This window comes from Cyclopterus lumpus, chromosome 7, assembly GCF_009769545.1.
Source record: "Cyclopterus lumpus isolate fCycLum1 chromosome 7, fCycLum1.pri, whole genome shotgun sequence".
In the NCBI taxonomy this organism is placed as follows: Eukaryota; Metazoa; Chordata; class Actinopteri; order Perciformes; family Cyclopteridae; genus Cyclopterus; species Cyclopterus lumpus.
Genome location: NC_046972.1, coordinates 14,068,737 through 14,138,044, shown reverse-complemented (window position 1 = coordinate 14,138,044; position 69,308 = coordinate 14,068,737). Strand labels below are relative to the sequence as shown.

Genomic DNA, 69,308 nt, shown 5'->3' with positions numbered 1-69,308 from the left:
TTTTGCAGTAACAGTAGTTGCCATCAACTCGAGTAATCTTCACTTCACCTGTTTTACTTCATCACCGCATGCACCACCAATGCTTTCTTTAGCATGATATTAAAGTATACCGAAACATACAAAAGCACCGGTTACATCCGAGTTTAATACCGAGTTTCGGTAGCCAGCTACTTCAAGGTAAAGCAAAAACTCAAACGGCACTTGCCAGAGCCAGTGTCCATTCTGGGCTGCTGTAGAAACATGGCGGACTCCCTATGTAGATATAAATGGCTTTTTCTAAGCGAAATAAAACATAACCATTCTTAGTTTCAGTTTTCATTATACACTAATGAAAACATAGTTTTATATTCAATTTCTTTCAATTAATCCCCCTAAATGTTACTGTTCATTTAAATAAGCAATGCAACCGATCGGTATTCGATCCAGCTGTCTGTATCGGGAATGAAAAAGTTGGATCGGAGCATCCATAGATGTATGTGGCAGAAAGAGGAAACGCGGAGATAAATCCACATGTTGAAGAATCTTTATACAAGCGTAGTGTTTTCTAACTGATCTTCTAATGTGCCTGCTGTTTTCGTTTCGAGGTGTAAAAAACCCACATAAAACAAATGGAACGTGTGAGTTGACTTCTGATGAAAAGTTGTTTGGCCTTATGTGGTAGGCTGCAGGAAGGCTCATGTGTCCTGTTTTGGGAATTAGAGCAGACTGCCTGGTCTGAGTCAGACCCATTTGTTGATTTTGGGAAATTCTGTGTTCTAGTAACTCCAGAGCTGATGTGACTCAGCCCGGTGTGACCTAAGTCCCTACAGCATTGCTCCACTTCCCAGAAAGAAGGATGGTGATGTTGAGGATGTTGGTGCATTGTGTGATTAAAAGATAAAAGCTGTGGAAGCAGTCTGTAAGGCTTCGTTTGGTTATCTTTAGCCTCGCTCTAATTCTGACATCTGCAGCAGGTTGAATAGTGAGTTGTTCAACAGTTCCATTTAAAGACCAGCGGATCATCTGGTGTGGGTTGGAGGGAGCTGGGGGAGGCGGAGAAAGAGAGTACTGATCGTGCACTCTGTGGTGACCACATTTGTAAAGCCTGTTAACTACACGAATAGCCTCACCATCTCTCACTAAAAGTGCATTTGCATTAAACTTTTATACTATTCTGGCTTTATTTTCAAATGAGATGGCATCTTTATCTTTTGTTTTCTTCATACAAAGATTGATTTCACTACAAAATAAACAACATAAAACTGTACAGTTCAAATCATTACACTGTTACCCCGAGGCTGACAAACATGACAGATTCATGGTCTTACCAGGTGTGTTCTGATTGTACTTAAGAAGATTAATGTTGTAAGATACAAACTAAAATACTGGCTGCATGGCTGGCCGTGTTGCAGAAGTCCTGAGATCAAGTGCTGTGTCAGAGCACTTAATCATGTCGTCATTGCCTCTTAGGGTTAGATTGAGCGGGCAGAGTGGTGTAATGTAAAACACGAAGGCCTCTTTTGTGGACATACCACAGACAAAAACTGCATTGCACAATGTAGTAGCAACATTTGATTTACTGATTTAGACTCTTTTAGGCCATCGTAAATATGTAAGCCATATAATGTAACAAAGAGATAAATGGGTGATTTGTCAAATTTGAGTTTTATGTTTGAAGTGCTCCACTCTTATTGAATTCTATTACCTTCTCAATTGTAGGTCGAAATGAGCTGATAGCTCGCTATATCAAGCTACGAACAGGGAAGACGCGCACACGCAAACAGGTATGCACAGCTGCTATTTAGGACCACAATGTTTTCCTGTGTTTTTAGGATTTGCTACGTGCACCTTGCATTTCTCCGAAAGTGCTTATTTTAATTTTGTTGTAAATTGCCCATTCACCTTTGTAAAATTGATGATTAATGGACTATGGTTGTTTAAAATGGCAAAATCACCCTGTGAATGTGTTTTGTAACCCTGCTTTCATAGGTGTCTAGTCACATTCAGGTTCTGGCACGTAAGAGGGTACGAGAATACCAGACCAGCATCAAGGTGGGTGCCCAATGAATCAACTCTCCCTTCCCTCTGTAGTCACATCCCCTCTTCTTTTTCCTTTCCTTTTTCCTCCCATCCTCTGTCCTTCGTCCTGTCTTTCGTCAGGTCTCTAGTCACCTGCAAGTCTTGGCCAAGAGAAAGTCTCGTGAGATTCAGTCTAAGCTCAAGGTACACACGCTCACTGACTTCATCATCCTAGCTGCTTCGCTCTGCATGTGACCCAAATCCAACCTAACGTAAACATTAAATCATCATAGAAGTCTTTGTCAGAGCTTATGGCAGATTTCTGTACATACATTTTAATGAGAAAGCATAACATATGCATTTAGTGTAGTGGCGATATCGGGATTCTCATATAGGTACCCAAGGCAGCACCACTGGAACAACTTGATGAAATATAAATCCAGTTCACAAAAGGTTAGGTGCATGATTTGTAATACCATCATGGGGGCACTGGGATAGTGTTAGTTGATGGCTGTGGGAACATGGCAGGCTCAGGCTTTACAACGTTATTATATTTTAAAACATTGCTTTCTGTCAGTGTTTGATGTCATCTGGTGTTGCTCAATGCAAAAGAGAGATTTTGTTGAAGGCATCCGTGTATCATATATTTGTTTCTTATAATGCATGGCATTAATGTTGAGCAGTTTACTTAGTTTAAGAGGCTTGTAGCTATGGACAGATAATTATATTGGAGTCAATAGCGGGCTTGGTTGACCTAAGCATGTGCATGGCAGTAGTAATATACATAAATGCTTACATACACACAGACATATAGGGAGTTTTAAATGTGCCCCTCATCTGTGTGCACATATTACGAATTTCAAGATTTCTCTTTTAAATCATTTCTGATCTCCACATTCTCACTCTAAGACATTTTCCTCAGTCTTTTTATCTTTTCCGTTTAAGCGGTTTTCTTGTGGTTTTACCATTCACTGTAATAAACGTTCTTTGTGACATCATTTTGCTCCAAATGCATTTAACTTGCCGCACTCTAATACACATTTGGAGAACTTGTTAAGATTTCCACACCAGTATTTTTCCCGGTATAAATGTCAGCACAGATTCATAGGATGTAGCGTGTTCTGTCAATGTAAGATACCCTTTTCTGTGAGTGTGTTTGAAAAGGTAGGTCAGAGATGGAGTCATTTCAAATATTTATATGTACTGAGGAAGGTGTTTCCCTCATCACCTAATGGTGAATCTGTGACCTGCTGTTATTTTGAATGTACTAAAGTTAATTAATAATGTGTCTTCTTTGCCATAGGCCATGAACTTGGTAAGTTTTGATTATACAACTACAATCTTCTGCTTCAGGCTTTGTGCTTTGTGGTTGGCATCACATAACTGCTAGTCCACAATGCAGTTCTACTGCCAAACTCAAAAAACTTGCTCAATACTTTTGTGTTTAGTGGCTTTAGTTAAATACTGGTGACGGTCCAGTTAGCTCTCCTAGCCTGCTAGCTTGGTGCGCGTCCTGCTTTGGCATCCCCCTGTATCTGCTTTGCACCCTGTCCTGTCTTCCCTCATAGTTACTGCATCATGCTGAAGTACTCTATAATATGTTGGCTGGCTTGCTGTCTAAACTGGCCTTGAAGGTTGGCTGAGTGTGAAACCTATATCCTACTGTTTTTTCTTTTTTTAAGATGGCAAGTTTGATTGTGTATTACTTTTTTCTTTCTCATTCAGGACCAGGTATCCAAAGACAAAGCATTGCAGACAGTAGCCAATCTCTCATCAGCTCAGATTGTGTCTGCTAGTGTAATGAAACCCCAGACTCCGTTTCCACCACCAGTCAGAGTGAGACACACACGCACACACACACACACACACACACACACACACACACACACACACACACACACAAATAGAAATACATACATACAGACACACATCTGTTCTTTTCTACCTTCTGGGTAAAACTCTTGAGTAATACTGTCTGTCCCGTTTCCCTTCTTTCCCTTTGATCAGTTTTGGCCCGGCCCTATGCCAGGACAGCCTGGACATTCTCAGGAGTAAGTGGCAGATTAGTTGGTTTGGTTTGTTAAACTTGGAATACGTCTTGTGCTTTTGCTCATACAGTTGCTCATTTTTGTTGTTCCTACTCTCCCTTTTTGCAGCATCAAGCCCTTTGCACAGCCACCATACACTACACTACCAGCCGCTGTCCCTGCACCTATCAGTAAGTGTGAACACAAACCCACTGCTTTGAGTAAATAACAATGATTATTGGTATGTTAATTGTTCTTTTCTTGTTTAAATGTTTGGCAGGCTATGAGCCCCTGCCTCCCCCACGACCAGCAGCTATAGCAGCTCCTGTATGGCAAGACAGAACCATCGCCTCAGCAAAACTACGGCTCTTGGAGTACTCTGCTTTTATGGAGATCCAGAGAGACAGGGAGACGGTACAGACATTTATATAATTCAACGATCTATATATATATATATATATATATATATATATATATATATGCCAAAACTATGTCTCCTCTCTACACTCACTTCTCTTTTCTTCCCTACAGTATAAACACCTTTTCGTACTCATTGGCCCATCAAACCCTGGCTACAGTGACCCCGTATTGGAGTCCATAGATGTGAGGCAGATTTATGACAAGTTCTCCGAGAAGAAAGGAGGCCTGAAGGAGCTATATGAAAAAGGGCCACACAACGCATTCTTCCTCGTCAAGTTCTGGGTCAGTACAGAAAACCAGTTTTCTGCCCGATAAAGTCGAGAACTTTGCAAAGCATGCTGCAGGACAGAAACTCATTGATTTATAAATAATCACAAGACGTCAAGAGATCATTTGGGGAATTTGAGAACATACATTTTAGTTTTTACATTTGATTTGTATTAGTCATTGCATTAGATAGTTGGTTTAACTTGGTGTTATACTTTACGCAACTCGGTGTACGACCTCCGGTTATGACCTGCTGCAGCACACAGGGAAAGCAAAGCCGAGCTGGTAGTTGCTTTGTTAAGCAGTATTTGACTAGAGTTTTTTTTTTGTTTTACATTCAGTGTTACTCACCAAAACACAAATAGTGAATATATTTCCTTCCTGACCCAGATATGTGCTGGACTAGACACACATATAAGTGTATTTGTTTTTGGTATTGGTTACTTCTGGTTTTCCCTCTCTTTTGACACTTACTCTCTGTCCATCTTTCTGTGCTTGTTCCAGGCGGACCTGAGCAGCGACATCGAGGAGGGCGCTGGTGTGTTCTACGGTGTGAGCAGCCAGTACAGTGGTACAGAAAACATCACCATCAGTGTCTCAACGAAGGTCTGCTCCTTTGGCAAACAGGTGGTCGAGAAGGTTGAGGTAAGAAAGGGAACATCTTTTCTTTTTTTTTAAAGTTACAAATAGAATCTCATATCCACCATATTAATCCGGTTAAATTGTGATGTGTATGTGTGGATTCCTCTCATTCAGACAGAATATGCACACATGGAAGGGGGAAAGTATGTGTTCCGCATCAATCGTTCACCCATGTGTGAATATATGATCAACTTCATCCACAAGCTCAAACACCTGCCAGAGAAATACATGATGAACAGTGTACTGGAAAACTTCACCATCCTACAGGTGTGTGTTTGTGTGTGCATCTCTATTACATTCCACATCTGTAACTCTGGCCTGGTGTTTGTTTGTATGTTTTATCATTAAATCCTGACCTCCACAACGTGTTCCTTTTTTCCCTCTGTCTCTTGCTAGGTGGTGTCCAACAGAGAAACTCAGGAGACTCTGCTGTGCATCGCCTTTGTGTTCGAAGTGTCCACCAGTGAACATGGTGCACAGTACCATGTTTATCGACTAGTTAATGACTAGCAGCACGTTGCGTGCATGCAGAGACTCTCCACAGACTTTTTGATATATACAGCATAAACACTATTTCCAGCTCAAACACAGAGAATCAACACTCCTCTACTCTAAATACACACTAGTTTTAACAGACCAACAGTCACACTGTCGTCACACTGTGTATGCATTTCCATCGCTGCAATCTATGCACACATTTCTTAACATCCCATGACTTAAACACTAAATTTGAAATTCATTTTTTATAGGTTTTGACCACAATGTGGCGTAATTATCAGTACGTGTCGTCGTAATGTTATTCAATGCAATTATTCAGTCGAATGCCTGAATAATTACATAATCACCTGGTAAATCTGATGTTGCACAACTCTCAATGTCATTATGGGTGTACGATTTTTCTTTTTTAATAAGAAATTGAATTCATTGACAAAAAGAAACCAGCGAAAGAACCAAACCACACTTAATCAAGTTTAAAATGCTATATTTTTCCATCATATACATTATATAAAATGACAATCTAGCTGTGGTGCACTGAAAATGGATGTTCTCTTCTCCAGGGAGTTTTCCAAGCATATGAATTTACATCATGGGTGTGACTGATGTGAGACAAGTTTGAATATAGGTTGGCAATCAAATCATTTAACCAGTGTTAATCTAACTCTTCCACCATGCCTATTTCTAGCTCTATAAGGTAGGAATTGATTGAGCCTATAATGGCGTATCCTTTATCACTGCTCAGTGTGGAGAATCATTATACTCCAGTTGGTTTAATCAAAACTGTTAGGATCATATGACAGAACTAGTGTGAAAGAGTGCCTTTTCCGAGAATGCAATTCACTACACGTGAAGACATAAAAGTCGTATTTATATTTGAAACACATTGTCAAAGTGTAAAGAGGGCCCTCCTTTTAGGTGTATTTGCAGTTCAAAGGTTTCCAGTGGTACAGTGTGTGGAGGGGAAGATCGCTTGTTAAAATGTTAAAGAGGTGTTTTAATTTTGACTCACTTGTTTTTGGAGAGAAAAAATAGTTCCCAGCCAGTTTCGGATTCAGTTCAGCATTTTGAATGAAATAATTATCTTTTACTGTTCATTTACACAATACTGTTTTAGTCTAACTGCGTTGGTTTCGCTGCAGTATTTCTACCTCTGCGTGAGTTGGGATAAGAATGTGCTTTGGTTCATAAAGCCTTAACCTGAGGAGCACTGATGTATAGGACGTGTACACTACACTTGTAATGGTACTGTTTATAAGCCAAAACAAGGTAAATAGACTTGTTTTTGTAAAGATGAACTATCTTTCTTTGTATTTTACCAGCACAGCTAGAAGTTTTACTCTAAACATCAGAAATGGTGGGTGTTTTGGTTGTATCTTTTTTGGTGTCTGCAAAATGATGTATGGTACAGACCACACTAAGGTTACCCACAGTGCACTGGGGTAGATTTTTGTCTGATAACACTAACAAATTATCCAGCTTACACTTGCTTACTTTCTGTTTTGGTCGATGTATTGTTTTTTGTTTCTGGTAAACATTGCTACCAGCATTTTTTTATATAGTAAATGTTAATTGACTGTATTACGCCCTCTCCTGGAAGGGTTATCTTTTAACTATTATCATGAAAGTAAAAGCCAACTGGTTTAAAAAAAAAAAAAAAACATATTCACTGTGTGGTCAGCCAAAATGTGTATCTGTTTATTTTTCCCATCAATGTACTCGTATTGGCTGTCCCCCATCCCTTTTTTGGTCCAGTCTGCTCAGTGAATTAAATCTGTGCCTTCATGCTATACCAATAAAACCACATGGTGTTTGCAGAATCACGTCTTCATAGTAAAACTTGCTTAAGTGAAGAAATCATCCTTAACATCATTTAAAATTATATTTAAATGATAAACTGGTATTATCCTAGTTATGTATAATTCTATATTTGTTAAACACTCAAGTATCAAACTGTCAATAAAAGTTGGCATTGAATGTTTGGTCATATTCCTAGTATTGGAGGAAGAAAATAAGACATTTTGAAAAGCATCCTACTTTTATTCAGGTAAAGCTTTTGTAACAGGTTTATTTTTAGTACAATAAGTAACAGCTGATGCAATTGGTGTAATTGTAAAAAGGTTTTTTTGTGTTTTTGTTTCTGTATTAAGACTGGTAGAGTATTGTTAAGGCACCGCTGTCCAGCCCTAGACCTAATGGACATTTTCCACAGAAGACATTTTGATTTTTTCCAGTAGAAAAAGGCACAGGTGAAAAAAGGATGATTGCTGACATCCATTTAGCCGGATTTCTGTGTTCCATTTTTATTTACCACAAGTCAAAATGTCTGCTGTGAAAATACGTATGCCTATATCTAAGGCATTCGCCCACTTTCAGTCTTCAGATTTGAGACCGTTTTTTAAAATTGGTTTAGCCATTTAGACAGTTAAGTCACCTATGTCGTCTCAGATTAATTACTCTTACTGACATACTTAAAGGTATCACGCCACATAGGTTGATATTCCTATTTGGCCTGCTAGATGGCGCTGTCACTTCAATTGAAAAGTCCACAGTACACGTTGTTCAGTCTGGAGCCATATCTGTAGCGCTTTCATATGGAGGCTTTACCATCTATCCATAATCAGTTTGCTTCCTAAAAAGAAATTGTGCTGATTTGAAAAATCAAAGGAAGTTCAAACTGTGGGCCTCTACATACAATTTAATATGCAGGCACATACTCCCTATGTATGCCCCCTGAAGGATAACCTATATACTGTACTGTCAATCAATTTGTATGATCAAACTTTTTTTCAGGGTCTTTCAAAAGTGTTTGTAATGAATTGCACAATGTATATCTGTTGGCAAGCCTCCAAGGCATATACATGACCGTGTCACTGATAAAGAGTACTTTTTTTCTTTTACAGTCTTAATCTATATCTAAACGATAAAGCTGTCGTGACAATGTTGACTGTGCTTGGGATTCGAAGGGTTTTCAACACAGAGCACAACATTAATGAAATGATGGCAACGCTTTAGAATAACATTTGGCTTTATACAGATGTTCTGTAACTGTTAAGATGTCAATGTGAACCAACGGGCTTTAGCTGGTCACTTCCAGTATTCCTCACACGTTAATATTCCTTCTTTTGGCAGACATTAGTCAGTCATATCTGTCTGCAGTAAGGTTGAAACGGTGACATACAGACACACAATGTCCTCAGCCTGGGTGTGGTACCTACATAAGCCTCCCAACATGGCAGCAGTAAAGAATAGCTCACATTTCACTGGTTGCTCATGGCTGTAAATGAGTAAATGATTCAGCCCTGGTAGAGAACTGATGGATGTCTAGTTTCATCGGTACTCAATTTAAAATGTCATACAAACTACATGGGATTTGGCTTTGTTCTTCTTTCAAACTGCTGCTTTATCCTGAACCTCTAATCTCGGCTGTTCAGAGGTATTTACATTATTAGTGTATCAAACAAGTGCTTGACTCATGGTCTTTCCTCTTCTCTCAGATGAAGACTAGGGATATAGATATAGAGTATATATATGCAGCCACGTTGGCTTGCATTGTCATAAACGCATACGTCGCAGGTACATTGCACACATGATTTTTATTACCTTGGCAGCAGTGAGGTGAAGGTGTGGTGGGAAAATGTCAACTGCAGAAACTGAGCCAAACCAATCTGGTTACACAGAGAGCATGTGACTTGTGTTATCTCTTCTCCCCTCTCTCTCTCTCTCTCTCTTCATCTCATCCATCCCTTCGTAAATGACCATTAACTGAATACTGATCAGGAAACCGTTTTTAAAAAATTTTTTTTAGACCTATCAAAAGTAAAATCACTCATGCAGAATAACGTGTTAAAGGGGAAATTTACTTGGTAACACAAAATGCGTCCCTATTAAAGAGCTATACTTTATCTATAATACCATTACAGTATAAACAATGTGTTATATTTTACAATCTTATCATTAGTTATGTATGCCACGTTTTGATCAGAAGAGTGATCAATGTACATGAGTAAAGTGTTCAGAATGTAAATGTTATGCATGAATGTAGTGGAAGTGGGCCATAAAGTAACTTAAAACACACTCAAGTAACATGGTGGAGGCAGTCTCCACATCCTTTACATACCCTACAAGTGGCAATACTGCAATATATAAATACTCCATTTCAAGTAAAAGTCCTGAATTGTATTATTCTATGTTGTGTTGTTTATGTAACATCTTCATGTAAGGGGTTAACAATGTCTGTCAATGAGGTGGAATAAAAAGTACAATAAAAATAGAAAGTAGCATAAAATACTATAGTACTTTCCGATATGATAATTATTGAACATACTATTTCTTTCAGCTTTTGCTATGTAATTCTACAGCACATTGTGCATTGTCATATGTCTATGTTGCATATATCTTTATTGTGTAGTCTGTCGGCATAGAGTTTCCTAAACTGAAATGTTCCATTGAATATCGCCTATACCCTCAAACCTAAAAGTCTGTATTGTAATCACTTATTTTGCACCAGTTGTGCAGACACTGCACTCTAATGCATGTGCGTGTTCCTCAGCCCCTCCCGTCGTTCCGCACCGATCGTGAACTCTCTCAGTTCCCAGTCGGTCCCACCTCGACAGGGCGCGGATCCGAGGGTGGAGTTCACCGCCGCTGCTCCGGGAACATTTGGCGCACTACATACTTGGCGCTGTCTGCTGCACTCCTCGCACCGCCGAGCCGCACTGCACTCCTCCTCCGGGTCTGCACTTTGTTTGGAAACTTGTTTTCATCCGAATCTTTCTCGGGAAGTGCCCCGTGTTGGGAAGATGACGGCTTTGGATCCGCTGCGTTCCGCGATGACCATCAGGGGTCCGGACGACACGTCGCTCGCGGTGCCCTCCGACAGCAAGCTGAGCACGGGACCGCAGCGCGTGCTGGAACAAGTGCACACCATCAAGAGGAGCAAGAGCAAACCTGGGAAGAACGGCTCTCTGTCGCCCTCAGAAATAAGTATGTAACATGGCTGCATACAGCATCATATTGTTCGGAAATATAGCAAATAATAGGCAACCTCTTTATTTGGACAATGTTGTTTGGACACTCCCAGGCTTCCTGATAGGCCATTTGAGCTACTGATCTTGTTTTCCTAATATAAGGTGTTCTTGTGTTTCCTGGGGAATTATGCTTCATACATTTTCCACAGAAGTTGCATCCTTGTTTCTTTGGCTAAGCTAAAATTGGGGATCAACACACCTGCGGTTTCTAGTTAACGTGTGTGAGTGCGTGAGTGCACTCACACAGACGGCTGTGTGAGTGCGCACGCGCAGAGAGAGAGAGAGAGCGCAATTGTAGAAATATATTCTTTATCTTCGGGTGGGGTGCTCCTTAAAGGTGATATAGAACATCAGATGTGTGTTGTCAGCGCCACTAGAGGCCCTATTATTGGCCATATCACCGGCCATCACCGGTTAGAAAAGGGATCCCTTGCTGTTATTTTACAAGAAATTGATTTTTGCTTTTGGGATTTCTGTGATACTTTCCCAGATCATGCCACAGCGGGTTCTCTACGTCAGTTAGGAAAGTGCAGCGCACGGGCATACGCACAGCCTTCACGCACGTTTATCAAACAACATTTAAGTCTTTCAAAACAACTCTGGTATTTGGCTTTTACTGCAACAGGCGTTACAACGACCCACCAACAAATTGAGAAATTAAATATTTGTATCTTGTGAAACGGGTGCAGGTTCTCCGGTTGTTACATGGAAACTCATGGACAATCAGTAGATTGTGTAATCTATAAAGTAGGGCAAACTATGTTCATGCTATTTTATTCTTTTACTTTAAGTGATTGTGAAGTGTGTTGCGCATGATAAGGACATCTCAAGAGCTTCTAAATTACCTGTTTATTGCTTTTATTGGTTTGTCCTTCTGTCTTTTGTTCACCAGTCTTTATTTAAGAGAAACTCAATGGTCTAAAAATTAAGTAACGTTAAAAGTAAGCTGATGATCTGACAAGCAATACTTTGCCCGGGGCAAATGTCTACCACATGGCAGTAGTCAAATACTGAGGCTGCTCTTAATTTTGATATTGGGCCCAGAGTTTTAATATATGTTAAGCAGTGTTATTGAATGAATGTTTCTGGCTTGTCCAAAAGAGACTGTTTACTATCATTGTTGGAGTATCCAACACCACTTCAGTTCTTTCATGTTTTAAGGGGCAGGTTAACCAAATTGCAAAAGAAATGCATGCATATACACACACACACACACACACACACACACACACACACACACACACACACACACACACACACACACATATTATTGCTAATCCTGAGTGCTATCCAGACATGCAGCCAGTTTTGGGTTCATGTGCCCCGACATAATGGAGGGGGCCAAAGAATGAAAGGTAGTGGAAAGACAAAAGAGATTGGTCATCCATCCTTAAAACTCTCATATACACATCATGAACATTTTTATTCCATTGTGTTGAACTTAGAAATGGAAGGAATATATATTCTTTCCATTTCTGAGTTCAACACAATGGAATAACATTTTCATAATTTGGCTAGAGGCAGCAGATATCATTACACTTCAAATCATAAAATTGAAACAATCTGCATGCTAGATAGTTATAGGATAGATAAAGAGAAACAATTGTTTTTTGATTGATTCAGTGAGCTGACCGTTTAAGGCCTTTTTAATTCAGGGATGTGATGCATTAGTCACTTTAGGAAAACGTTTCCCTTTCTGTATAGATTTAAGGTATGCTAACGCCGATGAGTGTGCCATTGTTTTGACAACCACAATCCTACAACAGTGAACTCACAGACTTACATTTTGGCACAATATAGCTGCAAGTCTCACCGTCACATGAATCACCCAATGAGACGCAGGTGCAACACATGTTGGCGGTGTGTAACGGATGTCCTCAAGGTGCATGTGACCTGTGACTGGCATTATGTCTGTCTCACTGTTTAGTTAAAGGATTGCCATATTGGTTTTTACACCTGCAATATGTCTGTGTAACGGTCTTCTCGGAGTAAAAGTATGTGCCATGCATTACTTGATTATGAACTTACAACAAAGACCAAATGATTAACCATTTCAGCTTTGGATATTTTAGACAGAAACGTAATACAAAATAATTTATATTTTAAACTCAATCTATCAGTACATTAATTAATCTGATTATTCATAATTTACTGAAAACATAATCATGCACTATTATATAATGGTACTACTTTCGGTGGATTTATGAAAACGTTGCCAAAACAAAGCCCTTAAATATAAAATAAACCTAATGACAGAGAACAATTAAATGTTTGGAATATATTATTGCTTAATACATTATTTGATCAAAGTTAGATTTATATTAATTAGAATGACATACTCGTATACAACATTGGAAGGCTATCTTTGTCCACCATCAACCTGTGGGGGACACGTTTATTTAAAGCAAATTATATAATGCTAGTAATAAATAGCAAGTAAAACACACATTGTAAAACTGAAGCCCACAAAAAGATTCACATTTTCAGAGATAACTTTTGTGCTCATTGGAGGTGTTGTCACTATGACAACATTAATCTGTTTAGGTGTGTTTTAGATTTCTTAGTTATTTGTCATACTGGCTTGAGTAACATTTTGTGGTTAATAGTCAGCTGATCTTGCGCTGTAATTCTTCTCTGTATGACTATGTTGTTTATTTCTTGTCCTTCTCCTCTTTTAACAGGCCTGCCTCAAAAATTTGAGTTTGGAGCCTTCAGGTTTTCTCCATCCAAAGCAAATGGCACCTCCAGCCGCATCAACTCCAGTCTGTCAACCACTTACAACAAAGCGGTAATTGTTTCTCTTATGAATAAGCCGCGGTTGATATTTTACAGATAGTCAGAGCACAAGTGGTTTTCCTTTCACAGACGCAACATTAAAGGTGCAGTGTGCAGCATAATATTCATAACTCTGTTTTCATTAGTGTATGAAACTAACCTCATATCTACATAAGGAGGTCCTTCATGCTGTACCGCCTTGTTTCTATAGTAACCCAGAACGGATGAGCCAAATGCTGGCTCTCGAGATGGCCTTTCATGTTTTTGTGTCACCTGAAGGCCACCATAGTTCTCCAACACGTGTGAGAAACTGTGGTAAGGTGAGCCACAAAGTATTCACATTATATTCAAGATGGCCTCTGAGCTAGGCGATTATGAAATTGGTGGGTCCTTTTGCTGCAGTCTAGGAAAGGAAGGAGTAGAGATAGGGGTATCAAATCCTACACACTGTCTCTTTAGCACCAGATCAGTGGTTTTAATCACAACTACTGTATGGTACATAGCTGTTGATCAGTTTTTAGATTGTTTTAATGTTTTCTTCTGTCTCACAATTTGTTTCAATTCAGTTATACCCGCAATCATTTTTTGTCAATAATAGTTACTTAGTGTTGTAATGCAAATTAGGCTTCTTAAATTAAATAACAAACTACATTACCTTTCAAAGATAGCATAATTTGAAAACAATAAAATGACGAATGCCTTTATTTGCAAACAATTTGAGGAAAGAATCAGGTGTTGATGTTAGCTTATCATGAAAACTGGAATCAGGGAAACAGTTGAATATTTGTTTTGTTATGCCCAAACACAAAATCTGCCTCCCAGCACCTCTAAAGCTCAATAATAAACATGTTGTAACAAGGCCAAATAAGCATACTTACTAAAATATCAAAGTATTCCCTTCAGAAAATATAAAACAATGGATCATGCTTTGAAAAGTCATTGGCTGAAAAGGATGTGTCCTTTTCTTTTGGGAAATTTTGTTGAAAATTCCTCCTTGCTCACTGGTTATGTTTTGAAACTTGAAACTCTGTGAACTTTGGAAATAATAAGCAATAATGGAGTCACGGAGGGTAAACATAGGCCTATTAATCTGTGAAAACGAAAATGGGAGGCACCTCTCAGTCACAGGTGATTTATGACATTATTTTATTAAACATTATACCGTACTTAAGCTGGTTGAACTCCTGGTTTTTTACTCGTTCGGCAATCATTTGTTAGTGAGTGTGGGAGTGTCTTTGGGACCCTGCTGTACTGTGTATGATGAACAATTAACTTCACACACACCCAGCTGGTGGGATTCTATTCAGAAGTGGACAAGTGGACTTTTGTCACTCTCAATTTCAGTTTTATCACTAAGATTTGCAAGACTGGGCTCATCCAAATTCCACACAGACAGAGAGAGAGAGAAAGTTAAAGTGTCTGTCAACTGCAAAGTAAAAAATAAGTTACCTAGTAAAAGCCTTACTGAGCTGGAAGCTGTCTTGACTTGTATACAGCACCTTGGATTTCAACTGTCATACAGTACAGCATGTATGAGAGTAGGACATGATTATGTTATACCTGCAATCATTTTTAGCCATATAAAGTTACTGTTGTGTGGTAAAGCAGATTAGGCTTCTTTGATAAAACTAAGATCTGCGTTAACACTCGAAAATAAAATAACCTTCAACAATTAATGAACAATTTAAAGAAATAATTTGTTGTTGTTGTTAGTTTACCTAGCTCATCTACAGATCAATAATGAACATATTATAACTAGTTTTTTAAATCTATACAAAAACTAAAATACAAAATTGTACAAATGATAGGTTTTAGTTTTACGGTTATTATTTAGGTTGCTGGTTCAAGTCCCCACATGGACCAAGAACGGATTGTGTCGTGATCTAGCTTTATCTATACTAAAAAAGTTCCATTGTTGTTGCCTAAATTATGTTGTTCTTCCTTAATTATGGCTACCATGTACTGTTAGTGTGCCTCCTTCCTGTTGCGTCACCATCACTTCAATAATCAAATATAATAGTCTAAATTATGAATTCTACATTAGTGATTGTAGTTTTTTCCAGTCCCAGGTATATCCTGCTCTTATTTACATTACCTTGCTAAATAATACAACAATGACAACAAATATAGTAATGTTTTGGTATTTCCTCTTGCATTTGTGTTCCTAAATGAGACGCTCTGAGCCAATGATGGAAGCATTCAGCACCTTGAGAGTGAACACACTGTCAGCTCTTATCAAACGGGTTGTTGACAGATTCCTCCTGCCTCATGCTTTGGCCGCTAAGTAGAACGGATGGCTGGTAACTGAGCAACCGGTCCGGTTTGAAACAGGAAAGAGTCGCACAGAGCCTACTGTGTGTGTGCAACCCTGTGTTTGTGGGATGGCAATGTTCGTTCACTGTATTTTTCAAATAAACCAATAAGAGAACAAGGTTTAGTTGTGAGAATGACTCATCATTAAAGCATTAGTTCGGCATTTTCTGTCGTTTGGCTCAGGCCACACCAAGTTTCTCTCTCGCTCTCTCTTTTGCTGTAAAGCTTGAACAGTGTGCCTTGTACACACAGACAAAGTCAAAATAAAATGATACATAGGCACGACGTAATTACGTGAGATTAAGGTGCTAAGTGGCGTCAAGATTGTGAAGAAAGGTTGAACGGGTGCTGTGTCTGACACAAAGATCCACTGTGAGAATCTGCTCGACTGTGCCAGCCGTCTTCTAACACTACAGCTTGAGTTGGTATCCAATGACGGATATCATGTGGCTTTGGTTTGTGTGATGCACAAACAGAGGTAGAAACAAGGTATGCAGGGTTTGAATCAGGTCAAATTCCTCTGTCTTGGTTTACAGATAACTTCTTTGAAACTTGTTCTAGTGGAAAGTGTTTTTTCCCTGTGACCTGGATTCTTGTTACTGAAAATCATTATGTTGATACAGTGATTTAGTAGTCCAGTTTGTCATTGCCAGCAAAGACTGTGTCGTCATACTTCCTATGATGTGTCTTTTTGCAAAATGATTGTGATATTAGATTTTCTCCATATCATATGGAATGCTTTATGTAAAAATCTCCTCAGCATTCATTTCTTCTTTTTAGGTAAATACTCAGAGGAGTCGCACCCTGTCTGCTAAAACCATGGCAGGAAGACAGTTCACCGCCTCAGGCACCTGGGACCAGCAAACCAACGGCTCCAACTGGCTCCAGAGTGCCAATGGGTTGAAATCCGCTCGCAGTGACCCTGCTTTGGCTCCTTCATTTTCTGCTGCACCCGTTATGGTGAGCATTTATCTTTATGTTAAATTCTATTGTCACTGAAATGACATTTCATGATGTTTTTAGGGGACCCAATTCCTCAAACAAATAACATAAAAGTTAAATAAGCATTGCAAAACAATCTTTCTTTTAGAGAGCGAAAGGGCAGGTGGTCCAGAGCCAGAGCAACATCCAGAGTCGAGCAAATAGACACAGCACCTACTCTATGGCCAACAGCACTCAGTTGACCAACAGCCAGACACGCATCGTCCAGCCGCCCTCTGCCCAGATTCACACTGAGGGCAGGATGGGCACCATCAAAGCATCCAAGATAGAGCAGCCGTCTGCGTGAGTTCACCTACTTCCCTGGCTTTCATTGACATTTACAGACATTAAGAAGAGGTTGATATGGACATGGGATAAGAGTGGGTTACATGTTATAGACAGGTTTAGTCAATTTCTCCAGTATTTTGCATGTTTTATATGTCTTAAGATGGCACCCAATTCCAACAATTGATCATTCAATTGCACCACAGTTATCTAGAGCCTTCCACAACTAAATAAATTCTAACACTCATACCAATTTTTCTTGTTTAAAAGAGTCATAGTTGACTAAGACCAACATAACCATGATATATATATCTATATATCTCTATATATATATAGATATATAAGATATATAGATATAGATAGATAGATAGATAGATAGATAGATAGATAGATAGATAGATAGATGGATAGACTTACTTTATTAATCTTTACTTTACTATCTATTATTAATTATTTTTTTATGCACAATATATACAAAAAATAAAACAAAATAAAAAGTTTGATAACTGACTAAGAGGTTATCTTTTGCTGCAGGGTTCGGTTCGTCTGCAGCCTTTTATTATTCTACTTGCAGCCAAGAGTATCTAAAAAATATAAATCCTGAGCCATGAGTTTGTCTGGGATTTTGTGATATAATGTGACAAACATCTCATTATCTTTTAAATCCATCGACAACTAACACCTAGTATCTGATTTCCAACTTTCTCTTCTATTTCTCTGCCTGTTTCTGCATGATCAACAGTGTTGAGAACATGTCAGAAATGACACTAAAGCAGGCGGTAGAGTTCCTGACTCACCATGAAGAGAATTACCAGCAGTGTGGAGCCAACTTCATCCACCACACCACCTTCAAAGAGGAGGGCACCAAACAGGAGGTCCGAGAACTCAAATAACATGTTCAGACACGCACCCTCCAAACACACTCATCACATCACATTTGTGTGACGGCTATCTTATAATTATGATACAGTTGGTGTAAAGGCTCGATGAAGGCCTTTTGTGTAACCTGCCTTTCCCTGAGGGAAAGGCAGAAGAAAGCGTTTATTACGCACATATTAACGTATCGTGTTGGGAATACATTGACACATTTTCAACAAAGATTCCCCCCACATTTCTGCATTACAGGTTTTCCAACTAGGAGGTATCCCCGCTCTTGTGGCCCTGCTGCGGAGCCCAAACCCCGGCGTGAACCAGGCCACTGCTGGAGCTCTAAGGAACCTGGTGTTCAAAGACCAGGACAACAAGCTGGAGGTCCAGCACTGTGGCGGCATAGCTAAGTCCCTGCAGCTACTAAAGGAGACCGATTCTACTGAGACCCAGAAACAAATCACTGGTAGGATATTTTTATTCGGACAGGCCCTCAAAATATTGGGTAGAAGAGTGGCCTAGTTTACTAAAATAGCATGCCCTATCCCTAAATATAACATTGACTCAGCAACCATTTGTCAATTTCATATTATACATTTCTTTTACAATCACTATCCGCTTCACTTTTGCGTGAGGTTCTTTGACCGTCCATTTCTTCATAAAACATGATGTTTTTAAGAACACATTCAACCTCAAAGAGCAACAACATGGCGCATGGATGAAATACTTCAATCGGAATGCATTTTAATGCATGCACTTTTACTGCTCTTGCCACATGAAGGCCTGCTGTGGAACCTGTCCTCCTCTGATGCGTTGAAGAAGGAACTCATAGCCACAGCTTTGCCTGCCCTGACTGAGAATGTGGTGGTGCCATTTACCTGCTGGTCTGACAACTGTGCCAAGAACAACATACATCCTGATGTCTTCTACAGCGCCACAGGGTGCCTGAGGTGAGATCATTTAAGTGATCCGTGGTTTGGATGATAGATTTTGTTTTGGCTAATAGAATAAAAATTCTAAAGTGATGATAATTTTGCACAGACATGGATGTAAACCGCAACTGACGTTGGTGGAGTCATACAAGTGAAGCTGTAACTCTCTTTTTCTTTTCTTTTTTGTGACACATTACCTTTTCAAGTTTTTTACTTGATTTGCTTGTGATACACAGCTGAACATTCGACGGAATTGAAGCAGACGAAGTGGTGTCCTTATTGACAAGTTGGCAGTTATGTAATGTAAATGTGTACAATAGTTATTGTAACTTACTTATTATTGGCACTGCTTTAGAATGGGATGGTGCAAGTTACATGTTGGCCCTCACGGTTCCGTGTCTACTATTATATTCCAGACATGTTGTGTCTGGAATATAATAAGTGCTTCCTTTTGGATATAAATGAATGATTGATAATGAATGATTGTGTGTAGGAACCTGAGCTGCTCCCAAGAGAAGGAGCGGAGGGCAATGAGAGAGTGCCATGGCCTCATTGACTCCCTCATGAGTTACATCCAGTCCTGTGTGGCGGAGGAAAACCCCGATGACAAGGTAAGGTACATTTTCCCATCCACCAATAGTATTTGTTTAAATTAAAATGCTCTGCAAAAAGACTACATCACCGTTGCCAATTTTGTTGAAAGTTTTAAAGTAAGACTTTTCAGTCTACTGAAATTATTGTCTCTTTAAACTCATCCACTCTGATCTACATCACCACTAACATTACTATTAATATAATGTATACTGTCTCTGAAACTATTCATAATGGAATCGGTGGAAATGCAATCAGCATCTTTTTTGATAATATTTGTTTGTGTTTCTTCTTTTTTCCAAAATGATTGGCTCCACCTTCACCATTTTCTGTTTTATATCTTTGAAGACTGACTTCAAAGATAGCAATTTAAAGACCTAATTTTTCAGATATTTTATAGAACAATTAATCAATCAATCATGGAGACAATTATCAAGGGCCAAATAGAGCAATTGTAATTCATCTTCACTACAATGGTAACAGAGACTTGAGGTTCAATATTGAGAGTTGAAACTTTGTAATTTTAACGATTTCTTCACTGGCCACTGGATTATTTTTCTTTGTATTATACTACTTGTTTATAAGGCCACACATTATTTGTCTACCTCTCAGCTTTGTTTTTCCCCACATGGACCCTCTCACACTGAATTGTGAATGTGTGAGCAGGCGAGAACTGCTATTAATTATGATTATGTTGATGCTATACATGTTTCAATGTTCACTCTATCTATTAAGCTTTTCAATTTAATTGTGTTTCATTTACTTTTTGAGTATTAATCAAGCCTCAATAACTAAGCCCAAATGAATTAACTGAAACTTTTAGAAGAATTCTAGAAAAAATAACAAATTAAATAGAAACAAATAACAAAACAATGAACCAGTAATAAGTTCTTCACTTTCATTTAATGGCATTGAATGAGAAGTACATAGTGTTTCATTTAATTTTGCAATTGGGAAACTTACAAAATAATTTCACACTGGCTAATAATGTACATACATAAATATGGCAAGTAAATTAGAACATAGATCTGTTTGCTCTGAAGTGTAGTATTATTATAGTTAACCTCTCCTTTCCTCTCCTCTAGTCTGTTGAGAACTGTGCATGCATCCTCCATAACTTGAGCTACCAACTGGAGGAAGAGTCCCCTGAATGCTTCGCAAAGTACCAACCTCAGACAGAGAACCAACCTGGGGGTAGAAAAAGCCCCACAATCGGATGCTTCAGCCCCAAGAGCAGCAAGGCTAAACAAGAGGTGGCCACCAACCACCACACCCCCCACCTCATGTCTTTTGACTCATGATGTTCCTTGAATCGAGGCAGCCTTTCCCTTTCTCAAATCTCTCTGTTCCTTTCTCCCCAGTTTTCATTTGACGCGGTCCGGGGAAAGCCGGAGGACGCCGCCCCATCAGGTGTGAAGTGGTTGTGCCATCCCAAAGCTATGCAGACCTACCTGTCTCTGATGGCCTCGTCCAAGAAAGGTGCCACCATGGAAGCCTGCTGTGGTGCCCTGCAGAACCTCACTGCCAACAAGGGAATTGTGAGTACAAAGAAGATCATTATTAGGCAAAATTACCTCAGATGGACTAAAGAAAAGGGAGAAGCAACAGAGACGGAGATGTGGTGGGAGTAATGACACAACGGCACAACTCATAATAAGAACTGACTTGTTTTGTGAGAAAGGGTGGAGTTCTATCTCCAGGGATTCAAAAATAACTTGAGAAATAAAGAAGTAAGTTTAGTTTAGTTTATTAACTGGATCCCCATTAGCTGACGCCTTAGCGGCCGCTAATCTTCTTGGGATCCACAGAAAGGACAAAATGTAATACATGCAAAACATGACGTGAAACAAACAGTTAAAAAATAGTACAAACAGAATAATAAAAAATAAATAAAGTGCAGTCAAGGACTAGGAAGTATATTGTGCAGCAATTTATAGAAAGAAAGATCAGGTGACTACAAAAGTGATTTAAAGTATAGTTAATGTCAAGTGGTTAGTTGCCTGAGGTACGCCTTTAATTGTTTTTTAATGACACGTTATTACCTGTATGAGATATATGATAGGGTAGTAAATTCCAAGCAGTAATTGCACGAAAAATAACTGTACCCTTAACTGTATTTAGAACCCTGGATGGGGAAAGGAGATGTCAAACACAAATGTCAAACACTTACAAAAGTCAACTGGATCTAGTATCATGATGCACATATTGACTCCTACAGGGAAGTGGGATATGGCTAATGTGGTTTCTTCCTTCTGTATTGTTTGCTTCCATTTCAGGGGTCCAGTGCCATGAGTGAGATTATGGTTCAAAAGCTGGGGACTCTGCTGCACATACTCCCTCTTTTAAAGTCTCCTAACCAGAGCCTGCAGAAGACGGCCATGTCCCTGCTGGGTAACATGTCTCGGACGAGCAGTTTGCAGACCACCATGGGTAAGGAAAAGCATCAGGTATTTATGTTTTGCATTCAGCAGAAACGAAACATTACATTACATTACATGTCATTTAGCTGACGCTTTTATCTAAAGTGACTTACAATAAGTGCATTCAACCATGACTACAAACTCAGAACAACAAGAATCAAGAAAGTACTATTTCTTCAATAAAGTTAAACTACAAAGAGCTATCAGTAAGAGCCATTTAAGTCCTACTAAAGTGCTACTACGGCGCTACCTATTCAAGGTATAGTCGAAAAAAATATGTGTTTTTAGTTTGCGACGGAAGATGTAGAGACTTTCTGCTGTCCTGATGTCAATTGAGGAGCTAGGAGAGCAAACACGTGACTTTGTTGAGTGTTTAGCTCGCAGTGACGGAGCTAAAAGCCGATTGGCAGAAACCGAGCGAAGTGAAGGAGCTAGGGGTGTACGGCTTTACCATGTCCTGGATGTAGACTGGACCCGATCTGTTCGCAGCACGGTACGCAAGTACCAATGTTTTGAAGCGGATGCGGGAGGCCACCGGTAACCAGTGAAGGTCGCGGAGGATGGGGAGTAGTGTGGGTAAATCTCGGGAGGTTAAAGACCAGTCAAGCTGCTGCATTCTGGATGAGCTGTAAAGGTCGAATGGCATTAGCAGGTAGACCAGGAGGGAGTTACAGTAGTCTAGACGTGAGATGATCAAAGCCTGGACCAGAACCTGTGCCGCCTTCTGAGTGAGAAGAGGTCGTATTCTCCTGATGTTGTACAGCATGTACCTACAGGAGCGTGTTGTTGCGGTGATGTTGGCAGTCAGGGAGAGTTGACTGTAATGTGTCACACCGAGGTTCCTGGCAGTCGGGGTTGGGGCCAACACTGAGTTGTTGGAGGTAATAGTCAGGTTGTGGATGGGAGAGCCTTTTCCTGGAAGGAAAAGTAGTTCAGTCTTGTCTGGGTTAATTTGCGGACATCCACTGAGAGATGTCAGTCAGACAGGCAGAGATTCGTGCTGCTACCTGTGTTTCAGATTGGGGAAATGAGAGGATAAGTTGGGTGTCATCAGCATAGCTATGGTAGGAGAAGCCATGGGAGTGAATTACAGAGCCGAAAGAGTTAGTGTACAGAGAGAAGAGGAGAGGACCCAGGACTGAGCCCTGAGGGACCCCAGTAGTGAGAGGACAAGGCTCAGACACAGATCCTCTCCAGGTTACCCGGTAAGTGCGGTTGTTGAGTTAGGATGAGAAGAGGGAGAGCGCAGTGCCTGAGATAGCCAGGTCCTGGATGGAGGAAATAAGGATCTGGTGGTTCACTGTGTCGAAGGCACAAACATAAATGTAGAGTTAGTCCACACAAAGCTGATGAAGTGTATGTTTCCTTCGACTTCTCCACAGCAAAGCAGATCCTGCCTGAGCTCACCAGCCTCCTCTCCGCCGGCCCCCGAGAGATGGGAAACTCGGACGAAACTATAGTGACAGCTTGCAACACAGTCAGGAGTTTAATGTTGGCGGACACCGTGGTCAGCAAGAGGTTCATCGATAAGGAACTGGTGTCATCAGTGGCTGAACTCAGCGAGAACAAGTGAGTTTTTATTTATTCAACTGTGTGTTAATGATTCAGCTTTTGTAGTTGTGACCAACTTAAATGCATTTGTTTGTGTTCCAAGCACTTTGAACAGCCCCTGTGTCAGCTGCACAGATATACTGGCCTTGTTTGGCCTTGAAAGGAACAGTGTGTAGCACTCTGTTGGCAGAGATACAATATGATATTAATAAGTATCTTTTCTTTAGTGTATAATCACCTAAAAATAAGAATCGTTGTGTTTTCATTACTTTAGAATGACATTTATATCTACATATGGAGCGAGACCTCTTCCTGGAGCTGGTCGTCAAAACAAACACTGGCTCTAGAGAGGGCCTTTGACGTGTGTGCGTCATTTGTAGTTCTACTACATGTTTGGCACATAGAAGTTTCACTTGGTTCCGATCTGAAAGCGCAGGGCTAAATCCTACACACTGCACCTTTTTAAAGGGTGGGTCCTACAAACAAATGCAAAGGATATATTTCATATTATTTATTTAACAGTGTGTCAAAGGCAGACACAATACTCTAGCTGGGGATGGAGTTATCATTACTCTGTACAAACACTGAACAAACACTTTTCCAAAAGGCAACAGGAGAAGCATGTCTTGTGAAATCCGAAATGTTTGCTGCTTATTCTTAATAACTTATGCCCTTTTTTCTGCCCCTTAGCTCTTTTCCCAAAGCCAGCAAAGCAGCTTCCCGGCTTCTCTACAGCTTATGGAACGAGAAGAATTTTCAAGGCGCTGTGAAAAAGGTAAATCAGAAAGATCTAAAATGCTGTGTGACTGACTGTGTGAAAATCTTTAAGGTAGACAAAAGACAAACCTATTGTATCCGTGTATTGGGTTTAGTCTTAACACCTGCACACAAGCAGGAGGGCCCAGCTGAAATGTGTGTTTATTATTACTTTTCCTTCCCTCCTGCCACACCCAGAAGTTCAGTGAACACAGAAACAGTCACGTTGGAATCTTGGTGGACTGGTTTTTGATGTTCACTGTCTATTATGGGAGGAGTAACACAAGAGAGGAAGGAGAGACGAAAAGACAGATTAGAGGATCGTCAGAATACATGAAAGATATTCATAAAGTTTGAATATGACTATGAGCAAGGATTCTTACATATATGATATGAACGGCAGCAACACTTTTACATGCCATAAATCAAGAACTAAAAGTGACAGCTGGCAGAAGAGGGAAAACACCCCAGTTTTCACACTGCCATGATTGGCCTAAGGCTCCTCTAAGTTGCCGACACATTTCCTTTTAATTAGAGCAATGGTGTGTGTGTGTGTGTGTGTGAGAGAGTGTGAGAAACACTTAACTGATTAATTTTTTTTACGTTTTGATCTACAGCTGGGAATGGTAAAATCAGTTTTTGTCAACGACAACACCACAGCAGTGCACAAGTCGATGCAAATTGAGTGAGTGTGCTAGACGAGTGGAGCAGCACCACATAATCTGAAAGGTATAATTCTTTTCTGAACGCTTGTGTCTGGATATGTTCAGATTTAAAGGCTCAGTCGGACCAAAAAATCCTTTTGTGTTTCTCTTTTCCTCACGTGTACATTCAGATGAAACCAGCATGTTAAGACACTGCTGTGGCCACACCCTTTCAACGAAAAGAGTAAAAATACTTTCTTCACATAATGACTTTGTTGAAAGAGCATATCAATTAAGAGTAAATCATACATTGTACATACTATAGTGAAAAGAGAGCTTTTAATTTCACGAGTAATCCTGCAGCGTTTTATGTATTTAATTTGGATATGTTTCTGTCTGTGTTTATAAAGGGGTGAGTGTGTTTTTGTTAGTGTGCTGAAACTCAGTTCTTCTGACTTGAGAGCTGCAATACACCAGTCATTAGTATCTGCAGTGAAAGTTACTGAAGGCATGCAGTGACTATTTAGATCTGTGAATGGCATTGTCAAATGTGTCTGCAGTGGCGAAAAGATAACATCAGTTGTGGCCTTGAAGTCTGAGCATCCAAAATGAAAGTAATAAGAAACATATATGAAAAGCTAAAAACAAAAGATATTGTGTATTTGTGATACTGTCTCTTCTGGATGAAAATGTGTACATCCAGTTTGAACTTTGTTTTGTTATGTGTTCCATTCTGTGATTCAGAGTTCAGTTTTATAAAAAGAAATGAACAACGCCTACACAAGTGCCTAAATAGTTAAAGGAATAGTTCCACATTTTGGGAAACAGGCCTGAGAGCTGATGAGAAGATTGATACCACTGTTATGTTTGTACATTGAATGTGTTTGAAGGTGCAACCAGCAGCCAGTTAGCTTCGCTTAGCCAGGCTATGTCCAAAGGTAAGATAATCCACACCCTGCACCTCTAAAGCTCAACACATAACACATAATATCTTGTTTGTTTTATCCCTCATCCCATAAGTGTTAAAACAACACGTTGTGGTGTTACAGGTTTTATGGGCCCTGTAAATCCACAGTGGAGACATGTTACCTTTGCACAGAGCCAGATAAGCTGTTTCCCTGTTTCTAGGCTTCATGCAAAGCTAAGAACCAGCTGCTGGTGGAGCTTCATATTCATCAGATATGACATCAATCTGGTCATCTCACTCTCAATGAGAAAGTGAATAAGGATATTTCCCAAAATACCAAACTATTCCTTGACAATGCAGTACTAAAAGTCTTGGTCTTTTCTATTGCTTTGTCATAGAGTTGCCTATTAAAAGAATGTACACACTGTATGCTATGTTTGTTTTGTATTTAATGTTTTTTCATTATTGTTTTTTTTCGTGCATAAGCTGAGGAATTGGAGAAAGAGAAGTATTGGAATATTGTACATGTAACACCAGCTATCACATTGACTTTGACTTTGTATAGGAATTTGTAGCAATTTAAACAGTCTGTCATCCCCCTGAAAACCATTTTTTAAGTCTGATTTAAATGTATCCACAGTTGACGTGTATTTTTTGCTACTTTACCTTTACAGTTTGAAAGTTGTATTACAGGGTATATGCTCTCATAACCAAACTACAGCCTTATTAACTGAAAACCAATCGCAAATCGCTAAAGCATAGACACAAGATGGTTGGGAATCCGTGGGGATTCCCCACGGCTCCAACAGAGTTTAGACGTATAGTCTTCCTGGACATATAGTCCTGCTCGCGCTCATTTGCCTCGGGGAAGGTTGATGTCAGTATTGCTTGGAATGTATTTTTAGAAATGTCTGTGGTATATAATAAGGAGCTTTCCCTGTCACTCAGTCTGTACATAGAATAAATAACAGATATGAAGACAGCATTGTAAGTGGTGGTCTTTTCTTCAATAAACAATGCAATTGAATGTGCTAACAAATGGTTCTTACGATGTGCATGTATGCAGTATGTTATGTTCAAGAATTCCTGGGGTGGACTCGAAAGAAATAGCCGGAGATGGAAAATTATAATAAAAAGTGTTTAATCGAAAATATTACCAAAAATTAATAACGGTTCCGATACAGAGTATAACTCTCAGCTGAGGGAACATGAATCACTGTGTCCACAGACTGCCAAGCAGTTAACTGTCTAACAGTAAATCACGCACACTAAATATAATCCTCAACTGAGGGCTTTCAAAGGATCACGGCCTACATGCAGCCGTCCTGCCTGCACTGCTTCTCTCCCATCATCCCAAAGAAAAAGCCCTATCTCTGTGGTAAACCTTCCTTTTCATAGTTCACGCTCCTAAACCATATTCGCTTCCCATTGGTTAAGCTGTGCAGAAGAGACATTGCCCTAATCTGCTCATTGGCTACGCCATCTGTCTGTCGGTGTTGTCAGCATGTCCATGCCCCTTAATACATGATGTCATCACTCCGAACTCCATATGGCTCTGTTGGGGTCTCCTCTCAGGGGCCTCTCCAGGGGCCTCTCCAGGGGGTCCCTAGGTCTGCTCCCCCATCCTTCTCAGGGCAGGGTGTGAGGATCCCGGTGGGCATCTGCATCTGGCTGCCTCTGGTGAATCCATATCCCAAAGTTCACACCTCTCACACAAAAGACTTCCTTCCTCTAAGCAACGAAACCCCTAAGACATCCTCTAATAATACAGTACATCATGACACAATCTACTCAGAGATATCCTTCAATAATATACTAAATCATTAAACAACAATCTACACATAGACATTCTTTAATAACCAGTGTGAAGTTATAGCAAATCATTAATTCGCAATTTACATATTCCAATAGTAATTTATCTAATTCTACAAGTATCTCTGTTCATCATTTCTTGTATATCTCTTGAAGTAATTAAGCTCCAAGTTCTCATTCCAGCTGGGTTTGTGGTGTGTGTGCATGCCGCTCTCTGACTAAAAAACAACTAGAAAACAACTATGCAGACAAAATGAGAAGCTTTTCTCACTTCCATCTACTAACTTGTATGTGAAGGTCTGACCGAATTATATCCCAAAAGTTGATCATAAATGTCCACTATTTTCACAACATACATAAATTGTTCATTTCTGGTATTTACAATATATTGAAAATGATTGATTCTGTTCTACATGATCTAGATTTGGATAGCTTTGTCCCTGCAGCTTTTTTCCATCGTTCCTTTTCACTAAGGTTGACTGAACCAGTGACAAAATGAAAAACATGGCACTTCTCTTCCTACCTAACTATCCAACATAAACACTGATATGGTAATTATGTTGTATTGTTTCATTGATTTAAATACATTTGAACCAGAACTATTCCCTGTATGATTTAGATTATTTGTGGATAGATTTGCAACTTGTCCCTCTCCTGAGTAGTAGAATATGATATAGAGCATAATAAAGACACAGCAACTCCACCCTTAGAACACAGCAAGTATGTATTTTATTAATTGTGATAAATACAGTAAAACCTGACCACAAATTCATAAATCATACGTCCTTTGAAAAGTATGCTCATTTAATTACAAGTTGTAACGTTTCCTGCCTATTTGGTGCCACCTCAGATCCACAGTAATGTCCTAATCGGTGTTTGGTTTGACAACATTCAAAAGCAACAATGTTCCTTTTGAAGAGACGTTGGAAGAAGTTGAATGAAGAACGTCTTTGTTTTTTGTTTTTAAAGGACTTTCCCACCTGGATTTCGGTTAAATTGAAATGATTCATTCTCTTCCAAGTTTCTGTGAATATGTCTGTTGGGTGGAGGTCTGGGCGTTAACCTGCGGAGCATCATGACAGTCTTGGTCATGTCAGAGCCTGTCTCTGAGTGGCACGATGTCTCTTCCTGTATTTGCTTCAGGCTTTCTGCACTCATGTAATTTGACTCAGTGGAGTTGTGAGTGCCAGTAAAATCATGCACCCACAAACACAAAAAAGCAAAGAATCATTGATTGAGAAGATTGTTTTCATTTACACTCTTAAACACAGATGATCTAATTTAATGTTTGGTGAGAAAAGGAGTGAGATGGAGCTGGAAACCTGTATATAATTGGTAGGTGATATTAGTGGGGAAACAGGGACCAGGGTGTGGCAGGAAAGCCAGGACTTGGTCTGAGGCGGTGGCTGCAGGATGGGGCTGATGCTTACACTGCTTGATCTGCACATCCGCACTTATTTCCTCAGCCCTCTTTTGGTTCTTTTAGATCTGTTGAAAACAAGAAAGGGACACATGAGGTAAAAGACAACATATCTGTCCACAAAAAAACATTGAAAATGCACTTTACTGATCCTCTACCATCCATTCTAAAGATAACAAGGCAATCAGCACACTAAGAGACATACAGGTGCTCTTTCATTGTGTGACGGGTGTTGGCGCTGACCTGCCGGCCACACCCATCCATACAGCCAGCTCTCACAGTTTGAGTGAGTATCAAAGCCTCAGGGGGCCTGTGAAGCAAAATTAGAGCTTGGATGTGACATGCTGGGGAAGGCGTGGGGTTAGAAAAGAAAGAAGTTGTGAAGTTCCAGTTGTGTTGTTGAACATAGTCTGTGGGCAGACGCCCATGAGCTTGAAGCATCTCTGTGCCATCAGAGAGAGACAATATAAGATATAAAGTTCATTCTTACGTTTTCTGATGGTCACTGACACGGTTCCTCAGCACATTAATCTGGAACAAAGAAAACATACAAATGTTACTTGAATGAGGTCTACAATATCTTGTGCCTTATTTCAACAATATATGTTGTGTACTGTTGCAAACACCTCATATTTCTGACTGGTGATCTGGTATTGCAGGTCAAACTTTTCTCCCTCCAGCTCCTGCATCCACTCCCACAACTCTTTAGCTTTCTCCCTGTGAGACACAGATACATATGGGACATGGTGGTTGTGATTGTTTTTGTTATGTTCAAGGATTATTTTCACTGTCTTGTGTATCAGAAATATTGTAAATGTTCATCTTTCTTCTCTAAAATGACACAATGTGTCTCCACCTACTTGAGTTTGTCCTGGCTCAAGTTCTCGATGTCCAGAGATTTGCGTCTTTCACTCAAGATTTTCTTTTTCTTCTCTCTCTCAGTTTGCCTCTTTCCGCTCCGTTTTTCTGTCTGTGGGAAAGTGAAAGGGAACATAGCTCTGGTCTTCATCCTTCACATTTGAACTGTTTTAACCTCCCACTATGAACCCGCCACCCACTCACCAACTTCTGCATGTAACCTCCAAAGTGGAGGCTGGTCAGGGTTTTCTTTTTCTTAGCATCCTCATCTGCTCTCCTCTTGGCCTCCTCCTCCTCCTTGCGAGCTTTCTCATCCTAAAATAACATAAAACCAGAGAGCGAGAGAGGACCAGGAGTGACATGTTAGAAGGTGGATCATTCAATAGATGCAGGAAGTATGCATTTCATTGGAGCAGCTTAAACATGACTTTACCTCAAGACGCTTCTGTCGCTCTTTATCTCTCTCACTTCGGATTCTTTGCTGTTCTGATCGCTCAGAACGACGCTTGTCCTGCTCAACAAATCATCATCTTAGCAGATCTTAAATCAGACATTTATTGTTGTGAATTATCACATTTGAGTTACTGTAGTCTGAAGCTCTCACAATTCTGTCCTTGAGATGAATGATATCATCTTCTTCCTTCTTCCTGCTCTCAAAGTGAACCACGATCAAAGTCTGAAGCTCCATCAGGTCTTTCTCCATCCTTTTACGATGTATATCCTACAGAAACAACAGGGGTACAGTGTGTTTGTACTTTATGGTATTGGTCTATGAGTCACTGGCTTAACATTATTAGGCAGAAACCTAAGCATGGTATGTACTGTGAGTCTGTCACTCACATCAAAATCCACCTTCTCTCCATCTGGGATCTTAGGAGGGATGAGGTTGGGCATGATAAATGGCCTGGAATAATAAAGTAAAAAACACATGACATGAACAATTTAGGATTAAAAACAGAATCCTGATTGTTTACTTTGCAGTACCTTAGTCATGTGTCTGTGTGTTTAATCCATACAAAAGCCAATGTGTGAAAACAATTCTTTTTTTTTTTACACAGGCAGTATCTTTGTACAGTTTAAACAAACTGTTGATTAGTGATATTTAGAGACCTGTGAAGGACTTTGTTACCTTTTGGATCAGCTTTGGACAGAGCTAGGCTAGTTTCCCCCTGTTTCCAGTCTTTGTGCTAAGCTAAGCTAACCAGCTCCTGGCAGTATGATAGATGAACATACAGATGAGAGTGTCATGGATCTTCTCATCTAACTCTCTGCAAGAAAGCCAATATGTGTATTGCCTCTTTTCCCAAAGTGTCAAACTTGGCGAACGTGTATATCAGTTACTCACTTGAATTTTGGTTTGGCCTCCTCCTCTGTTTAGAAAGAAAATTGGAGATTATATTTGAAAGACAATGAGCTAATCCAGACCACACACATTCTCCAAGAGCGGACCAAAACATTGCCCAATCTGAGAAATGCCAACAAGTTATAACAATGGAGACTGTGTATGTGCTTGGAACAGCAGGGCGGGATATTTAGTTCAGCAGAGTTCATTTGAGGCAAACTGGTGTGATTATTCTTGGAGTACATCCAAGAAATGCATATTACGGTAGAAAGGTGTGCCAACATTAATTGTGAAGCAATTTTGATAAACAGTATTACCTTCTCCCTCCTCCACTTCCTCTTCTCCATCTGCAACCAAAATAAGGTACTTGAGAGGGTTGTGTGAGTTTGTGCATGTTGAATGAGTAGAGGACAGTAAATAGTTGTATTTTAGCAGTGCTGACAGACACAGTTATGTGTCTGAGTACAGAACAAGGCCCTTATAGAGCGCAGAGAAAGTCCGGTAGTATTTGCTTTTTTGTGTTGGTGGGTGTGTCGGAAGTAAAATGTCACCGATCACAATTAGCATTCTGTCAGCGAGGTTGTCTTCTAGATAATAGACGACTCACCAAAGAAGGTATGGCATCTGTGAATCTGAATCACGGCAACATTTTTTTTTACAAAACGCTGGAAAGACCTTAAAGTTGAAGAGGCTGAAATTGATAACTTTTTCATGTTTTGCAGAAACCAAGATTCTGAACAAATTGAAATTTTGAGCCGATGGTGGCTCTAAATAAGAAGTCAGAATATCACCAAAGTCACACTGGTATACATTGTCTGAGAACCGGGAATTCTCTGCTGGTCCTACTGGCAGATGTTCAAATATTTTACTGGATGAGTGAAAACTTTGACCTGCTCGTGGGAAAGTCAAGAGATCGCCAAAGTCAGTCGGATTCACCACCTGGACACCATTACTGACTGCAAAGAATTACATGACAATCCAACCAATGATTGTTGAGATATTTCATCCTGGACTAAGAGGTGGACTGAAAAATGCCAGCCCTAGCATGGTGAATACAAAACTAGTTGAATAGTCCCTCTCTCCTGCCCAGTGTGCAACACATTAGGTGGCAGCTTACAGGTGCCTCACAGGGCGTTTGCTGACTAACGTTCCTGTCATTTCGTATGTCTGGCAACAAGAAAGAGAAACGCCTCATCATTGCTGAACTAGGTTAAACAGAAAATACTAAATTCTGATGACTTAGCAAAGGCCTTAGGGATGGGAGGCGGTTTGCCTTTTCCCAGTGGCTATGTGTGCTGTGACTAAGAGTGAGAAAGACAGAGAGAGGAGGACAACAAGAATATATGACCTTGTCAAGTTGCTGCAAACAAGTGAAGTGAGATAGCAGATCATTTCCCTGTCTGTCTATAACTGATTACAAATAGAATATATATTTATCATAATTGCTTTGTTGTAAAAACACACCGAAACACTGGATGTTCTCTTCCTTGGTAACCACTGATACAGTCAACACAGCGATGACATGTCTGCACTCAAGACAACAATGTTTTCCCCCTGAACCCCTCACCTTGTTCTTCGTTGGGCTCCTCCTCTGCATCAGGTTCATCCATGTCCTGCACCGCCTCTGGCAGAGGAGACAGTTGACAGTTGAAATAGTTGCAGTCAGAAGTTGTGTATTGCCTCATTAAAGCCATCACTCTGCCTTATCAGTGACCTGTCATTTATCTGATTATCTGTCATAATTAAATGAGACGGCTGCTTTAAAAAAAAAATTTAATCACTCCTGCTAATTCCTGGAACTTGTTTGAATTCTTTGGAGATGTGTTCACTTTCTGTTGGTTTGGTTGTTGGATTGACCATGTGTTCCAGAGTAGGTCGCCTAGCAAGATATCAAGGGATCCTTTCAGAATGAGCTCCCCACCTCTGGTATTTAAAGCAGACAGCTCTCAAGTGTGTGTGTGTGTGTGTGTGTGTGTGTGTGTGTGTGTGTGTGTGTGTGTGTGTGTGTGTGTGTGTGTGTGCACCATGCATGTGTGTATTTTCAGTTTCTTCTACACTCTGACAGGAGAGCTTTAAAATTATGTGATAAGGCAAAAGGAGATGGCCTTTGTGGACAAATGCGGAAACATTGGATCAGAGACAGTGAAGAATAAATCATGGCAATTATATTTTCAGGTTATGTATTATTTATAATAACCCAGAATAGTCACCTAAAGCATTTTTATTAATATTTAAAATTCAGTTTTGTGGCATAATGTTTAAGCTAAGATACTGTGCATGTGCATAGGGAGCTCCGTCAAATTACATGTGATATGTTTTCTGATGGAGAGGTTGAATTGTTAAAAAAAAACAACAACTGGTACTTGCACCATGTCCTCAAAAACCGCGGACATTTACCGACTTTACGGTATATCTTAAAAAAAGATGCTTTCAGCTCAAAGCACATGCAATACCTTCTTCCGGCTCCTCCACCTCCTCCTCCACCTCCTCCTCTACTCCCTGATCTCCTGCAAAAGCACACAGCTGTTTAGTAAAGCCAGTCAGATAATACCAGTACATACATTAGAGATGATTATTCAATTGATTGATAAGTCGATTGACAGAATTATTAATTGGCAACTATTTTAATAATAACACTTGTTGCTGCCTTTTTTTATTCAATGTATTCCTTTTAATTTATTGTCAATCATTTTGAAGTCTGGACTATAGCTTCCACAAAACAAGCATTTTGAAGGTGTCACTTTGGGATCTCGGTACTTCAAAAACATCTATTAAATTGAGAAAATTATCAGCAGATTACTCCATGATAGAAATAATAAATTCCTTTACAAAATAGTTTTAAAAAATAGCTCCGCCTCAACCAAGTAATAATATTCTAATGATATATTAGATATTAATATATCTATTACAATGGCTATTTCTTCTGCATGAGTACTTTTACTTGTAATACTACATTTTCCTGATTATACTTACATACTTTTAGTTTTATAGTATTGCGGATCTTAATACTTTCTTCACTACTGATTACAGCGATGTTATTTTAACCACCAACTGTCAATGTTCATCACTCCCTACGTCCAGCTGAAATATGAACACAAATCATTCATCGATGACCCAGAGCTTCATTCATCAATTTTAAGTCCCTTACCTTCAGTAGTCTCCTCGTCTAAATCACACAGCCAGGAAAATACACAAGAGAGGGAATTTACAAATGTAATAATCACAATGCAATGCATATTATACACATCCAACAACTTTTTCAGTAATGCTTCATCTAATTTACATTTTGGGGATTTGTCTCCACCAAAACATCTTGCAATCTTTGGCTTAACAAGGACGTGCGTTGCTACAAACACACTTTGTGCTGCATCTAGATGAGCCTCCAGGAAAAGGTCTGACCTACAGTTGTGGAAGGACAGGCTGCACTTTTACAATAAATTTGACATTCCTATGAATGCCTTTGCATTCCTTTGAAATCCCCTGTGTGTAAGCATTAGAGGATTCAGGTTACTATATTAAGCACACTGGATTACTTAAATAAACATCTGTCAAAACCACATGTCTTTAGTTAACAAAATTCAGTGCGATAGTGATGGTGTACATGTACAGTATATGGTGAATTATGATGAGATCTCTTACCTTCCACCTCCCTATGGAAGTCAAACACATACATACATTATTATGCTGGTAGAAAAAACACAAAGAAATAGCAATCTGTTATCACATAACAACATACTGTCAATACAATACGATACAAGACACTACATGTCTGTCAATGTGCAGTGCAGTCATGTCACAGATTCTGTTTACGGTCACACAAGAAACTCGTACAGTATATTCCAGAAGAAGCATTGAAACATGTAACCTACTCCTCGTACTCCTCCACCACCTCCTCGTTGTCAGACATGGCAAGGAGCGTTCAGGCGAGCAGCGGAGAATCTGAGCGTCAAACACAAGTCCATACATTCACCTCGAAATCTGGTTCCCCTTCTTATTCTTTACAGCTTCATTGCAACATTTTACAGCACGAAATACGGCACTGTGGTTGCACACACAGGGAACATTATAATTAGTGAAACATACCTGAGTTAGAGTGATTAGGAAAGAGAGCTGATGGAGAGACTTCTTTTACTAAAAGGAAAGTGAGGTGGGTCTCAGAGGGTAAAGGGACAGACTGCATAGTGGGGAAGCAGCTTGAGGACCCTTTGTTGTGTTATTAATAACTTTTTAGATAGCGTGTACTCTCCATTATCACCATTCCCAAAAAAGGCCGCTGTGTGCACGAGTGTGGTTCACAGTGCCAGATAAAGCCACAGTTGCTTCAGTTCCACATACACATTGTCTCACCCTTGTATCGCAACCCGTCGCTGACATAACACAGGCATCCAACTCTTATCTACACACTCCCTCTGCCGCGTCAGTGATGTGAAGGAGTATGTGTGGTGTTAGGCCGGGAAAGTGTGTGTAAATGAGCAATCAAAAGAAGTTTATGACAGACATTTGTGGTAATAAAACCTTTTATTTCTTAGACATGCAGACCACAATGACACCAAACAAAAACAATATTTTGTCAGATTAAACAAAAACATAAAATTACAACTCCAGAATTCTTCCTACTAAAAATAGCCTCAAGACCTTCACCTGCTTAAAGTGCTTAAAAATTACACAACGTTAAAGCAAATAGAAAAAGAGCTTTAAAACAAATATATCAACGTCCTTCTTCTTTCATGTCTACTTTTCACATTAAACACATTAAATCGTTTTGATGTTTTAAATAAGACATATTTGTACTTTAAGAAGCTATGCAGTAGTGTATGATTGAAGCATCCTAACTTTAAAAGCAGAAATCTCCATTTCAGTCCATTCAAAACTCACTTTTTTTTCTATTGGCGTATCAGTGTGTGCGCCAGTGTGATTTGGCAGTGAAGGATGAAAAAAAGCATGAAAAAACAAAAAAAGCATAAAAAAACAATCAGTCAGTCATTGCATCCATTAATCTTCCAGTTCTCTTTGTGTCCTCTCACCGTCAACTAAATCCTACAAACAAGGGTGCAGAAAAGGAAGAAAAACATTTTTATTTCATATTTAAATATTAAGTCATGTTAATGTGCAGTGTGGGACAGTGATCTAATCTTACCTGTTGAGTATTATAAATGCACATCTTTCACTTGTAGATTTTTCCAGGGCTGTTGTTTGGGGCACTGCCCTCCTCTGGGCTCTCAAACAGGCTCCTCTTACCGGTGATGTCCACATGTCTCAAGTCCTACAAATAGACTTAGAGACTTATTTCTACAAGACAATCAACCCTCAATACAACAGAGAGAAAAGAGAAACATAAATGCTGTCTGTATGTCACGTTTTTAAACGGCCAGTTAAACTAAAATAAAGTCTGTATTCATCACAAGTCAAACACTCTGACTATAGGAGAACATAATGAAAACAATAAATGCAAATACTGATGTTTGCAATGAATTTAATCATAAATAATCATAGTTGCTGTAACTAGAGGAGAACACATATTTCTTAAACAATAAGGAATTGGTTTTGGTCAGGGCTTAGTAAACATAAGTAAGCAGGAAGAAAGCAATATAGCCTGCTCAATCGCAGACAGTATAGTTGAGAGAGTACCACTGCCCCCTAGCTGCCAGATGCTCCACTTGGAGACCTCCTTACATGACGCAGTTTTACAGACATGCAATAATGCAAATAGCCTTACAGTTGGATTGTGTGCAGACCCAGGGTGGTTGGGCTTGTTGATCCAGCGGTTGATCCGGTCTGACACTCCTGATGTGAAGCTCCTAAATTCCTGTGAATTTCCGACAGAGATGTGAAATAATTATAACCCATACAAAGCTAATGATATCAACGCTTGCATTGATGCCACGTGCAGATTTGATGAGTGTAATTGTACGTTTCTGGAAACTCCCGGGCTGGTGGGGCTCGCTGCCTGCTGCTCCTTCTCAAAGAGGCCTCTCTTCCTAGACACCTCGTCCAGCAGGAACAGAGTCCTTTGGGTCACGTCTGGAGAACGCATTATTTCTGACTTCTACGCACATATGAAGCCGAGAAGAGTTGAGGAAAAAAACACATCTGTGTTGATATAAAATAAGAAGTGGATAACTTGAGTGGACTTCTGTTTTGTTCTGGAGAGCCTGACCTGTGCAGCCTGAGCCAGTCTCTCCATCTTCTCCTGGATGGACCTGGATGAAATCCTCTGCCTAGAGCTGGACAAAGCAGAAGGCACAGATCCCTGGTTTTATCTGTGCACACTTACTTTGACTAGAATAACAATAATCAAAACTTTAGGAAGAGGTACAAAACAATAATTTGGCTGAACAAACTCACTTTCTCTGGAAAGATGATGCTTTGTCTTCATCTTGGTCCTGAACAATTAACATTACAGACACTGTAAATCATCTATGTACTTTAAAACAAATATCATACAGTTTAGTTTCAATGATGACTGTCCAAGGTGCAGAGTGATGACTGTACATCTTACTCAGAAATTAGAAACTATAAAGCCAATAATCTTACGGTGTTAGATTCAAACTTCTTGGAGGCCATCCTCACACTCGCACTACAACAGAATAAAGCAGTCATAAATCAAAATGAGATAGATGGAAATAAAGAGCATCAAAATATAAAGACAATAATGCTTTCTTACCTCCTCTGCAGTGGTGCGCTCTCCTCTTCTTTCTTCCTCATCATCTGTGTAAAACCAAGCGTATGTGAATGTTACCAGACAGTCGTCTGACCAACACTGTCCTCCCATCTCTTGTGATGAGTTAACAAAGCAACTAGTCAGCAGTAAAAGCTGGTAAATGTTGCTGATAGTCTAACAGCTGACGCACGATTAAATGGGGTTTTAACAGTCAAATAGGCAAAAGTTAATGTTATTTAGAAAGGAGAATATGTGCATGCTTGCATGTATGTGTGTATGTGTGTGCGTGTGCGTATGTGTGCGTGTGTGCGTGTGTGCGTGCGTGTGTGTTTGTGTGTGTGTGTGTGTGTGTGTGTGTGTGTGTGTGTGTGTGTGTGTGTGTGTGTGTGTGTGTAGGTTAGATGTGTTTACCCTGAAAGATATAGTCCTGGAGCTCTGTCTGACAAACGCCGGTTTGGCCGTCTGTTCAAAGTCGCCGTTGGAGGAAGAGCCATTCATCCTGGTCTGAGTTAAAGTAAAATATAATTTACTGCTACTTAGGATCATATTTAACTATTCATCTTGAGATGAGGATAAGCTCCAGTGAGCATCTCCTCTATTCTTCAAAACGGTTTACTTTGTGCAAGATAAAACTATGGAGCCAATGATACAGTAGTAGGTGTGATGTTTACTCTTCCAACACCAGAGGGCGCTGTTGCTTTATTGAACTGATGAGCAGCGGCGCCAGCACTTTGCAGCCAAACTCCACAAGACAAGCAAAGTATGAAGCACAGATATATTATTTTCAAATACCTCCTGGTTGGGTCCATTCTGAACAGGGCTTTGAGGCCCACGGGGAGGAAGGGTCTGGCACGGCGACGGACAGTGTTCTCGAGGTGAGGAGGCGGCCGTGGGGGAGCGAGGGCTCATGGGACTTGTACACCCGCTGGCGGAAGGGCTTTTGTCGAATGAGATGGAGACAGAACTGCAACATCAAAACGAAAGGTCAGTTGAAGATGTGCATGAGAAAGCAACAACTGATCCAAATCACAGTGAAGCTGCAGAGTATTCCAGTCTTCACTGCAACTTTTTCAGCAGTCACCTTTTGAAATATTGTTTTTCCACAATCTGTGTTCACTCATAATGCTCATAATACTTCAAACTAATACAATGATGCCTCAATGTCTTGTTATCCAAACTTCATAGAGAATATTCTCTCCAGCTAGCTGGCCAGCAGATCTTGGCGAGACAAAAAGGTGTGTGTGTGCGTGTGTGTGTGTATAAAGACACACACATATGTTGCTTTTGGTTGCTATTTTACAACACTCCTACACTTTCACTTTTCCTTGCTGCACTTTGATTTCACTGTGAATCGATAACCTTTATAATATTAGAAAGACATGTTTGATCTTTATTTGATTCTTACCGATGACTCATATAGAAAAGAAGAATAGAATTGTGCTCTTTAACCTGACAAACTTGCGAGCTGTGTTGGACGATGGCTTGGGATCCGGCTCTTTGCTCGTCGACTCTCCATTTTCGTGCTAACAAAGAAAGAAACAGGAGAGACGATCAACGTGAGCGCTCAGCATAAAAGCCTTTGAACAGAGCCACCTGAGGCACGCCTAACATTACATAACACTGTACAGTTATGGCCTAATTTGCAGATAGACTGAATAAGAGCCGCCTGTGAGTGTAATAAAAGATGAAGTTCATATCATGACATTAAGCACGCTTTATCAAAGCGTTATAGATGATTTGCATGGTTATTTGATTCCCGGGAAGAGTGCACGTCCAGTTCAATAATCAGACCATACAGTATTTTCCTTAATTACCTCAAGTTCTATGATTCATTTTTGTATTTTGATGCCTTTATACTGAAATAAAATATACCAACGTTGTTAATAACAAGCAAATATGTAGGGAGTGTATGTGTGTGAGCATCCTGCACTCTCTTTACCTGTTTTTATGCACCTAAATATTGTTAGTAATGCACACTGAGTCTTTCCATCTTAACAACATCAGTATACCCTTAGCGGAAGAAAAGTTGTTGTTGTTGTACAATCTAGAAAATGATTAACTTGACTCTCCCTCTGAGTGGGGTAGCTGTTAAATGTGATTACCACACTGCAGGGTGGCACTATTGGGAACACTGGGTTGTGACTGAGAGAAGCTTTAATAGTTTCGCTGTGAGTGTTTGTCTACCTGTCTGTGAAATAATGTGTCTGTCAGTGCATTCAATGTTAGTGATGGTAAAGTGGGTCAGTCCACCACTTTAGTCCAGGGTGAATTATCTCAACAATTATTGATGGATTGCTATAACATTTTGCTCGACCATTCGTTGTCCCAAGAGGATAAATCCCATTAAACGTTGGTGATTCTGTGACTTTTCCTTTAGCATCACCAGCAGACCAAAATGTTCACTTATCCCCAGAAATATACTGCCTAGATAAGCACAACATTTAGTTCCCAGATGAGGTATCTAAATCATTTTGGTGATCCATTATGTCAAAATCTCTTTAAAGTGTTGGTTCATGTCCAAATATCTGCAAAACTCCTATCCGCCTCAGCTGTACTTGTTTTATAATAATTAGCTAATGCTAGCATGCTAACCAACGGTAAGGTGCTGAATATGGCAATCATTACACCGGCTTAACACCAGTATGTTCACATTGTCACTGTGAGCATGTTAGCATTTAGCTTTAGACTGAGTTGAGTTGTAATATAATGGCCATGATAACAAGATATTTATTTTACTCTGGTGAAAGGCACCAAGTGACTCCAGTCTTACTTGTCTGCTTGTGATGTAAGTGCTGGTATTGCTGCCACTGCTGTTGGTGGGGCTGCAGGAGGCTGTTCTGAGGGGTGGTTGTGGTCTGGATATGGCTTTCACAGAGGGCAACACACTGCCCTCATCCATGTCCCCAAGTAGCTCTACCCTGGCTCCTCCTGTGCAGGCCTCCTCTTCATCCTCCTCTTCTTCCTTCTGTCGTCTCAGCGTCTCCACGTGCCTCATCCTGCGCTTTTCATCTCGGGCACGCAGCATCTCCACAAAGTCCAGCTGTATCTGCTCCACACTGAAAAGAAACAGTACGTGAATGACCGATGGATATGATGCATCGCCTGTAATGAGGGAAAGGACCTGTCAGTCTTGTGTGTGATCGGGTTTCTCTAATGAAAGGCTCTACAGTTCTCTCTCTTTGAAGACTGCTTCTGCTCCAGGATCTCAGCTGGTGGTGTTTTTGATAGCTTTTCATGGTATCAGGATTCATATGTTTGAAAAGTATACAGATGACACATTCCCATGGGGCAAACATGTAAGAATCCTCTCTCCCTGCCTCTGAAATCCATCTGATGACAAGGCATACCATCAAAGTGGATACATGCGAGCACCTCTATGGTCCTCTAACAAGCGAGAGCGATGGGGAGAATGAGACAGGAAGACAGAAGGAGAGAGAGATAGTAGCAATGTGTAAACAGGCAGAGAGAAGAGCAGAGCACACACCTGAAGCAGCAGAATCCTGTTCAGACAGTCTATAAATCAAGCTTTGACAAGTTGATGAATGAATAAAGCTCTTTACTAAATCGGGAGAATAACCTGATGGGGCCCTGGGACATCCCACTGGTGGAGTCTGTCCCAAAGGGGCTGTCGCTGGTTGGCGTGTCGCTGGTTGGCGTGTCTCCGGTCGTTTGGTTGCAGTCAGCATCGGGTTCGGCGATGCTGCCGGAGCTCTTCACCCTCCTCCTCTTCTCTCTTTCCACCTCCTCCTCATCCTCCATTGTCCACTGGCGTGCAAGGCTGAGGACAGAGTCGTAACGCACACAGGAGATGCGAATAATAATCAGAGAACGTGGATGTAAAAAACGACAATGAAATGGAGGCAGAGATACACAAAATGGTGTCAGAAACTCAACCTTAAGGTTTATCATGAAATCTACAGAAATGACTCCAACTAGCTGCTTGTTTTGGTTGTTGGAAGAGAGAGATTGCCGTTATAACGGTTATGCAGAACCTGCTTGACTTGTTCATCAACTGTTTATGGGTCGAGTTACAGTTGGGTGCTTGTCTGAACAACTTTAAATAAACCAAACAGTCAGTCTTGTAAGTAGTATGCAGGGATGTATAGAAAACACTTTAACATGTATTAGTCTCGTGGTGCAGCCAGTCTCAGTGGGCTGTCTCTGGAGGAACGCTTTAAATCAAGAGTAAAACCAGTTATCTCTCAACTTGAACCTGAATAAAAGAAAACTGTGACTTTATAGCATAGTCTTCAAACATCACAGCAAAGCTAGAAGTATCTATCATAATGTAAATGACACCAAATGAGAAAATAGCTCTGTGTCATTATGCTACTGTGGACTTATAATGCGGCTGACTACAGATATTATGTCTGTAAATAAATATGAATAACTTGCTGTAGCTACATTAATGCTAGTTCAATGACTAAAGTTAAAACTCCATAACATCTACTGTCTAAACTCAGCAGCTGCTCTGAGACAAAAATGATCCAGATGTGCTCTTACCTGGACAAAGCCGACCAGTTCTTCCGACTGATAGACATATTACACGCAAAAATATAAAAGTTTCCAGGAGCACTCACAGACAGAACAGAGTCGAGTGACTTTGTGGCTGCAGTCCAATTACAGTCAGTGCAGCACAAAGCAGTCCACCTTTACCCCGTTGCAGCTCACCGAGGCGTCACGTGACCACAAAGGTAAGCCACCCACTGAGAGACAGGGAGAGAGAGAAAGAGAAAGAGAGAGAGAGAAAGAAAGAGAGGTGGGCAGAGAGAGAGAGAGGGGGGGATTTAATGTTAGCAGAAAAAGCTTGTATAGCACTTTCTATAGCACTTTTTGCAAAGTAATTAACCACAAAATATCAAACATACAGGATATTATCAACAAGTTAGACTTTATATAAAAAAATAAAGATGCAAAATTAGTGAAGATATATATATATTTTTTAAAGGAATGGCAATTGATTTGAACGGTCCAATAGTCCATCCATCCATCCATTTTCAATACCGCTTATCCTCATTAGGGTCGCGGGGGCGCTGGAGCCTATCCCAGCTGACATAGGGCGAAGGCAGGGGACACCCTGGACAGGCCGCCAGTCCATCGAGGGCACATGTAGGGACATACAACCATTCACTCTCACATTCACACGGTCCAATAGTCAAATAATGTAACTATGTTGTGTGTCAAACTGGGTTTTGATGCTTTGTTACACTGGGCAGTGCGTCTCTTTACAGTATGATTCAGACTGTTTACTCTGCTGTGAGAGGCCACACCTGTCCTCTCCTCTGGGCCCAGTGTGTCGGACTCTGACCCAGGCTCGAGCTCAGTCCAACGCACACACCCTCACCTGGCTTTATTACTAAACCTGTACCTGTTTCTTTTATTCTGTGCAGAGTGCAGTCTACGAGGCCACCATAAACAGGATGAGCTGCTATCACAATTACAGATGAAGCTCCTTGATGCGTATCCAGATCCTTTCCTTTGTGTGAATGGGCTCCAGCGTGAGCCTGCTTCACTCGTACAGCATTTGGAGACGTCTGGCTTAAGGCTTGTCACGTCACCCCCTGGCCAAAGAAGCAAAGCATGCATTAGTGCTGTCATTGTAAACACTGAAGACTGACTTTTTTGTGTCTGTGTCTTTGTGTTGCGGTGAACATATGGGGGGAAAAGTTTAGTGACACATGCCGACTGCAGTTTCTTTGCATCCAGCAGGATTAAATCAATAATGATTAAAGCACCATTACAGAAGCACTTGTGTTCACCATCTTAGTTTCACACGTTAGCGTGCTGGCATCTTCTAATTAGAACCCAAAACAAATATTTGGTCATAAACCAAAGTATTGACCTGTTGACGGTGCTATAGGTGAAAAGTCATGGAATTACTAAAGTGATTACAATTAATTCTCTATGGAATATTGATATGTATGATATATATTGATGTATCTTTAACATGTGAAGCTTTTACTACTGCAAAAAGAAGACAGTGGTACAGACTTTGAATACCTTCTTTACATTTATTTAAAGAAAGCCATTGTTCATTTAGTACATATTTTCAAAAAGAAAAGCATCAAGAAATGAAGATACATTTGGTGTGTTTTTTAAACTTTGCTGTACAAATGTAAGCCTAAATCTCTGGGGTTCAGTTATGAGAACAATACAAATAATAGAAAATGGCACACGTATAAAGTCATGTTTAACACCATAACAACAAACTGCTAACAGATCAGTTCTTAAGGAAAGTGGAGAAGACCATTCAGGAGTGTGGTTGACATGGCAGGAGCATGCAGTAGATGCCACCAGCCCTTCAGCTTCTGTGTTTTCACTGGGCGGGACCCTTAGCAGCATCAAACATCTTCTTCCTTCCCTCCATCCCTGACATGGCCTCCACATTCTTCCTCCAATCACTGTCCTCGACTGGCCTCTTCTGCAGACGGATACAGTGGACAATTAGATGGTATAGAAGGATGACAGCAGTTATTTTCCTGTTTTCTCTTTAACGAGACTGTGGAGTGGAGGAAGTATTATCATCATTGTTGTCTCTAAGCCTTTGAGGCCCATGTTGTCATCTGGGAATCCCGTTTGCGAGTACCTTATAAGCGGGCTAGTTCACAGCACCTAATACACTCTGAAACGCACACATCCATGCAAGCAGACACGCACAGATACACACATGAATTGGTTAATCTGAACATGTACAACTGCACACACATACACACACATACACATACACACACTTGCACACACACACACACAATGACCATGGAGCAGAACCGCTCACAAAAGCTAGTCTTCTCTATACAATGGGATCATTGTTTTATGTACCGTCCCTCCTCTCACACACACACACACACACACACACACACACACACAAACACACACATACACACGCACGCACATGCACGGAGTCGTGCCCTGCACTGACCTACCGCTCAGTATCTCAAACACACCCTTCCACACATGCAACACACACTTTTCAGGTGTCTTATGGCACTGGAAGCGCTGACGTCATGTGTATATCTGAAACTTCACAGTAGCTCCCTTGCTTGCTCGCCCTAAGGAAGGTACACATCTCACTTGCACTGGTTTGCTTGTGCTTTGTATGTGCATGCCTGAGAGTATTTTGTCTTTTATTTCCCTCTGCACACACCTTCTCAGTGTCCTCTTTCTTGACAGACTTGAGGTTGGCCCGGAGGTCCATGGATACTTTGTGCTTGGAGCCCAGCAGCGAGCGGAGGATGGCGTCAGCAGACACACGAACACGGCGAAGACTAGGTCTCTTGAATTTCCCCCTTAGGTCTAACACTTTAATGTTTAGGTCTTTAATCTGGATCAAGGAAGGATAATTGAATTGGCAATTACCATCAGTACTTGAGGATGTTCTCATGGGGACAGTTATGACCCTGCATCAGTTGATATGATCGTTACATTTCCCACATGAAAATGGGCTGAGGACATGTGTATACCTCACGTGTGTTGAGCATGACTTTAGCTTCAATGTCGTACCGCTCCTCATCCACCACATCTATCTTGACATGGAGCTCTGTGCAGAGGTCCTTTCCGTATACACACATAAAACACAAAAGTTACAAAATTGTAATTTATAAAAGTGATCTCTTCTCTTTATTTGATTTCCAAAGCAACCTCAAATGTGTGCACGCACACTTTCAGTTACAGTGCATCATCCTTTATATCCTCTTTATAAAGGAGCCTTGAATTCCTTTACTTTAAGAGAATTTGCTGAAGTAGAAAACCATGTTTGGAGGAGTATTGCTTTTGTTAGTTACCTGTAGCTGTGCAAGGCTCAGGCCGCTGGTTCTGAGCGGAGGAGCTCTCTCTGACAGGTAGTTCTGTTTCTCCTCCTCTTTCACTACAGCCTCCTGCTCCAATTCTTCTTTGGCTTTTGCCACCATCATACTCTGAACAAATATGTACATATTACATTGCTCTGGTAAAGCACATGAGCACATTACGTGTATGGAGGTCTTGCAGTACAGACTCTAGCTGTTCAGAAGAAGTATCAGAAGAGCGTTTGAGAACGTGACCTCTGCTGCCCTCCTGTGGTCAAACATGTGTATTACATTATAGTTTGGGAGACACATTTGGTCCATGATCTCTCTTACCTTGAGCATCAGCTTCCTTGAAGCTGAGATCTTTGGCTTCCTCTGGATGGAGTGCATAATTCATGACGACACATACAGACGAATATGTGTGTATGTATATTATATACATATATATATATATATATATAATGTAATTTATGTAATTTATAGTACGTAAATATAAATGTAATGTATAATTTTACTTTTTAATTAAAATTAATTATACATTTGAGCATTTAGAAATACTTTAGTAGTGATAACAATGGTCTTACCTCTTGCCTATAAAAAAGAAAGAGAAAAGATTTAATGGAAAGGAAAAACCTTTTGATCTGTGTTTATGTGTGTGAATGAGTAAATTATAGACCGTATAAAATAAGACTACAAAGCCTGATCACTCACACATGTTCAGGCATCCTGTTGATGAGATCTAACTGGAGGAGAGATGGAAGAGATTAGAAACACACACACAAACACACACTCACACACTCACACACACTCTCTCACACTGAACAGTTGTCATTGTTTGTTCATGCAGCCTTGTGAGGGCCAGATCATCTTCCCATGCTTCTCTATGAGCGTCTGTTTCAATGAGTAGACTGTAAGCAGGCCAATCAGACACAATTCTACTGACTTCTACTCTCCTGCTTCTAAATGCTCTCTTACTTATTATAGGTACTTCTATCTTGTCATACTTCATAGAAGTAGGGCGTATACCTTTCATGTCTCATGAAAACAAATTCCTCCATGTTGTAAAAAAATCACAGTTTCACATGACTGAATTTCTTGTGAAAGTGATAAAGCCGACGACCGATAAGATTTAAAGGGTCAGTTCACCCAAATCACACATTGGACTAAGCCATTGATTCCCAACCAGGAGTACTTGTTCCCCAGGGGGTTACTTCTGGAGATGCTTTGGGGTACGTGGAAAGATTAGGGTAACTCAACTAATATATTATTATTAAGGGTAATGAGATCACTGCTGCTGATGCTTGTATCCGCCCTAGTAAAATGGAGGTGAACAACATTTTCTTTGTGTTGCGTCAGAAATGTACATTAGAGAAACACAAAAGGAATCAGGAATCGGGGTTCCAGTTTTTCAAACTTATTCTCAGACTTCACTGTGGACAGTTTTGCTTGGAAAATATTGTCTATAGCTAATGTTAAATATCATGAAAGATGTGACAAGAAGGCATACGGTGAGACTGACTTTTAGGTGTTCTTGTCAGCTCATTCCTATAGTGTTGTTTTCATATTATCTTACCACTCCGGTCCGGGGACTCATGGCCTTATGGCCTTTAGCAAATCAACAAGTGACTTACGGCCTTCCCTGTCTCACTGTTTCTCTTTTAATGTCCCTCTTCCATTTTACTTGTTGATTCCAGTTAAGAATGATGGCACCTAAGACCTCCTCTCATGATGGGGCTCCAAGCAGCTACAACGGATTAGGAAAATTCCAGACTGATAGCCATCCCTCATCCATCTCTCCCATCTCTCATCCCCATCTTTCTCATCGGGATTATCTCGGGGAGAGGAATTTAGAGTGGCCTGTCTCCCCAAATAGACCAGGGGACATTGGATAGACAGCTGTGCTGGGCCATTGTGTGCTAGGGTGCCCAGTCTGGATCATGGATTTACTGCCAGTAACTCATGGATGCTTATGATGCTCATGAGGCTCTGTGGTGCCGCCAACTTGGCATGGAAAAAAACAGCCCAAGGTGCTTTGGAAAGTTCACGTCAGCCTTGGATTTGAACAGAGATACAGGTTTAAACCAACCAGCTTGTATTATTTCCATTAATCATCCTGTTCTGGCTGATGCACTTATGGTTTAGGTCCAGCCACAGCCCCAGACCAAGACCCCTGCCATTAACAAATTAACATCTAAACACTTGATATAAGATCTCTGCTAATAATCATGTTTACTGAATTGGCATCAAGTACTGTGCACTGATCATCCGGTTAGACTATATGTCCATTGCAAAAACCAATAGATCCAGAATTGTTTGAAAAACCTGGAAAAAGGCTACACATGTGCAACACATACATGGTTTTACCAGACAAATTGACATCACTTCAAACTGCCATCTTTCCAGTTTGTGGACCATATATGCACGGAAGGAAGAAATACCACTAAACCTAAAAAGCTTAACAGACAACACCATGAAGGGACCTTACCTGTGTCAGAAGCAGCAGTGAGAAAGATGTGACAACAGAAGAGGCAGGATGATCAGAGATGAGGCCAACGAACTGATGTTTCTCTATTTAACTGCACCCCACCCACACCCACACCCCCTCCCCACCCTATTGTTGCTCTTGCTCTTTCTCTTTTGTTAGTAGAGGCTATAATTAGTCAACCCCATCTCTCTTACTGCCTAATCTTGCCCTGTCCATTTGTCTCTCGCAGATTCATTAAAGGGGCCAGCAGTCAGAGCTTAGAGATTTGGCCTTTGCATGAAAGGCCTTTGCCTTTGCGTGGATGAAGGCAACTCAGATGATGAACTATAAGTCAAATTCACACTTTTAAGTATATCAGTAAGAAGTGCTTCAAGAGAGAGAGAGAGGAACACTACCTGTGCCATGTAATAATAGGAGTCGTCGATGTTATTATGTTATACAGTACCTTTAGCCTCACTAGTGACTCTATGGATGGCAACTTCCTGTTAGGTCACCACTCTGATCCAGACCGAAATAACTCGACTGCTATTACATGGAATGCTGTGCAATTTGAGGAGACATACGTGATCCTCATGAGGACGACTCTTTGATGATCACATTACTTTTTCCTCTCGCTCCACCTTGAGTTTTATATTGTTTGTTGTTTACTTAAATGCCTTGACGTCTAATAAGTGCATTCAATTTTGCCCAGACAATGAGTCATAAAGTCTTTGATGACCACGTGACTTATCCTCCAGTGCCACCATGAGGTTATCTTTTGTGGTTTCAAGTGAAATGTCTCTGTTGCGGCATTGGTATGAAATATGGTGCAGAAATGTATGTCTCCCTTGGGATTAATTGGGATAACACAGTCCCTGACCTTTTCTATGTCTACTGCAATCATCAGGTCAACACTTTGCGTTATTGTCAAATACCTTTGCAACTAATCTCAATAGTGTTTATTGCTCAGTAGCTAATATTGGCAGGCTAACCCACTAGACTAAGATGACCAACATAGCAAACATTGTCAGGTGAGCATATTAGCGTGCATTAGCATTTAGCTGAAAGCCTTCCTATGCCCAAGTACAGACTCACAGAGCCGCTGGCTGTAGACTCTTAGTCTTGTTGCACTTAAACCTCGAAGGACAGATCAAAATGCTGCACATGCTTGAGGGAAGGCCTCTGGGATTTGTGTGCTTTACATCAAGCCTTCCATACAGACCCTATTGACAGACACATGGAAACTTCTCAGCACTGTCTAACTGAAATGAAAACAAAAGTATAGCCCCTCCCCCGAAATGCAGACCACAGAATTGACACTTGCTAAAAATTCCAAATTGACTGGCAGTTAATCACAATTAAATGAACAGCAATTCTTTTTTTTTTAGATATGATGCTTTTGAAAAAAAATATTTTTTACATTTTAAGTTAAAGGTGTGTGGTCAAATATTTTCAGAATGCTAACATAGTCATATGTGTGACTATGATGCTATTTATATGATGTTAACATGGTATCTTTCATTTTATGCATGTGCTTGCGAGACAATTCTTCATTCTCGATATAAAAGTATTCCACCTACAACTCACAGATCAGGGTCCCACAAACCTTCTAGAGGAAAGACATGGGAACAAAGTAAGATCATTTCACACAGTAGTATGTCAGGTTTATACAGTATGTTGAAAAGTAAGGATTGAAGAGAATATAAACCAAAAGTATAATATAACACACACACACACACACACACACACACACACACACACACACACACACACACACACACACACACACACAAACACACGAGCCAGACAACAGTGAATAGAGACCCTCTCTTTACTCAACAGGAGATAGGCGACCTCTAGTGGTTTAGCACTCACACAGCAGACAGTAGCTCAATTTGGTGATGCCTGAACATTTTTGCAGAGTGATTCTGAGTCTTTGTCTTTCTTTCTCTTCAAGCACTGATAAACTAATCAGATTTGCCATAATATCTGCCCTGTTCTAATACCCATTCAACAGATCAGCTCAAGTTCTAGGATTTGGTTTATGAAATTGCAGGTCACTGTCTGTGTGTTTATCTGCTGAGAAAGCCAGACACCCTGGACAAAGGTTATGGTGTTTAGACAGGGCATTCCACAGAGTAGTGTGAGCATCCACACTGTGAAGGACTGGACCTTATACCCCACCCCTTACCATAGACCCATTTTGACTTTTTTAAGGAGGGCAGGTGATCTTCAGGGGTATAACACTTCAGCACTTGATGCCACATAGGCGTGGCATACATCATCTGAAAGCTGGAAAACTTTAGGATTGATCTGAATTTTTGTAAATCTTCAATAAACATTGTCTTTCGGTTAGGTGCCTATTCAAATGCTGAAAGTTTCAATCTAGTATACGGCTTTGACCATTATGATGGAAGTTTATGATGACCATCACCGTGCTCAGTGATGTCTCTTAAATAATGTGTTGTTCATGAGCAACTATCTTAGGCTTCTACACATAACTCCTGTGGAAATGTCTAAGTTGTGCATGAATATAACTCAACAAAGTACCTGCAGAACATTTTGTCAATGTCTTTGTGTGTTTAGACCAACGCTGGGTGTATCCGCTCCTCGTGCTGCTCCTGGTCCCTCGCTGACTCATGCGGTGTAGCTAGCTTTGGGGTTTTCCACAGTAACGGGAGAAGTCGCTACACAATAAACCCTTTATTCCTGACCTGTACTGAGCTCCACACACACACACACACACACGCACACACTGCTATGTTCTTGACACACATACACATGCTTGGAGGAACAATATATGTATATGTATATATATATATATATATATATATATATATATATATATATATATATAGGCCTCCGCTAACGAGTGTGATGATGCCGAGACCTTGCTGAATTGCATGCTGGGTGTGCACGTATGGCTTTTGGAGGTGAGTACGTGTGGGTGGATGTTTGTGTACATGCCTCAGGCTCACTGTGCTTCTCATTAGTCCTCCACACTGCTCAGAAAAAGAGGTGTCCTGACTTCAGCACACACACAAGAGCAGGAGCGTGTGCCACAGTGTGTGTGTTTGTGTGTGTATCTGTGGATATGTGTATTTTCCAGAGGCTATAACAGCAAGGTTACACCACAACTGGAAACAGATGAGCTCAGCAATTAATGGGCTGAACCTAAAATAAATTGCAGCTGACTGTTAAGCTCTGAAAGACATTATATGTTCCAGAGAACGGATGTATTGTTCTAAAATAAAGACTTCAAGATTACTGACAAAATAAGTATTTTATCTTTTTAATAGTGTAATACTGTACATGGTTTCAAGATATATATATTATACATATATATATATATATATATATGTATAATATATATATTTATATATATATATATATATATATATATATAATATGACAATAATAAAATGTGCAATGAAAATGAGCAAAATATTTCTTCTTCATGTTCAACTTCAGCAAAAGCATGTATATTTGTTCAGTCTTTTTTTTCTTCTTTTAAAGCGAGTCAAACAGTGATGTGTTTCCATCAAAACCAAGACCTAAGAAATAAAGTGACTCCTGTTTCAGAAGACGTTAGAAAACGTTGAAGAAAAATTGAATATATTTTTTAAAACGCAAGGCACATGGCTTAAACAGTTTCCCGGCTCCATTGTCTCTGTCCAAACAACGCTATGTTTTTACTTATGCAGCACAATTACCTCAGATAAATACTTCTATCCTGCTGCTTAGTATATCAGATTCCTATGCTTTGTATAACAGTGGGAGGAAGCTCATGAAGGAAGACAAGAAGAGTGTCTGTGACACTTGTTCACGGCCCTTTAATCCATACTGATGGCCGTTCTGTACATCCCATCATGCTGTGCACGACAGAATCAAGCTGATGGGTCTGGTGTCCTCTACCCTTCCCCACTCTGATTGGTTCACTCCCAAAAAGTAATAAGCCTGGAGAAAAAGAGAAGAGCAGATTTGTAATAATAAATTCTTACTTCATACATTAGACTATTGGGTGGCTGATAGTGTTCTACAGCTCATTTGTAGTGAGTTGTTACGCTGTTACCCCAGCTACTGAGTTAATTTGGGCACTTGACTACTGCAGCTCTCTTAAGGAAGCATCGCTGTGGATTCCTGGACTATGAGCTCATAGTTCAGACTTACATACTCAGTGACCAGTTTCAGTAATTAATGTGTCATGTTGTCATGTGATGGCACCACTGATTGTGTTCAAAATATGGAAAAGAAGGGCCTATAGCTCTCCTCGCCCCAAAAGTGTATTTGTCAACAGATCAGCTAAATACATAAGAAAAGGCCATGTGTGTGTGTGGGTGTGTGTGTGTTTAAAAATACTTGGCTGCCTGGTGAGGGAGAGGCAGGCAGATGTTATTTTGAAGGCTCACATTGCATCTTAATTATGTCCTCAAGTGAGAGAGTGTTTGTGTCCTGAGACGACTGTGGTGCAGTTAAGGCCGATGACCATATGATGAAAGCTGACATGACTTTAACACTAGAGTGGAACATCTACATTGATCTACACATAAACACTGGTACCACTTGTAAATAACCTTTAGCCTGAGTGCTTCTCAACCTTGTGCCACCTCATTTCCCAAGAGACTCGATGTTTTCATTCCATCCAATCACAGCAGTCTTGTCTCAACTTTGACCACAAGAGGGGAGATTATCAGGGAAGTCAGTGGCGGAACTGATTGGAGACTTTTGTTTTTTTATGGAAATGGTTTAGAACATCTGGCAGTTTTCAATTTATAAAACATATACATTTACCCCTTGCTGTGTCTGAGAGATGCTTTGACTTGGTCACTATAATCTCAGTGAAACAAAATTAGTACTGTGAACCTGAGACACTCCAGCTATAAGAGTGTGTGGTGCTCCTGTCCCTCACAACCCAAATACATGTGTAAGTCTTAATAAGTTATTACATAGAATAACCTCCTTCAAACCTATTTTCTAAATTGTATGACAGCCCCAGTCTAATTCACCTCCATCCGAGGAAGATTTACATTCACCAGATCAGAGCTCCTCATCCTCCCCAGTGCTGCCCAGGTGTGCTGTGGACAGGTGCCTGTTCCGTCCCGTCTGCACGGCCTGCAGGTTCTTATAGCGCACCAGTGCCAACGCAATCTCCGCGTTCCACGCCGTGCCGTCCTGCGGACACCGAAAGTCAATTTCCTTACCCGTAGCCATGACCACGGTAAAATACACCAGCCCTCGTTTGTACTCCACGCAATCCACAGTGGCCATGCGCTCGAAACGGAGCTCCTTGGCTTTGGAGCTCCACGCCGAGCTCGGAGCATCACCGCCGCCTTTGCAGTCATGCAGGCGCAGCCCTTCCTCGGTAAGCACGCAGCGCTTCTTCTTCCACAGCTGGAGGAGCCCGCTGCTGCGCTTCTCCAGCTGCCCGTCTCTCATCACTTTGGCCGGGAAAGACATGGCTACACTGAGCCGACGTCTTCAGACAGAGACGAAATGTAGGAAACCTTCAGACAGTGATTCGTCCCAAGATGTGTCCATTAAACACACCTCTCGTGCGTTACTGTGCGGCGCCAAGTGTCACTCAGGAAAACATATCGGTACGAGATATGTCATGAGTAATAGTAGCCAATACAACACAACGCGTTTATATTCTGTGTATATAAATAAATGCCATGCGCAATGAAAACACTAGAGGTTGGTAGGCTGGTCTGCCTGGATATGTTTGAACATGCCCGGCTCCTCTGTGGACCTTCCCCGCCTCCTCCTGGTGACGGCAGAAGGAGATCCGCGGGCTGTTTATGAAATTCCCCGTGTGTGTGTGTGTGTGTGTGTGTGTGTGTGTGCGTGTGTGTGTGTGTGTGTGTGTGTGTGTGATCGTGTGTTTGTAGACCGTGAGATTGTATAGCACTGTGCGTTGTGTTGGGTCATGTCATGTGTTTTGCCACCTCCCCCTATAAGGTCACAGTGCATCCGTTTATAAGTAAAATTGTTTTTTCAAGTAAACTTAAAATGTTTTATTTAAATTCCATTTAGCTCCATTAGTTGCATTGTCTTGTTTCTCTTTTAAGAGCTGGAATGCGAGTGGGTGGCAGCTGGATAGAAGTCAGAAGTTAAAAATATGTGAGCGTGAGAAAGAAACACAATGTAATACATAAATGTCTTTATTCATCAGGTATAACCGATTTTTGGAAACGATTTCTTAAATTGAGTGTGTTTGCGCAATCGCAGTTAAATTATTTCATATTTGTCTACAATACACTGTAAACGACTACAACTCCTGATATAGGAAGGCATGTTTGAAACCAATGTAAGCTGACTTAATATTATACAATTAGGTGGAGGAACTGGTTTACAAGCTTCAAAGCCTGGCTGATTCCTCTGAAGTTTCCCTGTTCTCATAGGAGGTAAAGCTTTATGACACTAAAACGTGTTGTCATTCTTCACAACTTGATGGTTGCGTGGCATGTGACAGATGAGCTTCATGGGTGGAGTGAAACTGTAATTCCCACAACTTCCCTCAAGATACTGGATGTATTTTTACTGTGATGCATGCGTCACTGCAATGTTATGAGAAGAATGGATAAAATGTGTGTGACTTTTCTATACACACACACACACACACACACACACACACACACACACACACACACACACACACACACACACACACACACAGCTTCTATTTTCTGCCCCAATTAAAAAGAAACACTGGCACTAAAATATTTCAATTTTGTTTATTATCATTCTGTTTGGAAAGCATTAAAAAAAAGCAGTACTTAGTCTATTACATACAATATTGTTAATAAGATATTGAGATTTCATTCGAAGGGGGGAAACAACAGCAAAAGGTGCAAATCATCATTGCAGGTGAAACAGATGAGATATGTTTCAGTATTAAGTATAGATTAAGACCCTATCTCCACGTGGATGGAGTCAGGTGTATGTTTACAGGCAGCAGTCTGCCCTCTGCAGTTAGAAGACAGTTAGCGCAGCTTTCTGTATGATATCAATGGCGATCTCATTGGTCTGCTCTCTACTGAGTATTCACCAGCGCCCCAGCTCCCTGTCCGTACCCAAACCCCTTGGGACCAAAGTGTTTGCCATAGCAGGCTGAAAGAAGGAGAAAACAAAGTAAAAAATACAAAACAATACAAATGCAAAACAACGCAGCTCGCTAGAAGCATTCGTCACATTTGGGCAACGAGTTACGTTTTCAAAGGCGTTCGGAGAGAAAATCAAGGATCAGCGTTGAAATCATTATTTCCACAAAATGTGTGGCAATCCGATACAGATTGTCAGCTCTGCGGACCTGGACGTTGCAACATGACGCGAACTTCACGCTACGTACGTGCAGTGAAAATAACATCTGGACGTTTGCATATACTTCCAGGGAACGGTAGACAGAAGATATGTAGGACCACGATAATTTAACTAATCTAACATAACTCGTTACTGGATAATTGTAAACAAAATAAAAAGATGCTGTGTGACAGTTCCGTGCAGTAAAGAAAATAATGTTACAGTTTATGGTAGCATTCTATTTTCTTTTTTTCTCCCGCTAACGTCACCCTACATTGAGAATATTGCTGAACGTTACGATTCCAGTGCTTTGGAAATCCTTGACTGGGCCTGGCATAAAATCTAGAAAAACAAAACCCAAGTTTAAATCAACACATGGGGGTACTAGAACTGGAAATGAATTAGCACCCTGCAGAAATGCTACATGAGGCAGAGAAATGCACTTGAATAATATGTTTCTTATTCCTGCCAATGTTCTTGTTGTGTGCTTTAGGATATATTTATGTATTACGGGACCCTCTGCTGTATTCTTGTGTTTATTCAACTCAGTCACCACTCACATGCCATTAAAAAACCACAGCAGTTTAATTTATTAGATTTAAGTCTTCAAGAGTGGAAATGTTATTATTGCATCAGATCATCCCCCTTTCTTTAAGATGTGCAACCTTGTTCTGATAACAATGCCTTTGTATATTTTGTGGTTGTATTGTATGATGTATCACATATCATAATCTTTTTCAGACAAATGAAGCCTCAGTGGATTAATACGAGTCACGCTGGCTTCACCAATCTGAACCAGCATGGAAAACAGGTCTGACATGAGATTACTATTATATATAATATTGTGTTAGCAGTATGAACAGGTTAAATGTGTATTTAAAAATTGTGCAGTACTTAATACAGTGTTTCTGTCTCGCAAGTGACATTTTACCTTTGCAGTAGATCTCTCCATCCTTATCAGCTTGTGTGGTTGACTCAAGGCTCTTATTACATGTGGCACAAGTGAAACATCCAATCTTATGCCACGCCTATAAATAAATGAATAGAAAATACATTTTTGAAAGGGATGTATTTTTTTCCAAGCATGCAAATGCATGTGCATGTCAGGGTTTTTTTTCTTACACTTCCAGCTGCAATCACTTTCTCAGCAGCGTAGACGGCCTTGCCACAACGAGGGCACTTTTCTGACCCTCCAAACTTCTGAGCCAGCTTGGATGGGTTTGGGTTGCTGCTGGTGGGACGATGAGGAGCAGGTCTGATGGAGACAGAGAGAAACCGTTGGTAAAAGGCCTTTAAGAAAGACCGAGAGGTGTGCGTGTGTTACTCACTCTTCATGTGTAATACCCAGAGACTCTCCCCGGTCCATGCTGAGTGTCCCTGCTCCCTGGCCATAACCGTAACCTTTTGGCCCGTACTTCTTGCTGTAGCACGCCTTGCAGTAGATTTCCTCCATATGAACAGCTTCAGTTGTGCTGTCCAAGTTCATCCCACACACCACTGCAAAAACAGTAGCATGCAAACACACTTACATGCATGTATTGTTTTCTTTTGCATATATGTGCACACATTTTTTAGCCCAATCATCTATTTAGATATAGGCTCCGAACGGTTTCCTTTTATGTAACAGTTCTACTGAAGAAACATATTCTCATCTAGGCACCATCACAGGAATGTTCGATTACAACACAAATAACTCTCACAACTCAACCTACATATTTGTCAAGTTGAGTCATATAAACATTTTGTTAGTGTTAGGAGTATATCTGCCATAGAAAAATATAAGTTTCACGTTGATGCGTATAAATATTTTGTCCTCTTTTTATCAACCATAACCGCTTTTTGTTTTATTATACCATGCCACCTATGCATATATATTTTTCTTTGAGGGTAGATGACCAACAGTTCACATTAGATTAGTATTAATTGTGACTGTAATGACAAGTGACAAGTTTAGGAAGTTCAGCGGTTTCCACATTGACAATGACAGGAAGAAGCAAAGAGTTTACTCACTGCACTGGAAGCAGAACTTGTGGAAGCTCCGCCCATCACAGAGTACCTCTTCTACAAAGTAGACTGTCTTCTGACAGCGGCCACACTTGTTTCCTCCTCCTAATGGCATGCTTTAGTAATTGCATGCAGCATGAACACAGACACAAACACACTGTGATACCAGCTTTCTAGTTGTATAGAATCTGTCAATAAATATACAGAATCTTAACAAAGTAACAGTGATTAACTAAGTTTCAGAGAGGAATAGTTAACAGTCAATTGGAGGGTAAAGAAATAGTAAAATGCTGTAACTGTGGCTCAGATAGTTTATAGGTATTCTTAAGGCATGCGGTTGAATGTGGTTTAAAAGTCTGTAATTTACATTTGTAAGTACGCTTTAAATACAAAAACAAATAGATCATTGAACTACTAACTTTACACAACTATGAAGCGAACACATCTGCTCTATTTAAACATTCAAATTTGGTGGCCTGTAATTTTGGCTTTGTAAAGCCAGGCCAGTATTTTAACTCCTGCCACTCCTTCTGCAAAGAACCAGCAAGCCAACAGTGAAACAGAAAATAGCAGTTGTCTTTGTGTTTGTTAGCCAGCGACGCAATTTGCTTTCTTTTGAAAACCGAAGACATGTGGAAGTAACGTGAAATGTGATTTTCCTGAGGAGTCTTAAAGTTGGTGGAATGTGAAAGACCCTGGCATCCTGTCTGTTTCTACACTTGGTTTCCCAACACAAGCCTCCCATTCCAGTCCCGTCTATCCGCATCCACATTCCTGAACATTCAAACCCTCCCACCTCCCTGCCCCTGCCTGTCTGGCTCATTCTGCATCACTTCTGCAGACTTCTATGTCTGAGTTGTAGGTTGGTTCTATCTGAGCATTATATGGAAGTGTAATTTCCCCCATCAACCATGGAGGCATTTCCTTTGTGTGCCCGGCTGCACCAAATTACCTCGCTCCCTATTTTTTAAAAGACAATACAACACCAACCCCAAAATTAAACATAACTTCTTCACTGCGGACGCCACAATTGTGATGTTCTGGTGATGGACATTTAATATACTTGTGTTAATGTTACATATAAAGCATGTATACAATACAATAATATATATTCACTTCATCAGGATTCTCACATATTAAATAATGTATAAGTCTGTCACAAACAATAGTTCTACTGGAAACTAATGAATTCATATATTAATCAATAAACAATAAGCCAATAAAATACAACCTCAGAAGTCTGAACTGAGGATATCAAACTGAGTCCTGGAAACAGGACACAAGCTTGCTTTTACTGCCAGTAAAAGCAGAAATTTCAGGAATATTCTTTGTGGTAGAAAATGATCTTTTAAGAGCTTTCCAGCAGCCCAACTAGGAAAACATGACTAGATGTGGTCAGTCAGAAGTCTCAAATAACTCTAAACTCTTTCATGTTGTTTTACGGGCAAAATCATCAATAAGGAGCAGAAAAAGGAAGGTAGAAGCTTGGACATGAGACAAGAGTGTCATGGTAAAGATTACTCCAAATACCAGCTAAAGGACAAAGTAGGCTAACAGACGGTGAGAAAAAAACAGGTTAGTCACTTCATTACAGATACTGCTGGTGGGACGATGAGGAGCAGGTCTGATGGAGACAGAGAGAAACCGTTGGTAAAAGGCCTTTAAGAAAGACCGAGAGGTGTGCGTGTGTTACTCACTCTTCATGTGTAATACCCAGAGACTCTCCCCGGTCCATGCTGAGTGTGCCTGCTCCCTGGCCATAACCGTAACCTTTTGGCCCGTACTTCTTGCTGTAGCACGCCTTGCAGTAGATTTCCTCCATATGAACAGCTTCAGTTGTGCTGTCCAAGTTCTTCCCACACACCACTGCAAAAACAGTAGCATGCAAACACACTTACATGCATGTATTGTTTTCTTTTGCATATATGTGCACACATTTTTTAGCCCAATCATCTATTTAGATATAGGCTCCGAACGGTTTCCTTTTATGGAACAGTTCTACTGAAGAAACATATTCTCATCTAGGCACCATCACAGGAATGTTCGATTACAACACAAATAACTCTCACAACTCAACCTACATATTTGTCAAGTTGAGTCATATAAACATTTTGTTAGTGTTAGGAGTATATCTGCCATAGAAAAATATAAGTTTCACATTGATGCGTATAAATATTTTGTCCTCTTTTTAGCAACCATAACCGCTTTTTGTTTTATTATACCATGCCACCTATGCATATATATTTTTCTTTGAGGGTAGATGACCAACAGTTCACATTAGATTAGTATTAATTGTGACTGTAATGACAAGTGACAAGTTTAGGAAGTTCAGCGGTTTCCACATTGACAATGACAGGAAGAAGCAAAGAGTTTACTCACTGCACTGGAAGCAGAACTTGTGGAAGCTCCGCCCATCACAGAGTACCTCTTCTACAAAGTAGACTGTCTTCTGACAGCGGCCACACTTGTTTCCTCCTCCTAATGGCATGCTTTAGTAATTGCATGCAGCATGAACACAGACACAAAAACACTGTGATACCAGCTTTCTAGTTGTATAGAATCTGTCAATAAATATACAGAATCTTAACAAAGTAACAGTGATTAACTAAGTTTCAGAGAGGAATAGTTAACAGTCAATTGGAGGGTAAAGAAATAGTAAAATGCTGTAACTGTGGCTCAGATAGTTTATAGGTATTCTTAAGGCATGCGGTTGAATGTGGTTTAAAAGTCTGTAATTTACATTTGTAAGTACGCTTTAAATACAAAAACAAATAGATCATTGAACTACTAACTTTACACAACTATGAAGCGAACACATCTGCTCTATTTAAACATTCAAATTTGGTGGCCTGTAATTTTGGCTTTGTAAAGCCAGGCCAGTATTTTAACTCCTGCCACTCCTTCTGCAAAGAACCAGCAAGCCAACAGTGAAACAGAAAATAGCAGTTGTCTTTGTGTTTGTTAGCCAGCGACGCAATTTGCTTTCTTTTGAAAACCGAAGACATGTGGAAGTAACGTGAAATGTGATTTTCCTGAGGAGTCTTAAAGTTGGTGGAATGTGAAAGACCCTGGCATCCTGTCTGTTTCTACACTTGGTTTCCCAACACAAGCCTCCCATTCCAGTCCCGTCTATCCGCATCCACATTCCTGAACATTCAAACCCTCCCACCTCCCTGCCCCTGCCTGTCTGGCTCATTCTGCATCACTTCTGCAGACTTCTATGTCTGAGTTGTAGGTTGGTTCTATCTGAGCATTATATGGAAGTGTAATTTCCCCCATCAACCATGGAGGCATTTCCTTTGTGTGCCCGGCTGCACCAAATTACCTCGCTCCCTATTTTTTAAAAGACAATACAACACCAACCCCAAAATTAAACATAACTTCTTCACTGCGGACGCCACAATTGTGATGTTCTGGTGATGGACATTTAATATACTTGTGTTAATGTTACATATAAAGCATGTATACAATACAATAATATATATTCACTTCATCAGGATTCTCACATATTAAATAATGTATAAGTCTGTCACAAACAATAGTTCTACTGGAAACTAATGAATTCATATATTAATCAATAAACAATAAGCCAATAAAATACAACCTCAGAAGTCTGAACTGAGGATATCAAACTGAGTCCTGGAAACAGGACACAAGCTTGCTTTTACTGCCAGTAAAAGCAGAAATTTCAGGAATATTCTTTGTGGTAGAAAATGATCTTTTAAGAGCTTTCCAGCAGCCCAACTAGGAAAACATGACTAGATGTGGTCAGTCAGAAGTCTCAAATAACTCTAAACTCTTTCATGTTGTTTTACGGGCAAAATCATCAATAAGGAGCAGAAAAAGGAAGGTAGAAGCTTGGACATGAGACAAGAGTGTCATGGTAAAGATTACTCCAAATACCAGCTAAAGGACAAAGTAGGCTAACAGACGGTGAGAAAAAAACAGGTTAGTCACTTCATTACAGATTTATGATTGGAGATGAATTCTGGTACATGTTGATGATTGTGGCTCTGCAGGTTTAGACATGTAGGACACAGACTGTTGTGCATGAATGTTTAAATATATTAGAGTGAATGAGAAGTAAGAGGTGAAAATAAATCAGGAAGTTTGTTCATCAAATAAATGTGACTGCATGTGACATCTGCGAGATTTATTGTTTTAAATCAGTCGGAGTAAGAGCATTAAGTAAGAGCATTAAGATCTCTGCTTACTCTATTTGGTTTTCTTGTACATGAGTGTTCCACATTGTGTTACTGTTTAACTGCATGCTTTGATACCACTTTGCAAACTCTAATGCATGATAGCTATTCAAACAAAAGGAGTCCCCTCTGTCCTGACTTACACAGAAAAAACATTTGAAATGTGTCAGACTGTTTTTCCCATCATGCATCGGCACAAAGTGTAGGAAATGAGATACAGTAAGAGGCAAGCAGGAAGCGTTAGCGGGCTGTAATGTGTGATCATTTCTCACCTGCAGTTAGTACGTGCTATCAGTCAGTGATGACTCAAATAGGCTCAGACAGTGTGGCTGGTTTGTGCCTCTCCAGTTTTACACTGTTCCAGATGTGTTGAAATGAAGGAGCTTCTGTTGTTGCTGCTTCAGTCCGCAAAGTTATGACGTGTCGAGCAACAGGGGAGTTTCTGACTGACTGAGAGAGAGAGAGAGAGAGAGAGAGAGAGAGAGAGGTGAATGGGGAGGGATCTTGGATTGAAAAGCTGTGTGATTACTTACACCGTGGAAATATTTCGTACATACCAGCCAGAAACACAGTGACTAAGGAAGATACACTCTATGCAGAAAAGATATAAAGTATAGCACAAAGATCTAGTTCACTTTATGAACAAAGAAATATATGAGTAAATGCTAAAGGGGTGCAAACGCATTTTCATTTCAAAATGCTACATTATTCATTTACATGTTTCACTTGTTTGGGGTATTTCGGCAAGCCTCATTCAGTTATTTCCTGGCTGATGTTAAATGGCAGGATAAGTAGGTTCATGCATGAACACATGTCTTTGGGTTCAGGCTGGGCTTCACATGAAACCATGCAAAAAGCCTCAATGTGAATAAATTATTGATGAATAAATTGTAGTATTGACGTTTTCTATCTTTGTCTTAAATTATCATGCCAGTCCTGAAGTTTCATGGTGAGGGATAATATACCTGTTATGCAATATTTAAACCTGACAATAGAGAATAGGACTGTTGTTCGACATATATGGAGGATACTTCCTTCCTGGATTACCTTGGTCTCCCTCTAGATTTCTTTAAGCAAGTGTTGACATGTATGATAACCTTCCAGCTGACTGCATCAAGAATAATGTGCATCGCTCTTCTTCTTGATGTTTGCAGATTTGGACTATTGGTATTCTTTTCTCCTATTCTGTGTTTTATCTTATGAGCCAGTAAGGTCATCACACTATTTTTTTAAAAATATTTCTCTCAAGATGTTAATAACCCTTCAACAGATAAGCTTTTTGATGCGTCAAATGGTAAAACGTGTTCCCTCTTACACAGTAAATAAGAGGCAATCTCAATCCTTTGTACTTTATCGCCCACAACCGTAAAAAACGTTTAGGCACCAGCTGGTAAAGGTCAATCTGAGATGCTCAATGGATGAGAAAGCATTATTTGAATTGGATTGAGGAGCTGCTTGACAATGTTGACAGATGAAGCACAGTGAATGATGAGCATCCAGCTCAGTGATTGAGCACTGTTACCACCATGTGGTCATAGTGGGAACTGTACACCAGTAAAAATACTATTTGTCTACATACAAACAATGACTCTTTATACATTCATAATAATACATATTTTATGCATCAAAGTCTGTTTACAGATCTTGGGGAATATCACTGCCTAAAGACTATGGTTTTGAAAATGAAAAGAATCTGGGTGTGTGTCGTTAGAGATAAGGGAGCATACCAAACCTCATAGGCGACTGGAGGCCACATTAGCAGCTACTACAATAACACTCTCAAATCTCTGACTAAACTATCAGCAATATAGTTGCATTGTGGGTATTGTAGGTGCCATGCCCTGAAAAGCAAGATAACGCATTGATTAAAAAAGACAATTTCTTGTTAGATTTTGATCCTAACCTTTGAACAGTCTTGTCCATTGTCTAACGTAATCGACAATGATATAGAAACACAATGCTAGTAATCGATTATCAAAATAGACTTCTAAAATACTAATTTCAGCCCAATCTGAATTTGTCCTTACAAATGTGTTAGTGGAAGCTTTGTATATATAAATATATATCAATAACATGCAGGATGATAATGACATCCTGCATGTTTGGTGGATAAGGGAGACACATGCAGGAAAGCCAATGCAAACTCAACAATGAGAAGTGAAAGTCAAGAGTTGTAATTAGAAATGTTAAACATGTTCTAGAAACAAAAACACGCAGGAGAAGAAAGGATAATCACATATGTTTTTTTTAATGTACATTTAAACACAAACAGAGTGGCAAGTTCCACACATTTAATATACATGTACTTCAGGCACAACCAAAACCGCTCTAACATGTTGACACGCATGCACACAACTCCTGATGAAATGTGTTGTACTCTGTATAATGCCTCGGCAGCCTCAGCTTCTCAAAGCATGTTAAAGCTGTGGAAAGTGTGGCCTCTACAATCTCCAGCTTCATCTTTGTGGCTGGCACCTCCCATCCTATCCAGAACTTTATGAGGCTCTTCAGCTCAGCTGGAGACGCTGTAGACACGGACTCTGCTGAGAAGCAGCTCAAAAGATATCACTGTAACAATAGTCGTACATACCATTTTCAATAAATGTTTTCAAGTAGCCGGATACTCAACGTACATCCATGACATCGGAGTCGCCATCTTCTTCAATTTTGTAGCTCTCGAAGATGACGGTTATGAACGATGGCCATATGATGCAATCCAAGATCATCTGAAATCACTTTAATCCTCTTAGTATTTGACATTGGTGCAATAGGAAAGAAAAGTACATAAGAACAATACTCAAAAGTCTGAATATGGATTATTTGTTTGCATTGTACTACTTCGACGTGTCTGTGCTGCTGTACCTGAGGTGTGACTTGGGATTCTGATTCCCTGGGAAACAGGATTGGGATTACATCTCTTCTGTGACTGAGAAGTGGCCACAGTCCCGTGTCTTTTAAGCCTTTTTGGAACTGATTGATTTGAGGCATTGTTCGTTCGATAACCTTCAAGACAGGAAACGGGACAAATTGTACACAAAATCATTCATCAGTGTGTATTTTCCGATTTTGGACCTTATTTTACGATGCAGAAAATGGCTCTTGAAAAATCAGAGACATCTGAGTGATGTACCTCTAAAAGTAAAAAAGAAAAAAAAAGTAAAAGCCACTCAGGCCTCTGGTCTCAGATAATTGGAAGTTGAATGATTAAGATTTGTCTTTGGACTTTGTTGCAGATGCACAGGAACAAAATATTGATCTCTGATTTTGCTTGAGTTGATAAGTACACTGATTCTTGCTGACAAGTAGATGTCAACTTTGCATCTGGGTAACAACACAGCATTTGCAACAAATTGCTGAAACGGCTGGTAACAATGTTTCGGTCTTCATTAAAATCTCCATAGTGTAGCAGTAGCATGGATACATTTAAATGAGTTGAGAAACAGAAGTAGAGTAAATAAAAACACATGATCTTACAGCATTCAATAGAAGCTTTTCAGACAGCCATTTCCTGTTGGTAGCATTTGGTGCTGGAAGCCCACTGGACAGGCAGAGATGATGGATGGCGTCAAATTCTTTTAATTCAGTGCCTCCATCAAGCTGGATTAAAACATAATGCAAATCCTGTTTTATTCATGCAGCATGCATAGAATGAATAACGTTAATTGTAGTTTTATGATGCTGACTTCAGTGCGTTAAGGGACAAATATAGATGTTTTTTCGGTAGAAAATATAATATATATTCTTCAAGTTATGTATCAACCTTAGTTAAACTCAGTGCTCACCATTTTCGCAGTGTCTCTGATGTCGAGGTCAGGGCAGTCTTGCATGGTCACAGGAGCAGTCTCCAACGTACCTCCAAAGAGAATGTGAATAATGGCCGGGCAGAGTCCCGGGAAACTCGGCCCGCGATGCAAGAACGAATGGCCAACCATCCGGCCTGCTACTGTAAACATGTTATTTTCAAGCAGTTCATCTGAAACTAAGGGGATGAGGTGATCAGGCTCACCTTCAAAGATGTTGGTGATGGCTGCACTTCCTGAAAGATTGAAGAGAAGATTTAGAGCACACGTGACTTTTTGGGGAAAAATCCCATTTGAGTAAAGTATAATCAGTAGATTTTGATATTTTGATCCTTGGACTTTTTTTGTTGAATTAGTGTAGACCTGTAGCTCACCTTTCCTGAAATCTCATCACTTGTACGTAATTACTACCATAATGGTCATAAATTTCACATATATATGGTCTGTCAATTATTTGATTACTTAAGTTTTTTTTTCATTGTTTTTTTTATGGAAAAAAGAGAGTTGTTTTCTTGTATATCAGATCATGAATGGATGGATCTCAAAGCTCAATAAGTCTGTTTGCCGGGGGCAAGTAAAAATGTTGGGCAAATAAATATAGTAACTTGTTGGCCCGATTGGGCAAGTGGAAAAAAAGATTAAAACACATTGTTTTTTACACGAGCTGATGATGAAAGTAACTAAGGAGTGAAGCATCTTGCTTCCTTCTCATCTCTGTTAGGAGTTGAACTTGCACAGTACTGATCAGGCATCGAGGATGTCAGAGAAACTCCAACATTGTATTGCAGTTTGCTCCAAGTTTGAGAGCAATGCAAATAAAACATAACCGTCATGACTGCTGTTGTTTATCCACTAATAAATAAAGCAATTTGTAGAGGGGCAAGTAAAAATGTACTTTTGGCAAGTTCATTTCTGACACATTTTCCAAAAGTTCAACCCTGATGATATTTGGATACTTAACGTTTCTTAACTGGACTTAACTTATTTAACAGTTTCACTACTTTTGTATTACAGCATAAATGGTTGCAACAGTAGATAGCAGAAGTACTTTCTATAATGATGTTTTAATTACTTATATTTAGTGATCTGCAGGCATGTGGCATCTGAATGTAATCTAAATCATCATTGTTGTTGTATGAGTATGTTGCAGTATCTAACCCAAGTTTATATGGAATCCACTCATAAGTTTGAACATCACTGTTGACATCACGTGGCGGTCAACTCCACTTCCTGTTGCAACGTCGCCTGTGTAGAAACATTTATTTATTTATCACTGAATTGAGCAATATGGTGTTTTTTAATGAGTTAAAGTAGTACTGATTCATTTTCAAGTTATACCTTGAAGTTGGCATTGAAGTGACGACGTCCACCGAACGTCATCTCTCTTGTACAAGCTGACCAAAGTCCAGTCTTGCTCCTCTTTGTCTTGTCTGACGTCCACACTAAGAAATAGGCTGTTTGAATGTCTGTTGCTGTGGAGGAGGCCTTATGAAAATAGCCAACCAGCTTGTTTTGGATCTGACACTGTTGTCCATTCTGAGACGGCATCAAACACAACAAAGCATAAAAATAAAATATGAACTATTTTAAATATCCGGTGTCCACAAATGAAGTTTTAAGAGACCGTCATGACTTTTATATATATAAATGATTAAAGAAAATATAACATTTTAGAAACCTGTCCCATCTGTTTCTTCCTTTTCTGGAGGTACTGACTTGATCATAATGGACAGTCCATTCCAACAATCTGAGAGAAAATGATTTATAGTGAGGTATAAGGGCAATGACTGCTGCTGTTGACAAACTGTGTCGGGTGAGTGTAACAGTGAGCTCAGTACTAGAGGATGTAAATTACTTTGTGTTTCAGCAAGTCTTGTCTTGAAACATGTCACATTTCAGGGTTGCTGTTTTGGAGCTATGCAGCTTTTCTTACAAGTGGCCCTCAGGCAGGAGGGAAGAGAGAGACATGTTTACTGCTCCTCAAATTTCAACCTACACTGACCATTAGTTAGTCAATTAGCTGTTCTATCTACAGTAAATGGCTTTTGACTATTTCATGTATTCACATATTCAAATGCTATGTGTTAGTCATATGTATTGTCTACACTGTCGAAAAGCACAGAGGGTGTCATATGCAGATGAAATTGAATGACAGCATATGACACTTTGAAAGTGAGTTTGAAAGTTGTTCACTGTAAAATCTAATCTTAAATTAGTCTTGGTACCGTAACTCTGAAATACTTAATACCATTAAATAATAAATGTCAACAGGAAGAGTTATTTTCGTGTTGGCATATTAACATAGTAACGAGAAGGGTCTGATGTAAGGGGTGTGCTTAATTTAAAAAGATGTACCCTGTGACGTTAGCTTAACATTAGACAAAGAGAGAAATCAATCTGGAAGGACCTGGAGAACAACATGGAGAACGAAAGAACATGTAGTGGACAGAAGGAGGTTGCAGCTGTGCTGACCTGTGAAGATCTGTTTGCTGCCAATGCTGTTATTGAGGCTGAGAGGGAGTTTCAACTGGTTGTAGTCTAAGCGGGTTTAACTTGTCCGTACAGGTATTGTAAACTCAGCAGTCTAGCGTAGCTTAAGGCAGCTATGTTTTTTATTGGGCAACATTTTAAAGGGGACAGTCAACAGATTCTGCTGGCATAATAGGTCACATGGTCAAATGGTTGAAATCTATACTGCAATATGAATGACTTCATTACCTTATTTTATACAAATAACATAGTAATAGACAAAGTAAATGTGCAATATTGGTGTTTCATCACAGTCCACAATTGAGTAGAAGAATATTTGTAATGCCATACTGTTATAATGAGGAATGGCAGCTTTATTTATATAGCACATTTCAATCACAGAGACAATTTAAATTGCTTTACATAGTCAGAGTAAAGCACTAGAATGACACTTGAAAGGAATACACGCTAAGAAATAAAATAAAATACACAAAATGAAATAACATACAAATGGAGCTCTAGCGCAAGTTCAGACAGGAAGACCGTACCCCTCAGCCCGCATCTATTCCTCACATTCCTGCCAATCATTCCTCACGCATGCTCATGCATTGTTTACTTGCTGTCATCGTCCTGCACCGTCAATCATGACACCAGCTGCGCAGATCAGCTGATCCCCTCTATCCAATAAGCACACGGAAACAATGACACGGCTAGCCAATCATCTTGCTGCTGTCTCATTTAAATATGACTGTCTCTCTACCTTCAGTTCTTTCATGCTGCTGTTACGCACCCCTCCACCTCCCCATCTCCGCCCAGTCTCCACGGATCCATCAGCTTCATCAACTCATCATTCCATCAGCTCATCAGCCACCACCAGGTCCGGACTCCACGGGAGGATCTATCTCGTTGCTGATCGGGGCAGTCGGCCCTCAATTGCAAATCTCCCCGCAGAGTCCAAGCGCCAAAGACGCTGAGACTTCATCATTTCATATCATCTGTTAATATAAACATGCATCCTTTCAGCAGAGCACCCAATCATGTGAATGACGTGTTAGTATCACTCAGCTAAATCAAATTGAATCTAATCACACCCCCCCACCCCGTGACCCTAAATAGGATAAGCCATTGAGATAATGGATGGATAATACATGTTATCGCTAATAGTAGCTGTAGATCTGTCTCTTTTGACTAAATCCAGACTGTAACAAATGGATTCCTCCTTCCCTTGCTGGCCTTGTGATATTGAACCTTTCTAATAAGGACTCCGTTAACTCTTTCATATAACTGGCCTC

The 69,308-nt window shown here is 40.1% G+C and overlaps 7 protein-coding genes across 16 annotated transcripts in view; 2 read left to right on the top strand and 5 right to left on the bottom strand.

The window, feature by feature from the left end:
• tead3a (TEA domain family member 3 a) overlaps window positions 1-7,510 on the top strand; it is a 17,438-nt gene extending 9,928 nt beyond the window's left edge. For 2 of the 3 annotated variants that reach the window (XM_034537104.1, XM_034537106.1), the window contains exons 3-12: window positions 1,699-1,763; window positions 1,969-2,031; window positions 3,724-3,834; window positions 4,006-4,049; window positions 4,155-4,216; window positions 4,306-4,439; window positions 4,557-4,727; window positions 5,217-5,357; window positions 5,469-5,621; window positions 5,751-7,510. In XM_034537104.1, the coding sequence (XP_034392995.1) occupies window positions 1,699-1,763; window positions 1,969-2,031; window positions 3,724-3,834; window positions 4,006-4,049; window positions 4,155-4,216; window positions 4,306-4,439; window positions 4,557-4,727; window positions 5,217-5,357; window positions 5,469-5,621; window positions 5,751-5,864 (1,058 nt within the window). In that variant the 3' untranslated portion in view covers window positions 5,865-7,510. Of the gene's footprint in view, window positions 1-1,698; window positions 1,764-1,968; window positions 2,032-3,301; window positions 3,314-3,723; window positions 3,835-4,005; window positions 4,050-4,154; window positions 4,217-4,305; window positions 4,440-4,556; window positions 4,728-5,216; window positions 5,358-5,468; window positions 5,622-5,750 lie in introns of all 3 variants that reach the window. The other variant, XM_034537103.1, reaches the window with a different exon arrangement.
• A 2,929-nt stretch (window positions 7,511-10,439) lies between these two features.
• On the top strand, window positions 10,440-26,893 carry LOC117733434 (plakophilin-1). Of its 4 annotated transcripts, XR_004609741.1 has the most exons (16): window positions 10,440-10,835; window positions 13,561-13,667; window positions 16,748-16,927; window positions 17,058-17,251; window positions 17,976-18,108; window positions 18,359-18,566; window positions 18,882-19,050; window positions 19,526-19,643; window positions 20,709-20,876; window positions 20,985-21,161; window positions 21,900-22,053; window positions 23,426-23,612; window positions 24,285-24,369; window positions 24,968-25,079; window positions 25,885-25,932; window positions 26,044-26,893. XR_004609741.1 is itself a non-coding variant. In XM_034537076.1 (15 exons), exons 1-14 carry the CDS (start codon window positions 10,652-10,654, stop codon window positions 25,037-25,039), a joined length of 2,136 nt encoding a protein of 711 aa, XP_034392967.1. In that variant the 5' UTR covers window positions 10,440-10,651; the 3' UTR covers window positions 25,040-25,079; window positions 25,885-26,893. The 4 variants fall into 4 exon arrangements, 3 of the variants coding, with proteins under 3 accessions (XP_034392967.1, XP_034392966.1, XP_034392965.1); XM_034537076.1 differs by having other exon boundaries at window positions 25,885-26,893; XM_034537075.1 differs by lacking the exons at window positions 25,885-25,932; window positions 26,044-26,893 and adding an exon at window positions 25,186-25,619.
• Window positions 26,894-28,500: 1,607 nt separating this feature from the next.
• On the bottom strand, window positions 28,501-35,500 carry tnnt2a (troponin T type 2a (cardiac)). The gene is made up of 15 exons (XM_034537117.1): window positions 35,417-35,500; window positions 35,203-35,272; window positions 34,973-34,983; window positions 33,806-33,825; window positions 32,901-32,955; window positions 31,651-31,680; window positions 31,337-31,361; window positions 30,832-30,895; window positions 30,596-30,712; window positions 30,425-30,502; window positions 30,196-30,306; window positions 29,994-30,103; window positions 29,760-29,850; window positions 29,624-29,664; window positions 28,501-29,201 (listed from the first exon to the last, which is right to left on the bottom strand). Exons 2-15 carry the CDS (start codon window positions 35,238-35,240, stop codon window positions 29,168-29,170), a joined length of 825 nt encoding a protein of 274 aa, XP_034393008.1. The 5' UTR covers window positions 35,241-35,272; window positions 35,417-35,500; the 3' UTR covers window positions 28,501-29,167.
• Window positions 35,501-35,835: 335 nt separating this feature from the next.
• On the bottom strand, window positions 35,836-42,659 carry lad1 (ladinin). Of its 2 annotated transcripts, none has more exons than XM_034537092.1 (14): window positions 42,498-42,659; window positions 41,572-41,772; window positions 40,765-41,050; window positions 39,444-39,517; window positions 38,787-38,958; window positions 38,406-38,498; window positions 37,998-38,041; window positions 37,868-37,910; window positions 37,679-37,716; window positions 37,491-37,557; window positions 37,245-37,379; window positions 37,050-37,139; window positions 36,471-36,596; window positions 35,836-36,370 (listed from the first exon to the last, which is right to left on the bottom strand). In XM_034537092.1, exons 1-13 carry the CDS (start codon window positions 42,533-42,535, stop codon window positions 36,498-36,500), a joined length of 1,380 nt encoding a protein of 459 aa, XP_034392983.1. In that variant the 5' UTR covers window positions 42,536-42,659; the 3' UTR covers window positions 35,836-36,370; window positions 36,471-36,497. The 2 variants fall into 2 exon arrangements, with proteins under 2 accessions (XP_034392983.1, XP_034392984.1); XM_034537093.1 differs by lacking the exon at window positions 42,498-42,659 and adding an exon at window positions 41,889-41,921 and having other exon boundaries at window positions 35,871-36,370.
• Window positions 42,660-44,310: 1,651 nt separating this feature from the next.
• On the bottom strand, window positions 44,311-48,305 carry tnni1a (troponin I type 1a (skeletal, slow)). The gene is made up of 8 exons (XM_034537132.1): window positions 48,264-48,305; window positions 46,490-46,521; window positions 46,363-46,369; window positions 46,112-46,153; window positions 45,776-45,907; window positions 45,455-45,544; window positions 45,139-45,315; window positions 44,311-44,415 (listed from the first exon to the last, which is right to left on the bottom strand). Exons 2-8 carry the CDS (start codon window positions 46,501-46,503, stop codon window positions 44,311-44,313), a joined length of 567 nt encoding a protein of 188 aa, XP_034393023.1. The 5' UTR covers window positions 46,504-46,521; window positions 48,264-48,305.
• A 3,352-nt stretch (window positions 48,306-51,657) lies between these two features.
• Window positions 51,658-54,063, bottom strand: phlda3 (pleckstrin homology-like domain, family A, member 3). 3 transcript variants are annotated; one of them, XM_034537134.1, is made up of 2 exons: window positions 53,270-54,063; window positions 51,658-52,199 (listed from the first exon to the last, which is right to left on the bottom strand). In XM_034537134.1, the coding sequence occupies exon 1, from the start codon at window positions 53,697-53,699 to the stop codon at window positions 53,280-53,282; it is 420 nt and encodes a 139-aa protein (XP_034393025.1). In that variant the 5' UTR covers window positions 53,700-54,063; the 3' UTR covers window positions 51,658-52,199; window positions 53,270-53,279. The 3 variants fall into 3 exon arrangements, with proteins under 3 accessions (XP_034393025.1, XP_034393026.1, XP_034393024.1); XM_034537135.1 differs by having other exon boundaries at window positions 53,276-54,063; XM_034537133.1 differs by having other exon boundaries at window positions 53,249-54,062.
• Window positions 54,064-54,962: 899 nt separating this feature from the next.
• On the bottom strand, window positions 54,963-62,208 carry csrp1a (cysteine and glycine-rich protein 1a). 2 transcript variants are annotated; one of them, XM_034537111.1, is made up of 8 exons: window positions 62,020-62,208; window positions 59,925-60,034; window positions 59,243-59,411; window positions 57,552-57,661; window positions 56,870-57,038; window positions 56,664-56,796; window positions 56,473-56,569; window positions 54,963-55,352 (listed from the first exon to the last, which is right to left on the bottom strand). In XM_034537111.1, exons 2-8 carry the CDS (start codon window positions 60,031-60,033, stop codon window positions 55,276-55,278), a joined length of 864 nt encoding a protein of 287 aa, XP_034393002.1. In that variant the 5' UTR covers window position 60,034; window positions 62,020-62,208; the 3' UTR covers window positions 54,963-55,275. The 2 variants fall into 2 exon arrangements, with proteins under 2 accessions (XP_034393002.1, XP_034393003.1); XM_034537112.1 differs by lacking the exon at window positions 59,925-60,034.
• Between the last annotated feature and the right edge of the window lie 7,100 nt (window positions 62,209-69,308).

Excerpts from the sequence above, each read along its gene's own strand:
- lad1 (XM_034537092.1), bottom strand. The coding sequence starts at position 42,535 with ATGTCTATCAGTCGGAAGAACTGGTCGGCTTTGTCCAG. Across the intron at positions 38,499-38,786 it reads AGAATGGACCCAACCAGGAG|ACCAGGATGAATGGCTCTTC; the intron begins GTATTTGAAAAT and ends ACTTTAACTCAG. Across the intron at positions 37,911-37,997 it reads AGCGCACCACTGCAGAGGAG|TGCGAGTGTGAGGATGGCCT; the intron begins GTAAGAAAGCAT and ends ATTCTGTTGTAG.
- tnnt2a (XM_034537117.1), bottom strand. The coding sequence starts at position 35,240 with ATGTCTGACAACGAGGAGGTGGTGGAGGAGTACGAGGA. Across the intron at positions 30,896-31,336 it reads GAGGCCAAACCAAAATTCAA|GCCATTTATCATGCCCAACC; the intron begins GTGAGTAACTGA and ends TTATTATTCCAG. Across the intron at positions 30,307-30,424 it reads AGCGACAGAAGCGTCTTGAG|GATGAGAAAGCTCGCAAGGA; the intron begins GTAAAGTCATGT and ends ATGTTATTTTAG.
- tnni1a (XM_034537132.1), bottom strand. Across the intron at positions 45,908-46,111 it reads CAAGGAAGCTGATGCTCAAG|AGTATGATGGTGGCAAAAGC; the intron begins GTAAGAGAGATC and ends ATATTTGTTCAG. Across the intron at positions 45,316-45,454 it reads TCATGCTCAACACACGTGAG|ATTAAAGACCTAAACATTAA; the intron begins GTATACACATGT and ends TCCTTGATCCAG.
- phlda3 (XM_034537134.1), bottom strand. The coding sequence starts at position 53,699 with ATGTCTTTCCCGGCCAAAGTGATGAGAGACGGGCAGCTGGAGAAGCGC.
- LOC117733434 (XM_034537076.1), top strand. The coding sequence starts at position 10,652 with ATGACGGCTTTGGATCCGCTGCGTTCCGCGATGACCATCAGGGGTCCG. Across the intron at positions 18,109-18,358 it reads AGGAGGGCACCAAACAGGAG|GTTTTCCAACTAGGAGGTAT; the intron begins GTCCGAGAACTC and ends TCTGCATTACAG. Across the intron at positions 19,051-19,525 it reads AGCGCCACAGGGTGCCTGAG|GAACCTGAGCTGCTCCCAAG; the intron begins GTGAGATCATTT and ends GATTGTGTGTAG.
- csrp1a (XM_034537111.1), bottom strand. The coding sequence starts at position 60,033 with ATGCCATTAGGAGGAGGAAACAAGTGTGGCCGCTGTCAGAAGACAGTC. Across the intron at positions 56,570-56,663 it reads AAGTGATTGCAGCTGGAAGT|GCGTGGCATAAGATTGGATG; the intron begins GTAAGAAAAAAA and ends ATTTATTTATAG. Across the intron at positions 55,353-56,472 it reads TGGAGAGATCTACTGCAAAG|CCTGCTATGGCAAACACTTT; the intron begins GTAAAATGTCAC and ends TCCTTCTTTCAG.